Consider the following 72,089-nt stretch of genomic DNA (forward strand, 5'->3'; position numbering starts at 1 on the left):
TTTCCTTTAATAAGTAACATTTCCCACATGTCTACTTTACATCAGCACAATATTGGAACCACAATGTTTTCTTCTTAGGGAGTTATATGGGTTAAAAGTTGACAAGCAATTTCTCATTTTTACAACACCATTTTTTTAGGGACTACATCACATTTGAAGTCACTTTCAGGGGTCTATATGATAGAAAATACCCAAGTGTGACACTGATATGGAAATTTGGGTTGGATAAATCTATCCCGTGTGTGCTGCGGCCGTTCCCAATAAGACTGAGTATTTTGAGCGCTCAAGAATGAGTCTGTACACCATTGTGACAGGAAAGCATTCCATCAATACTGATCCTTTATTTCCTGATACATAGTTTTATAATTGCATATAGAAAGGAGTGGTTAGGGGTGGTTACTTAATTACCATATTGTCTAGCTCCTCTGTTATTGGTTATCTGAATATATATGGAATATTGTGATTTATGCACACATGATTGCTGATTAAGCAACTAAAATGTATCTCTGCATCTAGGACAAAGTTGAGACATCTCATCAGCACTTAAGACATCTGGAGTTCTTCCGCTTTTTTGGGTGGAAATCACCGAACAGTTTGTCTGGCTTATATCAGTTTATGTCAGCCATTTTAAGCAATTGATTATAGTGTATATATATATAGATATATTTGCGTTTATATGAGTATATATGATTATAGAGGAGTATACATGCAAGTGCGATCTACATGATATAAATATTTCTATCACAAGCCCCCCTTAGATATCACTTGCCCTAATCCTAGCCTCCTGTCCCAAAGCGCTGCAACTCTTTTGTGCTGCCAGTGAACTGATGCAAGCCTAGCGCCTACGCCCTACACCGTACAGACTTTTCGCAAATGGGCGGTCAGGAGATTTGTCCCTAACGGGGATTCGTTGCAATCAGTCTCTTAGTCAATAGCATGTGTAGTGTATTCTTTATCAGGTAGGTCATCTATTCGGTCAAGCAGGGCATCCACAACATCGTTCTGGCTTGGGTGTCAACTTCTGGTAGGGGAGCGTTCTTGCAATGCGATGCGTGGATCCAAGTGGGTCTTCCCTCCAGCTTCACAGAGGTTGGTGTCATCAGTGGCACTTTGGACAGGACCATCAGATCTGGGATCGAGTGGTGTTCTCCTTACAAACTTTTTTTACCAACACCCAGTCTCCTGACTTCAAGGAGTGCATATCGGACACTGAATCTGGATCTGGCAATGAAGAAAAAAACTCGAGAATGGATGTTAGCAAGTTTCTTGGTGAGTTCAGTTACATAGGCAGACAAAGTAACATATTACATAGTCAGCTGCTGAGGGAAAGAATACCCCTAACCTGGGACTAGACCCAAACAAAATTTCATATGGTGACAGCTTTTCTGGGCCTCTGGAAGTGTGCCTTACACTAAGTAGTGTGATTGGAAGTGTCTCATGTCATGGTTTGCGTTAGGGTTGAGCGAAACGGGTCGGCCACTTTCAGAAGTCGCCGACTTTTGGCAAAGTCGGGTTTCATGAAACCCGACCCGACCCCTGTGTGGGGTCGGCCATGAAGTCGGCGATCTTCTGAATGTGGTATCGGAATTCCGATCCCGATTTCCGATATGTTTGCATTATCGGAAATCGGTATCGGAATCCATATTTAATGTAAAATAAAGAATCAAAATAAAAAATATCGCTATACTTACCCTCTGACGCGCCCTGGTACTAACCGGGAACCTTCCTTCCTTCGAATCAACGCTTCCAGGACCTTGCGGTGACGTCGCGGTGACGTCGCGGCTTGTGATTGGAATATATATATAATATATATAATAGGAATATACTCACCCTCGGACGCGCCCTGCTTCTTTCCGGCAGCCTTCCTTCCTAAGAATCAGCGCTTGCAGGACCTTGCGTGACGTCGCGGTGACGTCGCGGCTTGTGATTGGTCGCGCGAGCGGTCACATGGGCGGCCACGCGACCAATCACAAGCCGCGACGTCACCGCGACGTCACCGCAAGGTCCTGGAAGCGCTGATTCGAAGGAAGGAAGGTTCCCGGTTAGTACCAGGGCGCGTCAGAGGGTAAGTATAGCGATATTTTTTATTTTAATTCTTTATTTTACACTTAAATATGGATCCCAGGGCCTGAAGGAGAGTTTCCGCTCCTTCAGACCCTGGGAACCATTGGAAACCCAATGCACTGCATTGGGTTTCGAGTTTCGGCCGACCCCGACCCCGACTTTTTTATAGGATCGGCCGATTTCACTCGACCCGACTTTTGAAAAACTCGGGTTTCGTGAAACCCGACCCGATCCTATAAAAGTAAAGGTCGCTCAACCCTAGTTTGCGTGTCTATTGGGCAATTTTCAACATCCTGTTCTTAAGTGTCCCATTCAGTCTATCCACTTTCTCGCTACTCTGGGGATTGTAGGGAGTGCGTAGGCCTATATATTTTGTATTTTCAAATAAATTATGTTTTTAATGCATACACATACATTTAGGTCCATTCATCCTTTGATTTATTTATTTATTTATTTGTTCGCTCAGCATATTGCGAGATTCATTTGCCTGTCCCATCATATCATATTGCAACAGATCAAAGTAGATGCACTGGGCTCTAAAATATATTCGGGGCACGTAGGGAGTACATAGGAGATCAATGTGGATGTTTGTACATATGCTGGGAGACCTGGGGTTAAATTTGGGGCGGGGTATATAGATGGCGGGATACTATATAAGATAAGGTGAGCCAGGGGAACGGTAACCCTGAGGAAGAAGAGGGTCACTCTTCGAAACGCGTTGGTTGTTTCCTATCCCCCTTTTTTGAGCGTTCTAGCGCTCCTTACAACAGGTGACGTCACGAGGTAGGAGGAGCCTATCGTCCATCTTTTTTGTTACATGCGGTATTCAGGGAACGCTACCGGCTGGGGCTTCCCTGTACTGCACTCCGCCATCTGATACACACCACACCGCAGCCCCGGGAGAACTGACCGGGCGGGTGAAGTCACACTCAGCACGGGTCCATACTCAGCGGCATCTAATTGGTATAAGGTAAGCGGAGGGACATCGGCGTCTGAGTGCCACTTATATTTAGTGTGTTGTCAGTGGAGGAGCCTGGAGGATCATCTGGTATCGGTCCTGGGATTTATTGCCACTAGCTATAGAGGTGGGATTTTGGTGGATTACTTCACACCAGATACTGTATGTGGGTGGCTACTGTTTCCAACATCCTCAAGCGCGGCATCTATTGGTTTTATTGGTTCCAATTTGTTTTATTTTACCAAGGGTAACAGGAGAAATTGGACCGTAAAAGTTGTTGTACAATTTGTCCTGAGTACGTAGGGGTGCATATGTAGGGGTAAACCACTGTTTGGGTGCATGGCAGAGCTCAGAAGGGAAGGAGCGCTGTTTGACTTTTCAATGCAAAATTGACTGGAATTGAGATAGGACGCCATGTCGCGTTTGGAGAGCCCCTGATGAGCCTAAGCATTGAAACCCCCCAAAAGTGACACCAATTTGGAAAGTAGACACCCTAAGGAACTTATCTAGATGTGTGGTGAGCACTTTGACCCACCAAGTGCTTCACAGAAACTTATAATGTAGAGCCGTAAAAATAAAAAATCATATTTTTCCCAAAAATGACCTTTTCGCTCCAATTTTTTATTTTCCCAAGGATAACAGGACAAATTGGACAACAACTTTTGTGGTCCAATTTCTTCTGAGTGCGCTCATACCCCAAATGTGGGGGGAACCACTGTTTGGGTGCACGGCAACGGAAGGAAGGAGCACCGTTTGGAATGCAGACTTGATGTACACTGATGTACCTAAACAGAAGAAACCCCCACAAGTGACCCCATATTGGAAACTAGACCCCCCAAGAAACTTATCTAGATGTTTAGTGAGAACTTTGAACCCCCAAGTGTTTCACTACAGTTTATAACTCAGAGTCGTGAAAATAAAAAATCTTTTTTTTCCCACAAAAATTATTTTTTAGCCCCCAAATTTTTCATTTTCCCAAGGGTAACAAGAGAACTTGGACCCTAAAAGTTGTTGTCCAATTTATCCTGAGTACGCTGATACCCCATATGTTGTTGTAAACCCCTGTTTGGGCACACGGGAGAGCTCAGAAGGGAAGGAGCACTGTTTTACTTTTTCAACGCAGAATTAGCAGGAATTGAGATCGAATGCCATGTCGCGTTTCGAGAGCCCCTGATGTGCCTAAACAGTGGAAACCCCCCAATTCTAACTAAAACCCTAACCCAAACACACCACTAACCGTAATCCCAACCCTAACCATAACCCTAACCACACCCTTAACCCGATCATGCCCCTAACCCTAATCCCAACCACACCCCTACCCCCAACACACCCCTAACCCCAACACACTCCTAACCCTAATCCCAACCCTAACCACACCCCTAACTCCATCACACCCCTAACCCTAATCCCAACCATAACCTTAACCACACCCCTAACCCTAATCCCAACCCTAATCCCAACTGTAAATGTAATCCTTAACCATAACTTTGGCCCCAATCCTAACCCTAACTTTAGCCCCAACCCTAACGTTAGCCCCAACCCTAACCCTAACTTTAGCCCCAACCCTACCTGTAGCCCCAACCCTAACTGTAGCCCAAACCCTAAATTTAGCCCTAACCCTAACGTTAGCCCCAACCCTAACCCCAACTTTAGCCCCAACCCTACCTGTAGCTCCAACCCTAACTGTAGCCCAAACCCTAAATTTAGCCCTAACCCTAACTTTAGCCCCAACTCTAACCCTAACTTTAGTCCGAACCCTAACCCTAACTTTAGCCCCAACCCTAACCCTAATGGGAAAATGGAAATAAATAAATTTTTTAAATTTTATTATTTGTCCCTAACTAAGGAGGTGATGAAGGGAGGTTTGATTTACTATTTATAGGGGGGTTTAGCGGATTTTTATGATTGGCAGCTGTCACACACTAAAAGACGTTTTTTATTGCAAAAAATAGTTTTTGCGTCTCCACATTTTGAGAGCTATAATTTTTCCATATTTTGGTCCACAGAGTCATGTGAGGCCTAGTTTTTTGCGGGATGAGTTGACATTTTTTATTGGTACCATTCTCAGGCTCGTGACATTTTTTGATCGTTTTTTATTCTGATGTTTGTGAGGCAGAATGACCAAAAACCAGCAATTCATGAATTTCTTTTGGGGGGGACGTTTATATTGTTCCACGTTTGGTAAAATTGATAAACCAGTTTTATTCTTCGTGTCAGTATGATTACAGTGATACCTCATTTATATCATTTTTTTATGTTTTGGCGCTTTTATACGATAAAAACTATTTTATATAAAAAATGATTTTTTGGGATCGCTTTATTCTGAGGACTATAACTTTTTTATTTTTTCGCTGATGATGCTGTATGGCAGCTCTTTTTTTTGCGGGACAAGATGACGTTTTCAGCGGTACCATGTTTATTTATATCAGTCTTTTTTATCGCGTGTTATTCCACTTTTCGGCGGTATGATAATAAAGCGTTTTTCGCCTCGTTCTTTTTTACAGTGTTCACAGAAGGGGTTAACTAGTGGGACAGTTTTATAGGTCGGGTCGTTACGGATGCGGCGATACTAAATATGTGCACTTTTATTGTTTTGTTTTTTTTATTTAGATAAAGAAATGCATTTATTGCAACAATATTTTTTTTTTTCTTTATTTAGGAATTTTTTTTTTTTTTTTACACATGTAAATATTTTTTTTTACTTTTTTACTTTGTCCCAGGGTAGGACATCATGCTATAGTGTCAGATCGCTGATCTGACACTTTGGAAAGCACTGTGTCAGATCAGTGATCTGACATGCAGTGCTGCAGGCTTGCCGGCGCCTACTCTTAGCAGCAGGTGCTTGCAAGCCACCTCCCTGCAGGACCCGGAAGGAGCCCTGAGGCCATTTTGGATCAAGGGCCTGCAGGGAGGAGACGCTCGGAACAACGTGATCATATCACTTTGTTCCAAGGGTCTCAGGGAAGCACGCAGGGAGCCCCCTCCCTGCGCGCTGCTTCCTTATGCCGCCATAACGCTTGATCATGTTTGATCGCAGTGTTCCGGGGGTTAATGTGTCAGGAATGGTCCGTGACCGCTCCTCGCACATAGTACCGGAAGTCAGCTGTAATAATCAGCTGACACCCTGCGGCGATGGTCCGCACTCCCCCGTGAGCGCGGCTGATCGGCCATGACGTACTATCCCGTCCCTGGGAATTAAGTCCCAGGTCACCTCGACGGGACAGTACGTCATATGGGATTAAGGGGTTAAAGGGAGGTGAGAGTGGTTACCAAACAACATCAGCTGACCAGCGTAAAAGAAGCTGCCAGCAAGAGACTGACATTAATTCTTACTGGACCAAAGGAAAAAAACAGGTGAAGCCTAGCTGACAGACCCTGAGAAAAATAACTCCTAAAGGCAGAGTCATTCCACTGAGTGTCAGTGGCCCATCTCTGCAACTCCGAGCAGTACTCCTCAGCGGGCCATCCCCCTTGATCTTACAGAGTTTAGACACGCGTGAGTCTCTCGCCTCAATACCTGGCACTGCGACCGGCGGTTCCGACCGGAGCATTGGAGGCATAGAAATACATGCAGCCGCACACTCCGGTCCCAAGTGCTAGCGGCATTGCAGTTGCAAGTGTGACAACGGCCTTATAAGGTAGGCCACAGAGGAGGATGTTGCAGTAGTAGAGGAGGGAGATGATTAGGGCATGCACAAGCATTTTGGTAGACTGAGAGTTCTGGAAATATTTTTGAGCTGGTGGCGACAGGAGGTGGCGAGAGTCAAGGGTTTCTCCAAGGCAGAGGATTTCCGGGACAGAGGAAAGTGTGATGTCATTGGGTATAGGTCTAGACAACTTATGTGGTTTGAGGTCACGGACCTGGACAAACTTATCAAATTGAACCCCGCCCCACTGTTCAGAAAAGCAGAAATTACCATGTTAATTTTGCCAAGATGGATCTCGGCCGGTAAAATAAAATGTGACCTACATATGGATGAAATAAGTACACCCGAGTTGTGATCCTCCCTGCAACCTGAGCTCCTTAGTTTTCTGGCTGCTGTTTATTATGTGATAAGGAAGCACAAGTACCCACAAAATGACCTTTTCCACCATAGAAGAAACACACTTTATGCCGAACTGCAGTTGGACCAGCATGTTACCCCACTCAACTGTATGGGCGCCTCGGTTGACTCAGGCCAAAGTTCCCTTGACCCCGGGGCCCCCTACAAATTGAAGCATCTCCTTATGTTTCTGACAAAGATGGTGGTCAACACGGATGACCACAGACATGGCTGCCTCAAGGGAAACCGTAGTCTCATAAAGGGCAAGGCATGCTTTACCTTTATAGATAACTCGTGATAGAACTGACTATGTAGTGTGGGATCATTCCACTTAGTATCAGTGGACCTCCTCTGAATCTCAGAGCAATACTCCTTGGTATAGCTTACAGGCCGTCCCAAAAACAACAAACAAACCTGTCTTGCCCCCCAGAGAACCTGTCAGGCAAAGTGATTTTAGGTTTCACCTGAGGTTGCCTGGGTGTAGTGGTCCTTAAACCAGCCGTGTCAGGTTGTTGTGCCACCACAGTGTGCAGATCTGCCATCTTTAGGTTGAGCTGCTGCAGTTGCCCAGACAGCGCATAAATGGGGGGCATAATGGGTCAAAAAATAGTCTAGGCCAGTGTTAATGTCATGACTCTGTTGTCAGATAACGCGGGGCCAGGGGTTCTTTCAATGTCCCTAGTGCTAGGAGCGAGCTAGCGATCCCTGCTCTCAGGGTTACTTTTAATAGTGAAGAAGCTGAGGCCACGTACTTAGTTGAGCTCCAGAATCTGCCCTTAATCTGTTACTTTTCCCACCCAGGGAAGTTCGCAGCAGAAATGTATGTAGATACACAAACCAGACTAACAAGGGAACAGGTACAGTGATAAATTACAAAATCCAGTCACACAAATATGCACTCACAGACAACAGAGTGGAAAGCCAGGGAGTGAAGGAAGGGAAAAAACAAATAGGAGAGGATGAAAGTTTGCACACAACCGAAAAACCAAGCAACAGTCTTTAGATAAACACTCGAAATGCCTTCTCAATCAACCAACTCCTCCAACTCCAAAGCCAGGCAGCATGCAATGAACACTGGCATCCAAAATAGCCAGAGGCAGGTATATATAGGAGAGGAAAGTGGCCAACAATCAACATCTGAGTCCATCAATGCAGGAAAGAACTACAAGCTCTCAACTGAACAGTTTAATCCCTTCACTGCTAGCAGAAACCTGCACCGTTTAATATGATGGTGAGGAGCTTCTAATCAGTACAGCAGTGCCGAAAATCAGACGCTGTGGTCTTCTGGCTCCTCTCTGTTGCGGTAAACCCCTAACAATATGTGGCAACATTGCAAGACTCTTTTTGTGGCTGGAGTCACAATACCGTTGAATACGGACGAGTGGTATGGGGCAGCTCACATCACCATATTTTTTCTCAGCCGTTTTCAGTGTGCGAGTGAAATCACAGCATTCTGCGATTGTCACCGACACTCGGCAGAGACTCGGCTCGCACTTATATAAGCCTATGGGAGCAAGTGAGACAAACCACATCACTCGTATATCATCTGAGTGCTGTGCGATATACATGGACACCAGCAATGGAGGAGATGGAGAAATTTGTTTATCCGCCTCCTCCGCAGCTGTGCTCCGATCCGCTCTGTGCAAAAGGCTCAGAGCACAGATGCATGACACTTGGCTCCTGCCCGCAGCAGAGCAGGATCCGAGGGTCACTAGCATATCGCATCGGATGCCATACGCTAGACTGACGCCGGCCTAAGAAGGATACATCGGATGCCATATGCTGGTCTGACACCGGCCTAAGAAAGATGTAGTGGTTACCAGATCCAACTAATCCATGACTTATAAGCTGATCAAGTTAGAAATGCAGAGAAATAGAAATACTATTAGATTAGGCAGGCTGCCCAGCAATAGCTAAGTGCAACTCATGAGAAATACTAATACTACATTTTTTTGGAGAATTTCTCGTCCTGTTTTTGTGTGTGTTCTCAATGGGATGCACTTAGCCAGTGCTGAGCAGCCTGCGTACTCTAATTGTATGGGTGTCACTAATACACTCCCTGACAGAAGTTATGTCACTTGTCCATGTTATGTAAATAAAAGCTTATAACCTGACGTTGAATTCATCCATTGGTTGTATAAATTATTCTTTTGAAAGCTGAAACCCCCCGAAATGTGGTTTAGGTTAAGAAAATAAATTGGCATCAATGCAGAAATATTGATCAGTTAATGGACAAAGAATGGTCAGATTTTGGCAAGACAAAAGTTTTGTCGCCCACGGAAAGTAATGTGATATTCAAACAAATAACTAACTTAACCCCTTCCCGACCTATGACGCATACGCTGCATCATGAAAGTCGGTGCCAATCCGACCTGTGACGCAGGGTATGCGTCATGGCAGGATCACGTTCCTTCAGGTCGGGTGAAACGGTTAACTGAAATTGCACCCGACCTGCAGGTACAGGGGGACTTGCACTTTAGCCCAGGGGGGGTGGCTTAGCCCCCACTTGGCTATGATCCCCCTGGTGACCACTTTGTCACCACCCCCCAAATCTGATTGGAGCTAGCGTCCATGTGACGCTAGCTCTCCATTCAGATGTGGAGGGGCAGAGAATACCATGGCTGCCTCGCTGTCCAGCTTCATGCCTTCCATGGAAGCTGAACAGCGAGGTGCCTGCATGCTGCCCTGCCACATACTGCGATCGCCGCCGCTGCTGCAGTCACCGCAGCCGCTGCAGTTACCGCCGCCGCTGCAGTTACCGCCACCGCCAGGTACTCCCCTCTGCTTCTCTTCCCCCCCTGCCTTGCAAATCCATACCCCCGACCTTCGCTCCCTCCCCCTGCCCCCCCCGGTGATCACCCCTCCCCCCTGCCCAAGAGATCACCCCCCCCCCCGCTGCTGCCGGCTGCATTTCCTCCTGCTGCATCGCACCTGACAGCCCCCGCCCCAGTGATCCCCTTGATCACCCTCTGATCTTCCCCACTGATTGCCCCCCTGATCTTCCCCACCGATCACCCCCTGATCCGTGGAACGCCCCCTGCTGTCCCCACTGCCCCACTGCTGTCCTCCCCTGCCCCGCTGCTGTCTCCTCTGCCATGCTGCTGTCCCCTCTGCCCTGCTGCTGTCCTCCTCTGCCCCACTGATGTCCTCCCCTGCCCCACTGCTGTCCCCTCTGCCCCGCTGATGTCCTCTCCTGTCCCGCTGATGTCCCCCCTGCCCTGTGGATCGCTCCCTGCTCCGCTGATGTCCTCCCCTGCCCCGTTGATCTCCCCCCTGGCCTGTTGATCTCCCCCTTCCCCGTTGATCTTCCCCTGCCCTGTGGATTGCCCCCTGCTCCGCTGATGTCCCCCCTGCCCCACTGATCTCCCCTCTGCCCCGCTGATCACCCCCAGCCCTAGTTTTTCCATTAGGGTTGGGGCTAAAATTAGGGTTAGGGTTGGTGCTAAAGTTAGGTTTGGGATTAGGGGTAGGGTTAGGATTAGGGTTGCGATTAGGGGTAGGGTTAGGGATGTGTTGGGGTTAGGGTTAGAGTTAAAATTGGGAGGTTTCCACTATTTAGGCACATCAGGGGCTCTCCAAACGCGACATGATGCCCGCAGACTATTCCATCAAAGTCTGCATTTCAAAACGTCACTACTTCCTTTCCGAGCCCCGACGTGTGCCCAAACAGTGGTTTACCCCTACATATGGGGTACTAGCGTACTCAGGACAAACTGAACAACAACTTTTGGTGACCAATTCCTCCTGTTACACTTGTGAAAATAAAAAATTGCGGGCTAAAAATCATTTTTGAGGAAAAAAAAGGATTTTTTTATTTTCATGGCTCTGCGTTATAAACTTCTGTGAAGCACTTGGGGGTTCAAAGTGCTCACCACACATCTAGATAAGTTCCTTGGGGGATCTAGTTTCCAAAATGGGGTCACTTGTGGAGGGTTTCTACTGTTTAGGCACATCAGTGGCTCTGCAAACGTAACATGACGCCAGCAGAGCATTCCATCAAAGTTTGCATTTCAAAACATCACTACTTCCCTTCCGAGCCCCGACGTGTGCCCAAACAGTAGTTTACCCCCACATATGGGGTATCGGCATACTCAGGACAAACTGGGCAACAACTATTGGGGTCCAATTTCTCCTGTTACCCTTGTGAAAATAAAAAAATTGCTTGCTAAAACAATTTTTGAGGAAAGAAAAATGATTTTTTATTTTCACGGCTCTGCATTATAAACTTCTGTGAAGCACTTGGAGGTTTAAAGTGGTCACCGCACATCTAGATTAGTTCCTTGGGAGGTATAGTTTCCAAAATGGGGTCACTTATGGGGTAGCTCCAATGTTTAGGCACAAAGGGTGTTAGGGCTAGCGGAACGCACCGAGTAATAGGTAGATAGCTAGAAGGTGCGTTCGCAGCCCGGGATCCACCGTGCAGAGATATCTGCTGCTAAGTAAAGGCGGAAGGACTCTGAGCTCACACGTGGGTTAGGCTTCACTCCGTGTGAACTGGTAGCGAACTCTGTTTCCTCACAGAGTCGCGCTGTACACAAAGCTAATGCCTTAACTAGGCTAATTGCCCCCACTGACGCTAGCTGCCTGCCTGAGTGTACAGTCCCAATGCTAACAGCTTCACACCACATAGAACTGAGTGGTATAGTATCCACTGGCATAAGCCAAAACACATTTGATACTAGCGCATTACCATGTGGCCATGCGAGCCTTAAATAGCTGCAGCACGTACAGGACCCTTCAAAGAAGGACCAATGGAATTGCTGCAGTACCTGAGCATGTGACCCTAGATCTCCACTGAGAGATCTTGCCCTGGGCATGCTCAGTGTGTGGTGCAAACCAGGACTTAGACCCAGAAAAGCCTGCTCGCCGCAGATCAGTGCAGGGTACAATAGCAGAGCCTGGAGAGGCAGTAGTAACCCTTTGCACAGTATCAGTCTCAGTGAGACGCTGGGAGCGATGTCTCCGCTGAGCAGGCTGCACTGCGGCCGATGCAGAATGGGAGACTGCAGCAGACACGGATCGAGATTCCCCCTGTGCAGCAGAGGAAACACGACTCCTAACATTACCCCCCCTCCTAGGGCCCCCCCTCCCTGAGCCTCGCTACTCTCAAAAGCTGCAATGAGCAGCGGAGCCCGAATGTGCTCCACAGGCTCCCAGCGTTCTATCCTCTGGACCGTGGCCCTTCCAGTCCACCAGATAAAATTTCTTGCCACGTACCACCTTGCACCCCACGATAGCATTCACCTCAAACTCATCCGTGGATGAACCCGATGTCCCGGCAGATGACTCAGAAAACCGGGACAAATGAACGGGCTTTAACCCCTTCACCCCCGGAGCTTTTTCCGCTTTTCATTTTCGTTTTTTGCTCCCCTCCTTCCCAGAGGCATAACTTTTTTATTTTTCTGTCAATATGGCCATGTGAGGGCTTATTTTTTGCGGGACGAGATGTACTTTTGAACGATACCATTGGTTTTACCATGCCATGTAACAGAAAACGGGAAAAAAATTCCAAGTGTGATGAAATTGCAAAAAAAGTGCAATCTCACACTTGTTTTTTGTTTGGCTTTTTTGCTAGGTTCACCAAATGCTAAAACTAACCTGCCATTATGATTCTCCAGGTCATTACGAGTTCATAGACACCTAACATGTCTAGGTTATTTTTTATCTAAGTGGTGAAAAAAAATTCCAAAGTTTGGTTAAAAAAAAAAAAAATTGCGCGATTTTCCGATACCCATAGTGTCTCCAATTTTCGTGATCTGGGGTCAGGTGAGGGCTTATTTTTTGAGTGCCGAGCTGGCGTTTTTAATGATATCATTTTGGTGTAGATACATTCTTTTGATCGCCCGTTATTGCATTTTAATGCAATGTCGCGGCGACCAAAAAAACGTAATTTTTTTCATTTTGATTTTTTTTTTCTCGCTACGCCAGGTTAATCCTTTGTTTTTATTGATAGATCGGGCGATTCTGAACGCGGCGATACCAAATATGTGTATATTTGATTTTTTTTTAATTGTTTTATTTTGATTGGGGCGAAAGGGGGGTGATTTGAACTTTTATATATATTTTATTTTTTTTATATTTTTAATCACTTTTTTACATAGAGGTGAAGTACAGATCACCTCTATGTAGCAGAAATGCAGGGTTGCTTTGAACGCCGACCACAGGGTGGCGCTCAAAGCAATCGGCCATCAACAACCATAGAGGTCTCAAGGAGACCTTTGGTTGTTATGGCAATGCACTGCTGACCCCCGATCATGTGACGGGGGTCAGCAGTGCGAGCACTTCCGGCCGCGCGGCCGGGATCGCTAGTTAAATGCCGCTGTCAGCGCTTGACGGCAGAATTTAACTAGTTAATGGGCGCGGGCGGATCGCGATTCCGCTCGCGCTCATTGCGCGCACATGTCAGCTGTACAAAACAGCTGACATGTCGCGGCTTTGAGGTGGGCTCACCGCCGGAGCCCCCCTCAAAGCAGGGGATCTGCCAGCTGACGTACTATTCCGTCAGCTGGCAGAAAGGGGTTAAGAGGGAAACGTGAAAAGTATCTGTGATACCAAGGCGTGGAGGAATAGCCAAACGGTAGACCCAGAGGCGTAGCTAGGGGTTCAGCTCAGGGGGGGTGAAAAATCTGAGTGGGCCCCTAACCAGTAGCCCTGATTGCAACTGAGGTGGCGCACTCTATTTGTGGTTATAGGAGAACCTCAGCAGATTACAGTGCTGTAACTGAAAAAATCTCTATACAAAAAACAATACTGATATTACCGCCATATGTTGACGTCATAATGGTAGATACCAGTGCTGCAGAATATACAAGAGTTTACAATACAGTTACAGACAATAACTTACAGGTGATGTTCTTTTTGATAATCATTCACTTTTACACCTTACTCAGACCAATATGAGGACTTCTCCAGCCAGGACTCCTCTGCAGAGATAACAACAAAGACACATTTGACCTCTTTCACATTTCCAGCCCAGTACCCATCTATCTCCAACCTGCACAAACTACTCAACCCAATACTGAGCCACTGCTGTTGCATGTGTCCCTACTATTGCTCCTGCTGTGTGATACAAAAGCAATGCTGCTCATATTGCCTCACATAATAATGCCATCATTGGGACATTTACAAAGTAGAATGTCTCTCTTGTGCCCTCACAGTAGCCCCCACACTGTATATAGGTCCCCATACTGTATGATGGCCCCCACAGTAGCCTTTAAACTGTACTGTATAATGGCCTCCGCATTAGATCCCATGCTGTATAATGACCCTTACATTTGCTCCCATGCTGTATAATGACCCCCGCATTAGCTCAACTGCTGTATAATAGCCTCCAAATTAGCTCTAAGACTGTATGATGGGTCCCAGAAATAGCTATCATGCTGTATACTGACCCCACATTAGCTCTCACGCTGAATAATGACCCCCGCATTAGCTCATCCGCTGTATAATGACCCCCGAATTAGCTCTAACATTGTATAGTGGCCCCCGCTGTACCTCCCATGCCTTTGATTCTGGTCTCAGTCGGTTCCTATTTGTGGGCTACAACTTGCACAGTCCTGATATATATAACAAAGGGGTAAATAGAAGAAAATAGAAACAGATAGTGGCTGTGTATAGAGGCTAGTGTATGTGAATAGCTCCCTTAATGTACCCAGGTAACCCTAAAATAAATACTATTGTCTGGACAAGACCCCAAAGAGGGGACCGGAAGGAAAGAGGGAATTAGAAGAGAGAGAGGTAAAATATTACTCATGTAAAGAAGAAAGTGCACCCCCTGGTAGGTCTTCTCTTTTATTCCCTTTTCTGCCTTTGGGGGGTCTTGTTGTCCAGACTGAGTATACGTTCAGGGGTCTATATGTGATCATCTATACGCACCTACTGCCTGTTTGTATTTTCTTCTATTTGGCTCTTTATCATATATATATTCATCCTTAACTTTTTGGGGTTTATTTTTTTTGATAAATACTTATATAATTGGGTTTTCATGCTTGCCACCCTGGATTTACAATATGAGATGATAGGACCCTCACCCCGGCTACAGGACCAAGTCACAGGGTGTGTGTGTATAGATAGATATGAGATAGATAGATGGACAGAAAGATAGATAGATAGATAGATAGATAGATAGATAGATATGAGATAGATAGATAGATAATAGATAGATAGATAGATAGATAGATAGATAGATAGATAGATAGATGATAGATAGATAGATAGATAGATATGAGATAGATAGATAGATAGATAGATATGAGATAGATAGATAGATAGATAGATATGAGATAGATAGATAGATAGATAGATAGATAGATAGATAGATAGATAGATAGATAGATAGATAGACATAGATAGATAGATAGATAGATAGACATAGATAGATAGATAGATAGACATAGATAGATAGATAGATAGATAGATAGATAGATAGATATGAGATAGATAGATAATAGATAGATAGATAGATAGATAGATAGATAGATAGATATGAGATAGATAGATAGATAGATAGATAGATAGATAGATAGATAGATATGGGATAGATAGATAGATAGATAGATAGATAGATAGATAGATATGAGATAGATAGATAGATAATAGATAGATAGACAGATAGATAGATAGATATGAGATAGATAGATAGATATGAGATAGATAGATAGATAATAGATAGATAGATAGATATGAGATAGATAGATAGATAGATAGATAGATAGATATGGGATAGATAGATAGATAGATAGATAGATAGATAGATAGATATGAGATAGATAGATAGATAATAGATAGATAGATAGATAGATAGATAGATAGATAGATAATAGATAGATAGATAGATATGAGATAGATAGATAGATAGATAGATAGATAATAGATAGATAGATGATAGATAGATAGATAGATAGATAGATAATAGATAGATAGATAGATAGATATGAGATATATAGATATGAGATAGATATGAGATAGATATGAGATAGATAGATAGATAGATAGATAGATGATAGATAGATGATAGATAGATAGATAGATATGAGATAGATAGATAGATAGATAGATATGAGATAGATAGATAGATAGATAGATAATAGATAGATAGATAGATGATAGATAGATATGAGATAGATAGATAGATAGATAGATAGATAGATAGATAGATAGATAGATAGATAGATATGAGATAGATAGATAGATAGATAGATAGATAGATAGATAGATAGATAGATAGAGAGTGAGATTTGAAAGCAGCACTAGCAAACAGTGTGTAATATACAGCTGCTACACCCAAACATTCCAGGCATTTACCGATCTTCAATGTAGCAGCAAAAAAAATGGAAAAACAGTTTTGGTTCTCCTAGATTAAGGTACCTTCACACTAAACGATATCGCTAGCGATCCGTGACGTTGCAGCGTCCTGGCTAGCGATATCGTTTAGTTTGACACGCAGCAGCGATCAGAATCCTGCTGTGATATCGCTGGTCGGGGCTAGAGGGCCAGACCTTTCTTTGACATTGCTGAATCGGCGTGTGTGACACCGATTCAGCGATGTCTTCGCTGGTAACCAGGGTAAACATCGGGTTACTAAGCGCAGGGCCGCGCTTAGTAACCCGATGTTTACCCTGGATACCATCCTAAAAGTTAAAAAAACAAACGCTTCATACTTACCTACCGCTGTCTGTCCCCGGCGCTGTGCTTTCCTGCACTCACTGTGAGCACAGCGGCCGGAAAGCAGAGCGGTGACGTCACCGCTCTGCTTTCCGGCCGCTGTGCTCACAGCCAGAGCAGAGAAGCAGAGCGCCGAGGACAGACAGCGGAAGGTAAGTATGAAGCGTTTGTTTTTTTAACTTTTAGGATGGTATCCAGGGTAAACATCGGGTTACTAAGCGCGGCCCTGCGCTTAGTAACCCGATGTTTACCCTGGTTACCGGCATCGTTGGTTGCTGGAGAGCTGTCTGTGTGACAGCTCTCCAGCGACCAAACAGCGACGCTGCAGCGATCCGGATCGTTGTCTGGATCGCTGCAGCGTCGTTTAGTGTGAAGGTACCTTAAAGGTTCTCAGTAGAACCAACATGTGGCTGAGCCCCAATGGGCTACTAAAACACTATTTTTTTATTTTGTCAATGGTGCCCTGCCTTCTTTTTTTTTTGCTACTATATATTTTTACATATATATATACAGAGTGTATATATACAGAGTGTATATATATATATATATATATATATATATATATACACACACACACACACACACACACACACACACACACACACACACACACACACTCACACACACACACACACACACACACACACAGGTCAGTGCATGATAGTTACTACTTATGCCAGTGGCTATATGTGAGGCAGCTGATTTGCATTGGCAGAGACACCTTCTGATCTGTTTAAAAGTTCATGTAGACTAGCAGCCATAAATCTACTGTGCCTCAGATACAAGACCACTACAAGAAAATAAACAATCCGGGACTTGTAAGGAGGGGAGCAGCGTCCTGCCCCCTCCTCACTGCACAGCCACATTTCCCCCTGCACGCAGCAACCCAAGCTCTAAATACTCACAGCACCACCTTGTCTTGTCTTGCTCCTCTCCAGCCAGAAGAAGAAGCCAGTGCTCTGAGCTCTCGTGCAGTCTCTCGTGCAGTCTCTCGTGCAGACACACAGGGTGCAATGGGGGCGTGTGCTATAGAAGAGACAGTGGTAGTGCAGGGAGATTATGTCTCCCCACACTACAGTGGAGAGAACTACATGCTGCATAAGCCGGCATAGTTAACAGCTGCAGTAACTCTGAGTGGGCCCCCTCAGAGCAAGGGGCCCAGGGCGACCGAACCCTCTGCCCCCCTGGTAGCTACGCTACTGGGTAGACCACAGGGTTGACCTGTTCCAGAACCTTGAACGGGCCAATGTAGCAAGGCGCAAGCTTAGTGGACTCAACTTGCAGCCTGATGTTACGGGCGGAGAGCCACACTAAGTCGCCAGGAGCAAAGATCGGAGCGGGGCGCCGGTGTGTATCAGCCGAAACTCTCATTCTCTCCTTGGAGGCCCAGATGGCATCTTGTGTGCGGTCCCAGATGTCACGTGCCTCCACCGCCCAGTCTTCCACCCTAGAATCGGTGGATGACACGGGCATGGGCACAGGGACACGCGGATGTTGGCCGTAATTAAGGAGAAAAGGAGTCTGACCAGTGGAATCGGCTACGGCGTTGTTCAATGCAAATTCCGCCCAAGGTAGCAAAGATGCCAAGTCATCCTGCCTAGCAGAGACAAAATGTCGCAAGTATGTCACCAGAGTCTGGTTGGTTCTCTCTACCAACCCATTCGTCTCGGGATGATATGCAGAGGAGAGATTCAGCTCTATGCTGAGTAAACGGCAGAGCTCTCTCCAAAACCGAGACGCAAACTGGGGACCCCGGTCGCTGACAATTTTATCAGGCATTCCATGTAAGCGGAAAATATGCTTTATGAACAACGCCGCCAAGGCCCGTGCAGAAGGTAACCGTGGAAGCGGCACCAAATGCACCATCTTGGAAAAATGATCGGTGACTACCCAGATAATGGTGCAGCTACGAGACTTGGGTAAGCCCACCATGAAGTCCATCCCGACCATCTCCCAGGGCCTGTCTGCCACCGGCATGGGGTAAAGTAACCCAGCAGGCCGTTGTCGCGAAGACCGATTCTGGGCGCAGGAGACACACGCCCGAATATAGTCCCTGACGTCACGAGCCATATGCGGCCACCAGTACGTCCTCGCCAAAAGCTCAGATGTCCTCTTGGTCCCAAAATGTCCACCCACTCTGGACGAATGAGCCCAAGAGAGAACCTCCGGTAGCAAATTCGCTGGTCAAAGTCTTGCCCGGGAGCACGGACTCTAGTGAAACCGGAGCCACAGTTCTCAGGCTCTCAGGAGGGACAATAAGCCGGGGCTCCTCCTCCTCCTCAGATGACACTACGGAGCGGGAGAGAGCGTCGGCATGAATGTTCTTCTCCACAGAGAGAAAATGGAGAGTAAAATGGAACCGGGAGAAGAACAGGGATCATCTAGCCTGGCGAGAATTCAGCCGCTGGGCCGTCTGAATATATACCAAGTTCTTGTGGTCAGTGAACACTTGGAAGGGAAAGCGAGCTCCCTACAAGAGGTGTCTCCACTCTAAAAAAGCCAACTTCATGGCTAGCCACTCCCTGTCCCCGATGGAATAATTCCTCTCCGCTGGTGTGAAGGTCTTGGAGAAGAAGAAGCAAGGATGTTTCCGACTTTGAGCATCCTTTTGGAAAAGGACTGCTCCAGCACCAACGGATGAGGCATCCACCTCCATGACAAAATGGCTTATCTACATTGGGGTGATGTAGGATGGGAGCGCTAGCGAAGTGTGACTTAATTGAGAGAAAGGCCTTGGAGACCTCCTCTGACCACAACTTGGGATTTGCTCCCTTCTTGGTGAGGGCAACCAAGGGAGCTACGAAAGTTGAGAAGTGTGGGATGAACTGACAATAGTAGTTAATGAACCCCATAAAGCGCTGCACCGCTTTAAGTGAATGGGGTTCCTGCCAGTCCATCACGGCCTGTAGCTTGGCAGGATCCATAGCCAAACCCTGGGCAGAGATGATATAACCAAGGAAAGGCAAGGACTCCTGCTCAAACACACACTTGTCCAACTTGGCGTAGAGGGAGTTTGCCCATAAGAAGTCGAAGACTTTGCGAACATCTCTCCGATGGGAGTCAATATCTGGAGAGTAGATGAGAATATCATCCAGATAGACTACGACCGAGGTGGTGAGCATATCCCGGAAAATGTCGTTCACAAAGTCTTGGAAAACGGCTGGAGCATTACAGAGCCCGAAGGGCATCACCAGATATTCATAGTGCCCATCCCTGGTGTTAAAAGCCGTCTTCCATTCGTCCCCCTCACGGATGCGAATCAGGTTGTAAGCACCCCGCAGATCTAATTTTGTAAATACCCTTGCTCCCCGTAGCCTATCAAAAAGCTCAGATATCAGGGATAATGGATACTTGTTCTTAGTGGTGATGGCGTTAAGACCCCTGTAATCTATGCATGGACGTAAGTCTCCAGTCTTCTTCTGTACAAAGAAGAACCCAGCCCCTGCAGGTGACACGGACTTCCTAATGAATCCTCTTGCGAGATTCTCTTGGATGTACTGAGACATTGCCTCCGTCTCCGGGAGAGACAACGGATAGACTCGACCCCGGGGAGGCTCAGCACTAGGCAAGAGGTCAATAGGACAGTCATAGGGGCGGTGAGGCAGAACGGTCTCCACAGCCCTTTTGGAAAACACGTCTGCATAGGGCCAATAGTGCTTGGGGAGAGAGGAAAGATCTGCGGGTACCTGTGTTGTAGCAACCTGAACGCACTCCCTCTGACATCTACCCTCGCAGGATTTACTCCATCCCAAAATTCTCCCAGAGGACCACTCTATATGAGGAGAATGATAGCGTAGCCATGGTATCCCCAACAGGACCTCATCAATTCCCTCAGGAATGACTAATAGGGAGATAATCTCCTGATGTAATGGAGACACAGAAAGCATAATAGGAATGGTTTGGTGGGTAATCTGTGAGGGTAGTGTCGACCCATTTACCACTCGAACGGTTACTGGCTTGGCGAGCATCACCAGGGGTATTGCGTGACGCTGGGCGAAAGCGGATGATATAAAATTACCCTCCACCACAGAGTCCACGCATAGCTCTACCATAAGAGTGGATGGGTCGATGATAATTGTCCCCTTGAAGGACAATTTTGAGGCAAACGTCGCCGTGTCTAGTGTACCTCCTCCAACTGCCACTAGACGCTGACGTTTCCCCGACCGCTGAGGACACTTGGAGGCAAGATGTCCTGACTACCGGCAAACATGACAGACCTTATGTGCACGAGCGGACTGGGACATGGATCCCGCTCGTATCACCTCTGTGGCCTCACGTGACTCGAACGCCTGGACTGGAGATTCCAAAGGTCTGGCGAAGGAGGGAGCCAGCCAAAAACTCTGCCTACACAGGGGTTCTCCAAACGCGACATGGTGTCCGCTAACGATTGGAGCTAATTTTTCATTCAAAAAGTCAAATGGCGCTCCTTCCCTTCCGAGCCCTGCCGTGTGCCCAGTGATTTACCCCCACATGTGAGGTATCGGTGTACTCAGGAGAAATTGGCCAACACATTTTATGATCCATTTTATCCTGTTGCCCATGTGGAAATGAACAAATTGAGGCTGAAAGAATTTTTTTGGGAAAAAAAAGGACTTTTTAATTTTTACGGATCAATTTGTGAAGCACCTGGAGGTTCAAAGTGCTCACTATGCATCTAGATAAGCTCCTTGGGGGGTCTAGATTCCAAAATGGGGTCACGCGTGGGGGATCTCCAATGTTTAGGCACACAGGGGTTCTCCAAACGCGACATGGTGTTCGCTAAAGATTGGAGCCAATTTTTCATTGAAAAAGTCAAATGGTGCTCCTTCCCTTCCGAGCCCTGTCGTGCACCCAAACAGTGGTTCCCCGCACATATTGGGGCATCAGCGTACTCAGGACAAATTGTACAATAACTTTTGGGGTCCAGTTTTTCCTTTTACCCTTGGGAAAATAAAAAAATTGTGGCTAAAAGATCATTTTTGTGACTAAAAAGTTAAATGTTTATTTTTTACTTCCATGTTGCTTCTGCTGCTGTGAAGCACCTGAAGGGTTAATAAACTTTTTGAATGTGGTTTTGAGCCTTTTTAGAATAGTGTCACTTTTGGGTATTTTCAGCCATATAGACCCCTCAAACTGACTTCAAATGTGAGGTGGTCCCTAAAAATAAATGGCTTTGTAAGTTTCGTTGTAAAAATGAGAAATCGCTGGTCAAATTTTAACCCTTATAACTTCCTAGCAAAAAAAATGTTGTTTCCAAAATTGTGCTGATGTAAAGTAGACATGTGGGTAATGTTATTTACTAATTATTTTGTGTCACATAACTCCCTCGTTTAACAGAATAAAAATTCAAAATTTGAAAATTTTGTTATTACCTCATAAAGGGACACTGGTCAGAATTGCAAAAAACGGCCAGGTCATTAGGGTCAAAATAGGCTGGGTCATGAAGGGGTTAAAATACAAATATATGTTGCATAATATTGGTGAATGAAGTTGTGGTGCTATTAGAGTCATATTTAATAATTTGTGTGACTTCCATGAGCTTGAAGGACTGTATCCATGCGGTTCAACAATGATTCATACAATTTATTAATGAAGTCATCAGGAATAGCAAAGAATGCAGTCTTAAATGCCTCCCAGAGTTCATCTAGATTCTTGGTTTTGTCTTCCAAGCTTCCTCTTTCATCCTACCCCAAACATGCTCAATGATGTTCATGTCTGGTGACTGGGCTGGCCAGTCCTTGAGCACCTTGATCTTTTTTGCCTGGAGGAACTTTGTTGTAGAGATGGATGTATGAGATGGAGCACCATCCTGCTGCACAATTTGACCCCTTTAAAGATTTGGAATATAAGAGGTGGCTAATACTTCTTGATATTTTAGGCTATTGATATTGCCTTCCACCTTGCAAATGTTTCGCACACTCCCATAATTAATGTAACCACAGACCATGATCTTTCTACCACCAAATTTAACTGTTTTCTGGATGTATTTTGGATCCATACGGGCTCCTGGAGGTCTCCTGCAGTATTTGCAGCGGCTGTGGTGTAACTTTACTGAAGATTCATCAGAGAAATCCACTTTCTGCCACTTTTCCAGCATCCATCTGTTTAGCAGGCTGTGGGACTTTGCAAATGCCACAGTTTTTTTTATTTGCCTTTTGTTTAGTGCTGGCTTCTGGGCACTGATTCGACCATGGAGGCCATTTCGAGACAGAATCCTACAAACTGTTCTAGTTGACATAGGGACTTGAGGTGACCAGGCCTGTTGGAGCTCTGCTGCAGTGGAAGAGGGGCTTGCTTTGGATTTTCTAACCAACAAAAGTTCCTCCTGAGCAGTTGTCTTGTGATGTCTGCCGCACCTGGGCTTGTCAAACACATCCCCAGTCTATTCAATTTTTTTTCTTTATTCTTTGTACTTGACGCTGAGACACATAAAAGGTGCCAGCCACATCTGCAGTGGATCTGGTCTTCAGCCTCTTGATAATCCAGGCTTTGGTCGCAGGGTGGATTTTTGGCATGTTGTCAGAGCTCAAGTTGCAGTTCAAGTGAAGGTCTGGGGTGCTGGGTTTCTTTTTATACACACACTAATTAACCAATCATTTACTGAGCACAGGTGAGGATGTAAACTAGGATTGGGTGCATTATATGACCAGGCGACAAAACTTTTGTCTTGCCTAAAAATGACCATTCTGTGTCTATTAACTGATCAATATTTCTGCATCGATGCCAATTTATTTTCTTAACCTAAACCACATTTCGGAGAGTTTCAGCAAAAGAATAATTTATGCAACCAATGGATGAATTTAACGTCAGGTTATAAGCTTTTATTTGCATAACATGGATAAGCGACATAACTTCTGTCAGGGAGTGTAGGCTGTAAGCATACTGTGCACTACCTGTGTGTGACTAGCACCATATACAAGTCTCTTTTGTGTAATTTAGAGACGAGTTTTTATATTTTTGTGTATTTCCATCATTATAATGAATTTCAACAGTATTTACAGTCATTACAGATAAAACACATTTTAAATTATCGCTATAAATTCCATCTTACTGTGTCATACAGAATCTGGAAGAAACACTATTGTGCCTATCCCAATTACCAGCATTATTTTTCACACCTTCTCTCCTTACATAGGGAGAATATTTGTATCATTTTCCTATAGGCAGAACCAAATAATTGGATCTTTTATACAGAATCTGAAAGAACGTGAAAAACTGAAAAGATATAAGTCACTTTGTGGGCGCAGGGGAACTGACCCAAAAACCTAATGATGATAACATTACAGAGTTGTGATAGAAAAAAGTGCTGTCTAGCTTGCCAAACAATGCACTGAGTTATTTAATGGCATATTTATGAAAAGGCTGATCCATGTGAATGAGGCTGAAGGTTATTCTGGAACAACAAAGATGTTTTCACATTGTGACATCTCATAAAAGGGGTCAAAGTATTTTCTCAAAGTTGTCTTTTTAATCAGGTTTCCAACTGCCTGCAGTATGATGCTTTCCCATGGGCAAAATCCATTTAACTTTAAATAGATTTAGTCTGGAGAGAAATCTAACTATACTATCACTTTGCATTATTGCAGCAGGTTTTTTTTTAATTATATTGTTATTCAGCAGATTATTATTTATTAGATTAATACCTAAGGCTTGTCAAGAAAGATAAAGCGACATAATACTCTATATCCCATACACCCATGTGGATAAAATAAACTTTAAAATGTATGACTAACTTTTTAAGTAACTGTAAGTACGGTATATTGGAACATTGCATTACTTATCTCGTACTGATCCTGAGTAGATATGATAGTGAAAGATTATTAGAAACAGAAAACAGTGACAGCCTCCAGTCTGTTGTCCATTTGTTCTGGTCCTGCACTCACATACAGTGAGGAAAAAAAGTATTTAGTCAGCCACCAATTGTGCAAGTTCTCCCACTTAAAAAGATGAGAGAGGCCTGTAACTGACATCATAGGTAGACCACAACTATGAGAGTCAAAATGAGAAAACAAATCCAGAAAATTATCTTGTCTGATTTGGCAAGAATGTCTTCGGCATGCTCGAAAAATATGTTTGAGTTCCGACAACACATGCAGGGGATGGATTGCCTATTTGTTAGGCAATACCTGCATGTGTTGTGGCTGTCTAACATCCACGAGAAATTTAGCCTCATATTTTTCAAGTACGCCGAAAACACTCAGCTAGCACATGAGCATACTAAGATAACACCCTATCCGAGAACTTTTGCTCATCACTAGTTTTAACCCATTCACCCCGAAGACTGTTTTCACCTTCCTGACCAGGCTAAATTTTACAATTTTGACCAGTGTCACTTTATGTGGTAATAACTCTGGAACCATACCTCCCAACCATCCCAGATCCAGCGGGAAAGTCCCAATTTTGAGACTCTGTCCCGCTGTCAGGGCTAGGATTTTACTTTTCCCACACTGCCCTGTGATCCATTATTCACAGACTCGTTGCTAAGAGACGTCTGGAAACTTCCTCTGCAGCTTTTGTACAACATCCGGATGGCTGCTTTGTGCGCACTGGACCTGTGATAAGGTCACAGGAGGGGAGGAGTCACGGGTCACATGATTAGGGGCCTCCATGCATGCAGGACTCTGCTGTGCTGGTTGTCATGGTGCTAGATGAGGGTAAGTTTATGTGTGGAGTCAGGAGGGGTTTACAGTGTGGATGTAGCAAAGCCAAGTGTGTACAAGGTGTACGGAGTGGAGCCGTGTGTGTACGAGGTGTATGGATCGGAGCCGTGTGTGTACGAGGTGTACAGAGCGGAGCCGCGTGTATACGAGGTGTACGGAGCGCAACCTCGTGTGTACGAGGTGTACGAAGTGGAACCACATGTGTATGAGGAGTATGGAGCAGAGCCGCGTGTGTATGAGGTGTACGGAGCAGAGTCGTGTGTATACAAGGTGTATGGAGCGGATTCGCATGTGTATGGAGCAGAGCTGTGTGTGTACGAGGTATACGGAGCAGAGTCATGTGCGTACGAGGTGTATGGAGTGGAGTTGTGTGTACAAAGTGTATGGAGCGGAGCCGCATGTGTATGAGGTGTACCGAGTGGAGCTGCGTGTGTAACAGGTGTATGGAGCGGAGCCGCATGTGTACGAGGTGTATGGAGTGGAGTCACATGTGTACGAGGTGTACGGAAAGGAGACGCGTGTGTACGAGGTGTATGGAGTGGAGCCGTGTGTGTACAAAGCGGAGTCGCATGTGCATAACTCCCAACAGTCCCAGATTAAGCGGGACAGTCCCAATTTTGAGACTCTGTCCCACTGTCCCACTGTCCCACTTTCCCTCATGGCCTCAGACCAAATGTACCACCGCTTTAAATTGCTAGCGAGATCGCTAGCTGTGTCGGATCGGAGCAAACGTTGCTCCTCGCTCTGAGACTGATTGGCACAGGAGACATGGAGAGGTCTTTATCAGTGGCGTACTGCAGTGACGTGAGCAGTCAGCTTTGCAGCATGGCTGGATGACATCATTCAGTGCTACGGGAGAGGAAGCTGCCGGCTGCTGCAAGGGAGCACGGTGAGAGGTGTGTGTATGTGTAGCTGTGTGTATGTGTAGGTGTGCGTGTGGTGATGGAGAAGGCAATGATCGGGGTTGGGGAGAAGACAATGATGGGGTGGGGTAACTATGTGGGGCCATTGTACTGTACCCAGCATCATGTGGAGCCATTATACATTATGCAGCATCATGTGGTGCTCATTATACTGTATGGAGCATCATGTGGAGCCATTATACAGTATTGAGCATCATGTGTGGCTATTGTACAGTATGGAAAATCATGTGGGGCTATTATACTGTATGGTGTATCATGTTGGCCCATTATACTGTATGGAGCATCATGTGGGGAAATTATGCTGTATGCAGCATCAAGTGGGGCCATTATACAGTATGGAGAACTGCGTGGCCATTATACAGTATTGAGCATCATGTGTGGCCATTATACAGTATTGAGCACTGCGTGGCTATTATACAGTATTGAGCATCATGTGTGGCCATTATACAGTATGCGGCATCATGTGGGCCCATTATACTGTATGAAGCATCACGTGGGGCCATTGTACAGTATGGAGCACTGTGTGTCCATTATACAATATTGAGCATCATGTGGAGCAATTATACTGTATGGAGCATTATGTGAATGAGGATACAGTAAATATGCTGGAAAAATATTGTACGGCAAGTCAGTCCTGCCGTCAGGAGGAAGAGAGACAGGGCTACACGGTATCCACCGCAGGATATTTACTGTATCCTCATTCTTGATGCAAATAAGTTCTTACCAGGGTTCTACTATATGTACTGTTGTGAATTCTGTGGCCAAGCTCCCTCCTGTGGTCGTGAGTGGTACTGTGGCTGGTTCTGTCTATAAGCTTCCTTTGGTGGATGAGAGTGGTACTGCGGCTTCTGAGTTTCCTTCCTCAGGTGATGAGGTTAAGTCGTTAGGTGCTGCTCTATTTAATTCCACCTGGTGCTTTGATCCTGGCCTCCAGTCAATGTTCTAGTATTGGTCTTGCTTCCTCCTGGATCGTTCCTGTGGCCTGTCTATCCTGCATAGCTAAGTTCTGCTTATGTTATTTTTGTTTGCTATATTTTCTGTCCAGCTTGCTATATTGGTTTTTCTTGCTTGCTGGAAGCTCTGAGACGCAGAGGGAGCACCTCCGTACCGTTAGTCGGTGCGGAGGGTCTTTTTGCCCCTCTGCGTGGTTGTTTGTAGGTCTTTGTGTTGACCGCAAAGCTAGCTTTCCTATCCTCGGTCTATTCAGTTAGTCGGGCCTCACTTTGCTAAATCTATTTAATCTCTGTGTTTGTATTTCATCTTTACTCACAGTCATTATATGTGGGGGGCTGCCTTTTCCTTTGGGGAATTTCTCTGAGGCAAGGTAGGCTTATTTTTCTATCTTCAGGGCTAGTTAGTTTCTCAGGCTGTGCCGAGTTGCATAGGGAGCGTTAGGCGCAATCCACGGCTACCTCTAGTGTGGTGTGATAGGATTAGGGATTGCGGTCAGCAGAGTTTCCACGTCTCAGAGCTCGTCATATGTTTTTTGGTAAATGTCAGGTCACTTTGTATGCTCTGAACTTCAAGGTCCATTGTGGTTCTGAATTACCTGTTCATAACAATGTACCACTCTCGCTACATTTAGCACACTGATGAAGGTCTTTGCAGACCGAAACGTTTGTGACTACTGTATATATATTAAACACCCCTTTTGCATCACACCTATTGGAGTGTGCTAATTATAACTATTCCACGTATTAAGGTTTGGGAACCTATCTTTATGCACCTACCTCTGTAGGCTGTGCTGAACATTTTCTATATTATACAGTATTGAGCATCATGTGGGGCCATTATACTGTACGCAGCATCATGTGGGGCCATTATACGGTATAGAGCATCATGTGGGGCCATTATACAGTATGGAGCCCTGTGTGGCCTTTATATAGTATTGAGCATCATGTGTGGCCATTAGTGATGAGCAAGTGTACTCGTTGCTCGTGTTTTCCCGAGCACGCTCGGGTGACCTACGAATATTTATAACTGCTCGGAGATTTAGTTTTCATCGCAGCAGCTGAATAATTTACAGCTACTAGCCAGGCTGAGTACATGTGGGGGTTGCTAGGGAATTCCCACATGTAATCAAGCAGGCTAGAAGCTGTAAATCATTCAGCTGCTGACATGAATACTAAATCTCCGAGCAGTTATAAATACTCGGCGGTCACCCGAGCGTGCTCGGGAAAGCTCGAGCAACGAGCACACTTGCTCATCACTAGTGGCCATGATACAGTATGGAGCACTGTGTGGCCATTATACAGTATGGAGCACTGTGTGGCCATTATACAGTATTGAGCATCATGTGTGGCCATTATACAGTATGGAGCACTGTGTGGCCATATTTTTTTGTTTATAATTATTGTTTATAAAACAGCAGTGCTAATTGGGTGTGGTTGGGGCTTGGATATGGGTATGATTAGTTGTGAAATGGATGTGGTCAGAGGCGTGGCCTAAAATTTCCCCCTCTTTGCCTTCTTCAAAAGTTGGGAGGTATTGCCCCAACACGTCTGACTATCAACCACATTCAGATCCTTCAGACGGAACCTGAAAACCCACCTCTTCAGGAAAGCTTACAGCCTGCACTGACCCCGCTGCCTCCTCATCACTACCGGAGATACTGCCTCACCAACACCGGAGCTCCTGCAACCCTAAACTTATTGTCTCCTTCCCCATAATCCTATAGAATGTAAGCCCACAAAGGGCAGGGTCGTCGCCCCTCTGTATCAGTCTGTCATTGTTAGTTTGTTTAGTTTGTAAGTGATATCTGTAACTTGTATGTAACCCATTCTCATGTACAACACCATGGAATCAATCAGGGCCGGACTGGCCATCGGGCAGTTCTGGGAAATGCCAGAAGGGCTGGTGGCAGTTGTGGGCCACTCGCCAGCTCCGACTCCCCCCGACTCACCCCCCCTGCCGCCGCCGACTCACCCCCGTGCCAGCGCCACCCCATTCAACTATACCGGCACCTATGATGCCTGTACAGTTGAATGCAATGATCGAGGAGAGAGCGTCTGCTGATGCTCCCTCTCCCATCATTCCCTGCTCTGCCTGGTGCTGATACTGCAGGTGCGCGATGACGTCATATCATCGCGCACCTGCTGTGTGACCTGGAAGACTGCAACTGCTGAGACCGGAGCCAGGAGCAGCGCGGGGCATGAGGAGAGGTGAGTTTTTTTGTTTTTTTTTTAAATATATCACTGATTGATAACTGGATTGTGGGGCTATTGGGGGGGGCTATGCTGTATTACATTCTATGGGGCTGTGCTGCATTACATTCTATGGGGGCTGTGCTGCATTACATTCTATGGGGGCTGTGCTGTATTACATTCTATGGGGGCTGTGCTGCATTACATTCTATGGGGGCTGTGCTGCATTACATTCTATGGGGGCTGTGCTGCATTACATTCTATGGGGGCTGTGCTGTATTGCATTCTATGGGGGCTGGCTGCATTACATTCTATAGGGGCTGTGCTGCATTACATTCTATGGGGGCTGGCTGCATTACATTCTAAGGGGGCTGTGCTGCATTACATTCTATGGGGGGCTGGCTGCATTACATTCTATGGCGGGCTGGCTGCATTACATTCTATGGGGGAGAGCTGTATTGCATCCTATGGGGTGCTGTATTATATTCTATGGAGGGGCTACATTATATTCTATGGGGGGCTGCATTATGCTCTATGAGGGGGCAACCATATATTATATATGCAGGGGCTGCATTATACTACATGAGGGGGCTGCATTATATTCTCTGGGGGGGTTACATTATACTCAGGGGACTATAATATATTCTGTGGGGTGGCTGCATTATACTCTGGGGTGGCATCATTATACTATAAGTGGGTTGCATTATACTGTATCGAGGACTATGGGGAATACATTATACTATATGAAGAACTATGGGGTGCATTATAATATGGGAAGTGAATTGTACTACATGGATGACAATGGCGGGGCATTATACTATATGGAGCACTATGAGTAGTGTATTATACTAATTTGAGGACTGAGGAATGTATTATACTATTTGGAGGACTGAATTATACTATATGGAGAAATTGCAGTGTATTTTAATATATGGAGGTCTATGTGGAGTGTATTATACTATATGGAGGACTATGTGGGGTGTATAATACTATATAGAGGATTGAGGAGTGTATTATACTATATGGAGGACTAAGGAGTGTATTATACTACATGGAGGACTGAGGAGTGTATTATACTATATGGAGGACTGAGGTGCACATTATAATAAACGGAGGACTATGGGGTGTATTATACTAAACAAGCAATATGCTGCCTATTCATCGAGTGATTGGATTGTTTATGTGGGAACAGAAATCCTTGTTCTCAGCAACACATCGCCGGTGTAAACTGTAGCTGTGCTGCTGATAACATGATACTGTATGGGGACAGATTGATCTACCGTATATACTCGAGTATAAGCCGAGATTTTCAGCCCAAAATTTTGAGCTGAAAGTGCCCCTCTCGGCTTATACTCGAGTCACAGTAGCGGTGGGGTCGGCGGGTGAGGGGGAGAGGGCGCTGAGGTATACTTACCTAGTCCTGGCGATCCTGGCGCTCCCCCTGCCGTCCCACGGTCTTCTGTGCTGCAGCTTCTTCCCCTCTTCAGCGGTCACGTGGGACCGCTCATTAGAAAAATGAATAAGCGGCTCCACCTCCCATAGGGGTGGAGCCGCCTATTCATTTCTCTAATCAGCGGTGCCGGTGACCGCTGATGTTATGAACAGGTAATTCAGAACCACAATGGACCTTGAAGTTCAGGGCACACAAGGTGACCTGACATTTACCAAAAACATAGGACGAGCTCTGAGACGTGGAAACTCTGCTGACCGCAATCCCTAATCCTAACATACCACACTAGAGGTAGCCGTGGATTGCGCCTAACGCTCCCTATGCAACTCGGCACAGCCTGAGAAACTAACTAGCCCTGAAGATAGAAAAATAAGCCTACCTTGCCTCAGAGAAATTCCCCAAAGGAAAAGGCAGCCCCCCACATATAATGACTGTGAGTAAAGATGAAATACAAACACAGAGATTAAATAGATTTAGCAAAGTGAGGCCCGACTTACTGAATAGACCGAGGATAGGAAAGATAGCTTTGCGGTCAACACAAAAACCTACAAACAACCACGCAGAGGGGCAAAAAGACCCTCCGCACCGACTAACGGTACGGAGGTGCTCCCTCTGCGTCTCAGAGCTTCCAGCAAGCAAGAAAAACCAATATAGCAAGCTGGACAGAAAATATAGCAAACAAAAATAACACAAGCAGAACTTAGCTTATGCAGGAAAGAGAGGCCACAGGTACGATCCAGGAGGAAGCAAGACCAATACTAGAACATAGACTGGAGGCCAGGAACAAAGAACTAGGTGGAGTTAAATAGAGCAGCACCTAACGACTTAACCTCATCACCTGAGGAAGGAAACTCAGAAGCCGCAGTATCACTCTCATCCACCAAAGGAAGCTTATAGACAGAACCAGCCACAGTACCACTCACGACCACAGGAGGGAGCTTGGTCACAGAATTCACAACAGTACCCACCCCTTGAGGAGGGGTCACCGAACCCTCACCAGAGCCCCCAGCCCGACCAGGATGAGCCACATGAAAGGCACGAACCAGATCGGCAGCATGGACATCAGAGGCAAAGACCCAGGAATTATCTTCCTGACCATAACCCTTCCACTTAACCAAATACTGGAGTTTCCGTCTCGAAACACGAGAATCCAAAATCTTCTCCACAATATACTCCAATTCCCCTTCAACCAAAACCGGAGCAGGAGGATCAACAGATGGAACCACAGGTGCCACGTATCTCCGCAACAATGACCTATGGAACACGTTATGGATGGAAAAAGAAGCTGGAAGAGTCAAACGAAAAGACACAGGATTAAGAACCTCAGAAATCCTATATCGACCAATGAAACGAGGCTTAATTTAGGAGAGGAAACCTTCATAGGAATATAACGAGATGACAACCAAACCAAATCCCCAACACGAAGTCGGGGACCCACACAGCGCCTGCGGTTAGCGAAACGTTGAGCCTTCTCCTGGGACAAAGTCAGATTGTCCACTACATGAGTCCAAATCTGCTGCAACCTATCCACCACAGTATCCACACCAGGACAGTCTGAAGACTCAACCTGCCCTGAAGAGAAACAATGGTGGAACCCAGAATTGCAGAAAAACGGCGAAACCAAAGTAGCCGAGCTGGCCCGATTATTAAGGGCGAACTCAGCCAAAGGCAAAAAGGACACCCAATCATCCTGATCAGCAGAAACAAAACATCTCAGATATGTTTCCAAGGTCTGATTGGTTCGTTCAGTCTGGCCATTTGTCTGAGGATGGAAAGCCGAGGAAAAAGACAAATCAATGCCCATCCTAGCACAAAAGGCTCGCCAAAACCTCAAAACAAACTGGGAACCTCTGTCAGAAACGATGTTCTCTGGAATGCCATGTAAACGAACCACATGCTGAAAAAACAATGGCACCAAATCAGAGGAGGAAGGCAATTTAGACAAGGGCACCAAATGGACCATCTTAGAGAAGCGATCACAAACCACCCAAATGACCGACATTCTTTGAGAGACGGGGAGATCCGAAATAAAATCCATAGAGATATGCGTCCAAGGCCTCTTCGGGACCGGCAAGGGCAAAAGCAACCCACTGGCACGAGAACAGCAGGGCTTAGCCCGAGCACAAATCCCACAGGACTGCACAAAAGAACACACATCCCGCGACAGAGACGGGCACCAAAAGGATCTAGCCACCAAATCTCTGGTACCAAAGATTCCAGGATGACCAGCCAACACCGAACAATGAACCTCAGAGATAACTTTATTCGTCCACCTATCAGGGACAAACAGTTTCTCCGCTGGGCAACGGTCAGGTCTATTAGCCTGAAATTTTTGCAGCACCCGCCGCAAATCAGGGGAGATGGCAGACAAAATTACCCCCTCTTTGAGAATACCCACCGGCTCAGACAAACCCGGAGAATCGGGCACAAAACTCCTAGACAGGGCATCCGCCTTCACATTTTTAGAGCCCGGAAGGTACGAAACCACAAAGTCAAAACGGGAGAAAAACAGTGACCAACGAGCCTGTCTAGGATTCAACCGTTTGGCAGACTCGAGATAAGTCAAGTTTTTGTGATCAGTCAAGACCACCACGCGATGCTTAGCTCCTTCAAGCCAATGACGCCACTCCTCGAATGCCCACTTCATGGCTAGCAACTCTCGATTGCCAACATCATAATTTCGCTCAGCAGGTGAAAATTTCCTGGAAAAGAAGGCGCATGGTTTCATCACCGAGCAATCAGAACTTCTCTGCGACAAAACAGCCCCTGCTCCAATTTCGGAAGCATCAACCTCGACCTGGAACGGAAGCGAAACATCTGGTTGGCACAACACAGGGGCAGAAGAAAAACGACGCTTCAACTCCTGAAAAGCTTCCACAGCAGCAGAAGACCAATTGACCACATCAGCACCCTTCTTGGTTAAATCAGTCAACGGTTTAGCAATGCTAGAAAAATTAGCGATGAAGCGACGATAAAAATTAGCAAAGCCCAGGAACTTCTGCAGACTCTTCAGAGATGTTGGCTGAGTCCAATCATAAATGGCCTGAACTTTAACAGGGTCCATCTCGATAGTAGAAGGGGAAAAAATGAACCCCAAAAATGAAATCTTCTGAACACCAAAGAGACACTTTGACCCCTTCACAAACAAAGAATTAGCACGCAGGACCTGGAACACCATTCTGACCTGCTTCACATGAGACTCCCAATCATCCGAGAAGACCAAAATATCATCCAAGTATACAATCAGGAATATATCGAGGTACTCTCGGAAGATGTCATGCATAAAGGACTGAAACACTGATGGAGCATTAGAAAGTCCGAATGGCATAACCAGGTACTCAAAATGGCCTTCGGGCGTATTAAATGCTGTTTTCCATTCATCGCCCCGTTTGATACGCACAAGATTATACGCACCACGAAGATCTATCTTGGTGAACCAACTAGCCCCCTTAATCCGAGCAAACAAATCAGACAGCAGCGACAAGGGGTACTGAAATTTGACCGTAATTTTATTTAGAAGGCGGTAATCAATACAAGGTCTCAGCGAACCATCCTTCTTGGCCACAAAAAAGAAACCCGCTCCCAATGGCGATGATGACGGGCGAATATGACCCTTCTCCAAAGACTCCTTCACGTAACTCCGCATAGCGGCGTGCTCAGGTACAGATAAATTAAACAGTCGACCCTTAGGAAACTTACTACCAGGAATCAAATCGATAGCACAATCACAATCCCTATGCGGAGGTAGGGCATTGGACTTGGGCTCATCGAATACATCCCGGTAATCAGACAAGAACTCTGGGACCTCACAAGGGGTGGATGATGAGATAGACAGAAATGGAACATCACCATGTACCCCCTGACAACCCCAGCTGGACACAGACATTGATTTCCAATCTAATACTGGGTTATGGACTTGTAGCCATGGCAACCCCAACACGACCACATCATGCAGATTATGCAACACCAGAAAGCGAATATCCTCCTGGTGCGCAGGAGCCATGCACATGGTCAGCTGGGTCCAATACTGAGGCTTATTCTTGGCCAAAGGCGTAGCATCAATTCCTCTCAATGGAATAGGACACTGCAAGGGCTCCAAGACAAACCCACAGCGCCTAGCAAACTCCAAGTCCATCAAATTCAGGGCAGCGCCTGAATCCACAAATGCCATGACAGAATAGGAAGACAAAGAGCAGATCAAAGTAACGGACAAAAGAAATTTCGACTGTACCGTACCAATGGTGGCAGACCTAGCGAACCGCTTAGTGCGCTTAGGACAATCGGAGATAGCATGAGTGGAATCACCACAGTAGAAACACAGCCCATTCTGACGTCTGTGTTCTTGCCTTTCAGCTCTGGTCAAAGTCCTATCGCACTGCATAGGCTCAGGTTTATGCTCAGATAATACCGCCAAATGGTGCACAGATTTACGCTCGCGCAAGCGTCGACCGATCTGAATGGCCAAAGACATAGACTCATTCAGACCAGCAGGCATATGAAATCCCACCATGACATCCTTAAGGGCTTTAGAGAGACCCTTTCTGAAAATAGCTGGCAGCGCACATTCATTCCATTGAGTGAGCCCGGACCACTTTCTAAACTTCTGACAATAAATCTCTATCTCATCCTGACCCTGACACAGAGCCAGCAAATTTTTCTCTGCCTGATCCACTGAATTAGGTTCGTCGTACAGCAATCCGAGCGCCAGAAAAAACGCATCAATATTACATAATGCAGGATCTCCTGGCGCAAGGGAAAATGCCCAGTCTTGAGGGTCGCCACGTAATAAAGAAATAATGATTTTAACTTGTTGAACTGGGTCACCAGAGGAGCGGGCTTTCAATGCCAGAAACAGTTTACAATTATTTTTAAAATTCAAAAACTTAGCTCTATCTCCAGAAAATGACTCAGGAATAGGAATTTTAGGTTCTAACATAGGATTCTGAACCACTAAATCTTGAATGTTCTGTACTCTTATAGTGAGATTATCCATCAAAGAGGACAGACCCTGAATGTCCATGTCCACACCTGTGTTCTGAACCACCCTGATGTAAAGGGGAAAAGAAAGACAGAACACAGTGCAAAGAAAAAAAAAATGGTCTCAGAACTTCTCTTTTCCCTCTATTGAGAAGCATTAGTACTTTGGGCCTCCAGTACTGTTATGAACAGGTAATTCAGAACCACAATGGACCTTGAAGTTCAGAGCACACAAGGTGACCTGACATTTACCAAAAACATAGGACGAGCTCTGAGACGTGGAAACTCTGCTGACCGCAATCCCTAATCCTAACACACCACACTAGAGGTAGCCGTGGATTGCGCCTAACGCTCCCTATGCAACTCGGCACAGCCTGAGAAACTAACTAGCCCTGAAGATAGAAAAATAAGCCTACCTTGCCTCAGAGAAATTCCCCAAAGGAAAAGGCAGCCTCCCACATATAATGACTGTGAGTAAAGATGAAATACAAACACAGAGATGAAATAGATTTAGCAAAGTGAGGCCCGACTTACTGAATAGACTGAGGATAGGAAAGATAGCTTTGCGGTCAACACAAAAACCTACAAACAACCACGCAGAGGGGCAAAAAGACCCTCCGCACCGACTAACGGTACGGAGGTGCTCCCTCTGCGTCTCAGAGCTTCCAGCAAGCAAGAAAAACCAATATAGCAAGCTGGACAGAAAATATAGCAAACAAAAATAACACAAGCAGAACTTAGCTTATGCAGGAAAGAGAGGCCACAGGAACGATCCAGGAGGAAGCAAGACCAATACTAGAACATAGACTGGAGGCCAGGATCAAAGCACCAGGTGGAGTTAAATAGAGCAGCACCTAACGACTTAACCTCATCACCTGAGGAAGGAAACTCAGAAGCCGCAGTACCACTCTCATCCACCAAAGGAAGCTTATAGACAGAACCAGCCGCAGTACCACTCACGACCACAGGAGGGAGCTTGGCCACAGAATTCACAACACGCTGATAGAGGAAGAGGCTGCGGCACAGAAGACCGTGGGACGGCAGGGGGAGCCGGACGTCGGGACCAGGTAAGTATGTAATATTCACCTGTCCGCGTTCCAGCCGCCGGGCGCCGCTCCATGTTCCCAGCGTCTATCTGCACTGACTGTTCAGGTCAGAGGGCGCGATGACGCATATAGTGTGCGCGGCGCCCTCTGCCTGATCAGTCAGAGCGGAGAGACGCCGGGACCGGACGCTGGGAGCTGCAATCAAGAAAGGTGAGTATGGCTTTTTTTTTTTTATTGCAGCAGCAGCGGCGGCACAGATTTATACCGAGCATCTATGGGGCAGTATGAACAGTGCAGAGCACTGTATGGGGCAGATATGGAGCAATATGAACAGTGCAGAGCACTGTATGGGGCAGATATGAAGCAATATGAACAGTGCAGAGCACTGTATGGGGCAGATATGGAGCAATATGAACAGTGCAGAGCACTATATGGGGCAGATATGGAGCAATATGAACAGTGCAGAGCACTATATGGGGCAGATACGGAGCAATATGAACAGTGCAGAGCACTATATGGGGCACAGATTTGGGGCAATATGAACAGTGCAGAGCACTATATGGGGCACAGATTTGGGGCAATATGAACAGTGCAGAGCACTATATGGGGCAGATATGGAGCAATATGAACGGTGCAGAGCACTATATGGGGCAGATATGGAGCAATATGAACAGTGCAGAGCACTATATGGGGCAGATATGGGGCAATATGAACAGTGCAGAGCACTATATGGGGCAGATATGGAGCAATATGAATGGTGCAGAGCACTATATGGGGCACAGATATGGGGCAATATGAACAGTGCAGAGCACTATATGGGGCAGATATGGGGCAATATGAACGGTGCAGAGCACTATATGGGGCAGATATGGAGCAATATGAACAGTGCAGAGCACTATATGGGGTTAGATATGGGGCAATATGAACAGTGCAGAGCACTATATGGGGCAGATATGGGGCAATATGAACGGTGCAGAGCACTATATGGGGCAGATATGGAGCACTATGAACGGTGCAGAGCACTATATGGGGCACATATATGGGGCAATATGAACAGTGCAGAGCACTATATGGGGCAGATATGGGGCAATATGAACAGTGCAGAGCACTATATGGGGCAGATATGGGGCAATATGAACAGTGCAGAGCATATATGGGGCAGATATGGAGCAATATGAACGGTGCAGAGCACTATATGGAGCACAGATATGGGGCAATATGAACAGTGCAGAGCACTATATGAGGCAGATATGGGGCAATATGAACGGTGCAGAGCACTATATGGGGCAGATATGGGGCAATATGAACGGTGCAGGGCACTATATGGGGCAGATATGGGGCAATATGAACGGTGCAGAGCACTATATGGGGCAGATATGGGGCAATATGAACAGTGCAGAGCACTATATGGCAGAGCTATGGGGAAATATGAACGGTGCAGAGCACTATATGGCAGAGCTATGGGGAAATATGAACGGTGCAGAGCACTATATGGCACAGCTATGGGGCAATAATGATCTATTTTTATTTTTGAAATTCACCGGTAAATGCTGCATTTCCACCCTAGGCTTATACTCGAGTCAATAAGTTTTCCCAGTTTTTTGTGGCAAAATTAGGGGGGTCGGCTTATACTTGGGTCAGCTTATACTCGAGTATATACGGTATGTGTTCATATTCTCTGTTGTGATTGTTTTTGGCCTTACTATGTTAAGAGCACGATCCTTCCCGCTTATGAAGCTGTATGATGGCTTGTTTTTTGCGGGACAAGATGATGTTTTCAGAGATACCATTTTGATTTACATTCATCTTTTTGATCTTGTTTTAAATTTGTTGTGCAACTTCTCCTGAGTTTACTGATACCCCGTATGTTGTCAAAAACTACTTTTGAGGCACAGTGCAAAGCTCAGAAGGGAAGAAACACCATGTTATAATGCAGATTTTGATGCACTTGTTTGAGGGTGCCATGTTACATTAGCAGAGCCCCTGAGGTGCCAACACAGCAGAACCCCCCCATAAGTGACCCCATTTTACAAACTAAATCTCTATATTAATTAATCTAGGGGTGCAGTGATCATATTGACACCACAGGTGTGTCACAGAATTTTATACCATTGGGCAGTGAAGATAAAATAATTTACATTTTCACCACCAAAATTGTGTTTTACCCTAGTTTTACATTTCATGCTGGGAAATGGGCAAAAATGGCACCAAAATTTATCCCACAATTTCTACTGAACATGGCAATACCCCATATGTGGCTGTACAGTGCTACTTAGCCGTACGGAGAGACTCGGGAGGGACGGAACACTCTTTGCCTCCTGGAATACAGATTTTCCTAAAATAGTTTGCAGATTCCATATAAAGAGCCCCTAAGTGCTAGAAAAGCAGAATCCCCCCTCAAGTGACCCCATTATAACCCTTTGGGAATCTTTGGGGAGCTTTTCTTGTCCTCTGTGAGGTAGCGCGGGTGTTTCTATATATTTTATTTTTCTAATTTCGGCTATAGACATTACCACGATGAATTTTAAACAAAACAATTCAGATGCAGTTCAAGTTCAGACTTTCAGCTTTCATTTGAGGGTATCCACATTAAAATTGGATGAAGGGTTTAGAAGTTTCAGCTCCTTAACATGTGCCACCCTGTTTTTACTTTCTTTCAATGTTCTTTTTATTGCAAATTATTAAGATTTACAAACAGTTTGAGAGAGTAAGATAAGTGACATAATAATCAAAAACACAATCAGGAGAGCAACAGGTTTTTACAAAGAAACAGCTCTAAAAGGTATTGTAATAAATCTTTCAAAGGTGATCAGAACCGTAACATTTGACAAATGGCAAGCGGTTACCCTCTTATAAAGAGAAGTAGTATTAGTCAATTGTCAATACAAAAAGGAGATAAAAATGAGAGAGAGAAAGAGAAACAGATAGGTGGGACTAAGAGAAGAAAAGGGTGTGAGGGAGGATAGAGGGGGGGGGGGAGGGAAGAGGAGGACACACTGGGATGAATACTCTCATTTAATAGTTATATCGTAGAGTGGAATACATTCTGAGTCCTGAATCGGGCCCAAGGGTTCCAGATACTTTGAAATTTTGTGAACGAGTGGTTAGTTTTGGTTCCTCTATGCGGTACAATTGGTCAATTTTAAGATAGATTTGCTTAATTGAGGGTGTGATTTTAGTGTTCCAATTTGAAGGAATCAAGGATTTACCCGCAGCCAATATGAATTGTGCTAGTTTTGAAGCCTTCTCGTCTCCTGGCCACAGTGGTAGGTTCAGGAAGACGTTTTCAGGTTTTAAGGGAATGCTTTCCTCCAGTACATCTTGAATAATTGAGGTTAACGCCTTCCAAAGGGGGGAAAGGGATTGGCATGACCACCACATGTGTAAATAGTTGCCAACATCTGCCCCACATCTCCAACAGTCAGAGTTGGATGAGTGATACCATTTCTTGATTTGGTTGGGAGTTAAGTACCATCTGGAGATAATTTTAAATGAATTTTCTTGGATGCGCACACAGGCAGAGGGGCCATGTGAATTTCTGTATATATATTTGATTTGAGGCTCTGAGAAGGAAATAGCTAGATCTTTCTCCCATCTAGCTAGGTATGCCCTTTTCATTGAGGTGTCTAATTGAAGTAGGGATTGGTATATTGTCGATAGAGACTTAGTGGGTATTTTTGATCTGGCACATAGTGTTTCATAAGGGGTTAGTGATCTACTAAGGTCAATAGATTGGCGGTGGTGTCGAATGATATGAGAAAGTTTACCATATTGTAGAAAAGTTAGACCTGAGAGTCCCGGGATTTGAAGTAAATCCTGTAGAGGGAGAAGAGTCCCATCCTCGATCAATTGTTCAAGTGGAATATGGGCCGCACAATTGGGTAGCGAGTCTACAATGTCAGTGATCATAGTCAGTGGTGAGAGAGGGGGTGCCAGCGATGGGCCAACTTTCTTCCATATTTTGAAAGTAGCAGAGGTGAATATATTTTGTAATTTAGGTGGGGACAAATCTTTAACATGACCTAATAGCATGGAGTGCAGAGGTATAGGGGACAATGCTTCTTCAATATTTAACCATTGTTTATCTACTGATTTCCTGATCCAGTGGATCGTTCTTGTAATATGGGCCGCTTGATAGTATTTTAAAATATCTGGAGCTCCAATCCCACCTAAATCTTTTGGAAGGGAAAGCGTTTTGGCGTTAATGCGTGATCTACCCTTTTGCCAGATATAGCCAAAAAATAAAGAATGCACTTTAGCCAAGTAGGAGCACGGTAATTGTATTGGGAGCATGTTGAGGATATAGATAAATTTTGGAAGAATTATGCTTTTTAAAATATTTTTCCTGCCTACCCAAGATAGATAAGTGTCTTTCCAGGAGCGAATGAGTGTGGTAGTGTTTTCCAATAGTCTGGAGTAGTTAAGAGTGAAAAGGTCTTTATCCGAGAGGCATAACTGTATACCTAGATATGTTAGACTTTTCTGTCTCCAAGGGAAGGGGAATGACGATTTAAGGCTATTGACTATATTGTTAGGTAGTCCAAGGTTTAGAAGCTTAGATTTAGATTCATTTATTTTAAAATTGGATAGTATGCTGTACCTCTCTAGAGTGTTCATAATGGCTGGAATGCTTCTCAATGGTTTGGAGATAATTAATAAAAGGTCATCCGCGAACGCCGCCACCTTAAAGTGGATGCCTTGAATGTGAAGTCCTTCAATTTCAATGCATTGTTGTATGGCCTGTAATAGAGGCTCAACTTAGAGTACAAAGAGTAGCGGCGATAGCGGACAGCCTTGTCTTGTGCCATTGAATATCTGAAATGAGTCTGTAAGTGACCCATTGATCCTGATTCTAGCTGAGGGCGCAGAATACATTCCCATAATAGCCGATATCGAGGGCTTGGGAAACCCAAATTTTAGTAATGTTTCCTGTAGGAAAGTCCAGTCGACCCTATCGAAGGCCTTCTCCGCGTCCAGGCCCATTAGTGCAATTGGTATTTTCTTAAGTTTTGCATATTGCATAAGGTGCAAAACTTTGTACGAATTATCTTTCCCCTCTCTACCTTTCACAAAACCAGATTGATTCAAAGAAATTAGTTGAGGCAGCACGACAGCCAATCTGTTGGCCATTAATCTCGCATATAGTTTTAGATCCGTGTTTAACAATGAGATCGGCCTATAGCTGCCACACTGTTCCAGATCTTTCCCTTCCTTATATATCAGTGAGATTCTGGCTTCCAGAAACTGGCGTGGGGCCGCCTCCCCTTTCTGAAGAGAGTTGCACATATTAAGCAGATGAGGGAGCAAAATTTCGGAATTGGATTTGTAGTAGTGTGTTGTAAATCCGTCTGGACCCGGGGCTTTCCCTTTGGGACACTTCGACAGGGCCGAGCGGAGTTCCACAAGAGAAAATGGTTTGATTAATTGTTCTTGCTGAGATGTAGATAGGGCTGGGAGGTTTAGGCTATTTAAGAAGGTTTGAATGTCCTGCTTTCTCTGGTTTTTTTCCCTTTCTCCTTCTTCAAGGCGTAATTGGTATAGGGACTTGTAGTAGTTTAGAAATTCTTTCTCAATCTGAGAGTAGTTTTGGGTTTTTTGGCCAGTTTTAGTTTTGATAAAATGGATGAATGTGCGGGCCTGTTTCTTTTTAATAAGTGACATAGTTAGTTTAGAGGCTTTATCCCCATGTACAAATATGCGGTTTTTCCAAGAAGCAAAAAATTTCACTGACCGCTCTCTGAGGATGTCCCTTAGTCTTTGCCTTTTAGTTGAGAGTTCTAGAAGAGTTTGTGATAGCAAAGTCCTCTTATGTTGGGATTCTAGATTTTTTATCTCCTCATACAGAGCGTTCAGTTCCTTATTTTTCGTCTTGTTCAAGTAGGATGCTATGGATATAAGTTCTCCCCGCAGTACAGATTTGTGTGCCTCCCACAATATTAGGGGTGATATTTCATAATTATTGTTTAATTCAAAATATGTTTTAATGGCTTTAGCGATGCGTGATTTAGTGGGTGGGTTATCTAGGAGCGAATCATTTAACTGCCAGGACCTGTTCGGGGAGAATTGTTTAGATAATATTAACTCCACCAATACATACGAGTGATCTGAAAATAAGGAGGGATTTATGTCTGCCTCTTGTATGTTAGGTAGTAAAGATCTAGGTGCGAATATGTAATCTATTCGATGGTAGGAGCCATGTGGGTGAGAAAAGAAAGTGAAATCTCGTTTGGTCGGATTCATATAACGCCAAACGTCTATTAGGTTCAATGAGTGTAGAGCTTGTTTCAGTCTAACCAAGTCCCTAAGGGAGATTGCACTTTTCTTTTTTGTTGTATCAATGGAGGGTTCAAGGGCTAAGTTGAGGTCCCCACCAAGGATGAGTGTACCCTCCCTAAAGTCCCTTATTTTTTTGAGTGTGGCTAGAATCCATTTTAATTGCTTCTTATTTGGGGCATAGACATTGCAAATGGTGACAGCCACCCCCGCCAAAATTCCCTTTATCATTAGATAGCGGCCATTTGGGTCAGCCATCTGGTTGTGAAGTTGAAATGGGATATCTTTAGCTATGGCTATTGATACTCCTTTGGATTTGGTCTGAAGTGAGGTAGCATGAAACCATCTATCATAGTGGCCCTTACCAAAGGAGGGGATCTTGTTGCTAGAAAAGTGGGTTTCCTGTAAAAGTAGTAAGTCAATACCTTTTTTCTTGAAGTATGAAAGGGTTTGGCCTCTGGAAGACGGAGAGTTAAAACCATTAGTGTTGAAGGAGATTAATTTGAATTTCTTCTGGTTGTCAGCCATCTGGAAGGAAGTCTTGATGGTGGAGGGCATCCCAATGTGTCTGAGGGGAAAGGGAGAGGAGGGGGAGTGGGTAGAAAATAGGAAGGGAAGGAACAGAGAAGGAAGAAACAGAGAGAGAGAGGGAGGGCGTAGAAAATTTAAAAAGACAAAACATAATGAGAAGAGTCATAACATAACAGTCAACCGAGTGCATCATCTCTGGAATGTAGCTGGAAATAATAATCATTGCCAGCTAGAAGAGGCAATTTAATAACAATAAACACAATATATCTAATCTTAGAACTATTGTTCTGTGTATCAACGTGAACCTGCACAATGGAGTGAGATCTAAACAGTGGGGTGTAAAAGGACAGTATTAGGGATATCTCTCAGTGATCCCTAGACTATTACAGCCAACCATGGAGGCAGATCCGTCTCTTCAGGTTTCTGAATCTTTGGTGGGAGTGGACCTGGATACTTTACGCTTAGTTTTCTGGGATCTGGGAGTGGAGACCGGCTGCCATGGGATGGGGCCAGGGAGGGGCTGTAGCATTGAGGCTGCATGGAAGGACTCAATGTCGGGATATTGGTCGAGGGAGATGTTCAGTTCTTTACAAATCTTCTGGATATCTGCTGAAGATCTTGCTTGCAATCTTTTGTCTTCAGTAATGATTTGTATTCCGAATGGGTACAACCAGCGGTATTGAAGTTTTTTCTGGAGGATTGCCTCGGTGAATGGTTTGAGCAAAAATCGCTTCCTCAGAGTAATTGCAGAGAGATCTTGAAAAAGTTTGAGGCGAGTGTCTTCAAATTTGATGTCTTGGGCCTCCCTTGCTCGTTTTAGTATGAGATCCTTAGTACGAAAGTCCAGGAACCTGCACAGTACATCTCGGGGTGGGTCCCCCTGTTTAGGCTTAGGGCGAAGCGCCCTGTGTATTCTAACTATTTCAATGCCTTGGGGTCATGATCTAAAAGCAGGGAGCGGAAGATCTCGGTGGCAGCTTTGGTAAGGGCTTCAGAGGCGACAGACTCCGGCAAACCTTTTATCCGGATATTATTTCTCCGCTCGCGGGTTTCATGGTCTTCAAGTGTGCTTTGGACCATATGGAGCTGATCCTCTTGGGCTTTAATACAGGACAGAATAGCGTTAGAATATTCTATGGAGTTACTTTGTGAGCTCTCCAAGGCCTCAATTCTGTGCCCCTACTGTGTTATTTCTTGCTTAATATCAGTTAATTCTTTACCAATAGGTTCCAGGGCTTTGGATAGGATGCATTTGATAAAGGAACGGGTTACCGGGTGTTCCTTGCCCCCAGAGCCCATATCAGAGTCACTTTCCATGTCGGAATCTGTTTCTCCTTCCGTGGCTAAATTGGATGGGTAGTTTGTTTTAATCACACTGGGGGTAGAGACCCGTTTTTTTAGATATTTGTCTAGATCCGATTGTGCGGCTAGCGAACTAGTTTTAGTTGGCTTGGGTGTTTTGATGTTAGATCTGACCATTGTGTGTAATGTAGCGTTATGGGTGAAGCTATAATTCCTCTTCCAGCAAGCAACGAGGACTCTAATTCATCATCTTACTGGGGTGATCCCAGCACAGGTGGGCCGTTTGTCCAGAGGATGCAGTCACTACTATTATAAATGAAGAGAACCAATTCTTGGTGCGGCCACTAGGTGTCAGAAGAGGACCACTCTATTGCAAGCAGCTAATGCAGGATTCCACAGTGATAAAGTATGATAGAGACCTTTATTTTTAAGTTGAATCAAAGGAAATCGATCATCCCACAAGGATATTTAGGTGACCAGGTTTGTTTCAGCGGTCAGCAGTGGTCGTGGTTCCCAGGTGACCTGTTTACAGTACCAAGGGGTTGGTAGGGACAGAGCCTGCACACAGGGAGTTCAGAGAAGGAAGTCTAGTGGGTTAATGTGCTCCTCTAGCACCAGATCTGTCTCAATATGGCGCTTCTGTTGTTATAATGCACTGTCTGCGCTTCTTCCCTACACAGTTCCTCTCTGGCCAAACAATGCAGCAGCCACCCTCTCTCCCAGATATCCCCTAGAGCTCCTCTGGCAGACAAAGGGTTAACTTCGGCCTCTGCGGTCAAAACCTCTCCCCCCTCAACCCTAGGCAACAGATAAGGCTCAGATAAGGTACCTCGCAGACTTCGGAGCCTCACTAAGGTGCGACGAGCACTGGCTGTCCACTTCTGATGTTTTATACGGCCAGGACTTCTCTGCCGCTGGATGCTGATTGTCAGCGGTTAAGTGGTGCAGGGGTAAGCCCAGTGTCAGGGATGGGGGTCAGCGATTTTTAACCCTGCACAGAGAGTTGTGAGGAGAGTGTGAACTGTAGGAGCTCCTGTGTAGTTGGAACTCGCCGCTGTTTTAGTCACCGAGGAAGCAGGTGAACCTCTGGGGCTGCTGATCCCTCCGCCCTGCGCTAGGCACCCTTGGAAAGAGACCCAAGGGTTGCAATTAGTGCAGGGGTGAGGTAATTAAGGAGGCGCCCTCCTCCCTGTGTTTAGCGCTGCCCGCCGAATATACTGAACGGCCTGGGCTTCTTTACCGCCAATTAAACTGAGTCGGCGGTGTGGTAGTGCGAGCGTGCGGCTGGGACTTTGGATCCCTCCGCCCTGCACCGAGCGCTGCCCCCAGGAGCTCCTGTGCGGCCGGAACTTCTTTCCCCGCTGTTAAACCGGCGCCTGCGGCGGTGTATGCTTCCGCCCTCGGTTCCGAGCTTTCCCTCGTATGTGCCTCTCTTTGTGGGGAAGCGAGGGGTCCGCTGGGGGTAAGCTGTGTTGTTAATGTTGCTCTTCAGGCTTAATTCAGTGGCACAACACCTGGAACAGTGTCTTTTTGAACTGTGCTGCGGCGTGGACTACTTTTCCCCTTTGCAGCTGCACAATATGAGCGGGCTTAATAGTGTCAGTTCTGTGATGGAGAATAAAGTGGTGCCTCCCCTATAAGGGCTTCTGGGGGTCCCCTGATGGTCTGGGATGGAAGTCACAGTACCTTGGGTTCTTTATAGTGAGTCTCTGCTCCTTTTCCTCCTCACATTTGGGTGTGTGGGGAATATCCCTCCGCCTTTCTCACACTGTAGATGTCCTTTTGTTTAAAGGTGATTATTTCTTAAATTTTTGGTTGAAATCCTCTAGAATCGAATTCCGGCAGGTCCCGACCCCTCAGGGAAGTCTCCAGACGTAAAAATCCGGGTCACGCGTCCGTTTTTAGTAGATTTGGTTCTGATTTTGAGGGAGCTCAGGGATCCTGCTTCCTACCACTGCAGTGCTCAAGCCACCGTGCCACCCTGTTTTTAAAGGGACAAAAGTAATTGGACAGATTCAATAATTTGAAATAAAATGTTCATTTTTAGTACTTGGTTGAAAACCCTTTGTTGGTAATGACTGCCTGAAGTCTTGAACTCCTGGACATCACCAGACGCTGTGTTTCCTCCTTTTTGATGCTCTGCCAGGCCTTCCCAGTGGTGGTTTTCAGTTGCTGCTTGTTTGTGGGCCTTTCTGTCTGAAGTTTAGTCTTTAACAAGTGAAATGCATGCTCAATTGGGTTGAGATCAGGTGACTGACTTGGCCATTCAAGAATATTCCACTTCTTTGCTTTAGTAAACTCCTGGGTTGCTTTGGCTTTATGTTTTGGGTCATTGTCCATCTGTAGTATGAAATGATGAACAATCAGTTTTGCTCCATTTGGCTGGATCTGAGCACACAGTATGGTTCCGAATACCTCAGAATTCATTCGGCTGCTTCTGTCCTGTGTCACATCATCAATAAACACTAGTGACCCAGTGCCACTGGCAGCCATGCATGCCCAAGCCATCACACTGCCTCCGACATGTTTTATAGATGATGTGGTATGCTTTGGATTATGAGCTGTACCAAGCCTTTGCCATACTTTTCTCTTTCCATCATTCTGGTAGAGGTTGACCTTGGTTTCATCTGTCCAAAATAATGTTATTCCAGAACTGTGCTGGCTTTTTTAGATGTTTTTTTAGCAAAGTCCAGTCTAGCCTTTTAATTCTTGATGTTTATGAGTGGATTGCACCGTGTGTGGCGCCCCAGGGTCCTGGTTGTCGCAGTGGTATTGCTTTCCTCTCGGGGAGAGTGATGCTACGTTTGGAGGCAAAGAAGGATAACTGCATCCAGGTATCACAAACATGCAACACATTTCACACTCCAGACCACCAGGGGGAGCTTCTGCTCCTATTTATTAGGTCACTCCCCATATATATATATATATATATATACAGTGGGGCAAAAAAGTATTTAGTCAGTCAGCAATAGTGCAAGTTCCACCACTTAAAAAGATGAGAGGCGTCTGTAATTTACATCATAGGTAGACCTCAACTATGGGAGACAAACTGAGAAAAAAAAATCCAGAAAATCACATAGTCTGTTTTTTTAACATTTTATTTGCATATTATGGTGGAAAATAAGTATTTGGTCAGAAACAAAATTTCATCTCAATACTTTGTAATATATCCTTTGTTGGCAATGACAGAGGTCAAACGTTTTCTGTAAGTCTTCACAAGGTTGCCACACACTGTTGTTGGTATGTTGGCCCATTCCTCCATGCAGATCTCCTCTAGAGCAGTGATGTTTTTGGCTTTTCGCTTGGCAACACGGACTTTCAACTCCCTCCAAAGGTTTTCTATAGGGTTGAGATCTGGAGACTGGCTAGGCCACTCCAGGACCTTGAAATGCTTCTTACGAAGCCACTCCTTCGTTGCCCTGGCGGTGTGCTTTGGATCATTGTCATGTTGAAAGACCCAGCCTTGTTTCATCTTCAATGCCCTTGCTGATGGAAGGAGGTTTGCACTCAAAATCTCACGATACATGGCCCCATTCATTCTTTCATGTACCCGGAGCAGTCGTCCTGGCCCCTTTGCAGAGAAACAGCCCCAAAGCATGATGTTTCCACCACCATGCTTTACAGTAGGTATGGTGTTTGATGGATGCAACTCAGTATTCTTTTTCCTCCAAACACGACAAGTTGTGTTTCTACCAAACAGTTCCAGTTTGGTTTCATCAGACCATAGGACATTCTCCCAAAACTCCTCTGGATCATCCAAATGCTCTCTAGCAAACTTCAGATGGGCCCGGACATGTACTGCCTTAAGCAGTGGGACACGTCTGGCACTGCAGGATCTGAGTCCATGGTGGCGTAGTGTGCTACTTATGGTAGGCCTTGTTACATTGGTCCCAGCTCTCTGCAGTTCATTCACTAGGTCCCCCCCGCGTGGTTCTGGGATTTTTGCTCACCGTTCTTGTGATCATTCTGACCCCACGGGGTGGGATTTTGCGTGGAGCCCCAGATCGAGGGAGATTATCAGTGGTCTTGTATGTCTTCCATTTTCTAATTATTGCTCCCACTGTTGATTTCTTCGCTCCAAGCTGGTTGGCTATTGCAGATTCAGTCTTCCCAGCCTGGTGCAGGGCTACAATTTTGTTTCTAGTGTCCTTTGACAGCTCTTTGGTCTTCACCATAGTGGAGTTTGGAGTCAGACTGTTTGAGGGTGTGCACAGGTGTCTTTTTATACTGATAACAAGTTTAAACAGGTGCCATTACTACAGGTAATGAGTGGAGGAAAGAGGAGACTCTTAAAGAAGAAGTTACAGGTCTGTGAGAGCCAGAAATCTTGATTGTTTGTTTCTGACCAAATACTTATTTTCCACCATAATATGCAAAAAAAATGATAAAAAAACAGACAATGTGATTTTCTGGATTTTTTTTTCTCAGTTTGTCTCCCATAGTTGAGGTCTACCTATGATGTAAATTACAGACGCCTCTCATCTTTTTAAGTGGTGGAACTTGCACTATTGCTGACTGACTAAATACTTTTTTGCCCCACTGTATATATATATATATATATATAACTGGTAGTCTGTAGAGAAAGTTAGAACATTCCAGACCAGAGTCTGAGGTGGACAGAGGGTCCAAGGAGCTGTGCATGCCCTCAGAGCTCAAGCTCCCAGAAAGAGACATTCAGAAGGCAGAACTGTATTGCAGCGAGCGTGAAGGAAGTCAGAGCAAAGGAGAGGATACCAGAAGGGGACCAGCCTTGCACAGGCTGCCTCCTTCTGAGGCGCAGAATCCCGGTAGCCAGAACATCGAGGGAGTAAGGACCTTTATGCTTTACTTCAGAGACCGGCAGGACAGCTAATTGCAAGTTACCTGTCCGCACCTACACCCAGGAGGCACGACGGCACCCCTCAGAGGCCGGGGCATCAGAGTCCCTAAAAACAGCCTCAAGCCACCAGTCATACGGGTTTTGTCCTATCCCACCACGGGGACAGAGAGAGAGACACCACATATGTGAGACCCTTATGTGAAGCCATAGGCAGTAAGGGACTACACCACTGCAGAGCAAGGTAAGGCTATTGATTTCCACCTTGACAAGGGGACTCTGGACTTACATCCAAACTGGCCGGACTCTGCCTGCCCTGTGATCTGGTGCCCTGGACTGTGGATGCTGAAGTCTTCAGTAAAGGAAAAGAGACTGCAACCTTGTGTCCTCATTCTTCAATGCGCCTCTTACCATCCACCATCTACAAACCAGGAAGCCCTGGGGATATACTTCACCTGTGGGAAGGTATACCATCTATCTGCCATAACATCACCCCAGCAGACCCCTTAAAGCAGCGTCTGTCACCCTGACCGAATACCACAGGTGGCATCACGAACACAAACTTTATCCCTTTAAAGACCTTTCCCTTTTACATGGACGTCCCAGGGCCACGGATGGGGTCAGCCACCGTGACATCCCCCTGTGAATCGCAGGACCCGGTACCGAGTGCCCCATGGGGGCGCTCCACATGCAGTGAACCCTCTGTATTTACTTTTATGCAGTCTTCTCTTTATGGTAGATTTGGATGTTGATACGCCTACCTCCTGGAGAGTGTTGTTCACTTGGCTGGCTGATGTGAAGGGGTTACTCTTTACCATGGAGATTATTCTGCGATCATCCACCACTGTTGTCTTCCGTGGGTGCCCAGATCTTTTTGCATTGATGAGTTCACCAGTGCTTTATTTCTTTCTCAGGATGTACCAAACTGTAGATTTTTCCACTCCTAATATTGTAGCAATTTCTTGGATGAGTTTTTTCTGTTTTCGCAGCTTAAGGATGGCTTGTTTCAACTGCATGGAGAGCTCCTTTGACCGCATGTTTACTTCACAGCAAAACCTTCCAAATGCAAGCACCACACCTCACATCAACTCCAGGTCTTTTATCTGCTTAATTGAGAATGACATAACAAAGGGATTGCTCACACCTGTCCATGAAATAGCCTTGGAGTCAATTGTCCAATTACTTTTGGTCCCTTTAAAAACAGGGTGGCACATGTTAAGGAGCTGAAACTCCTAAACCCTTCATCCAATTTTAATGTGGATACCCTCAAATGAAAGCTGAAAGTCTGAACTTCAACTGCATCTGAATTGTTTTGTTTAAAATTCATTGTGGTAATGTCTAGAACCAAAATTAGAAAAATGTTGTCTCTGTCCGAATATGTATGGATGTAACTGTATACTGTACCTTAATTGCATTGCATATTTTAACAAATGTTTAATAGGTTAGAGTAGAGCTCAGCCAAAAGAGTTTACCTTGTGGTGGCTTAAGAAAATCTTTTGGCCAAAACAAAAGCTGCTGGCTATATGTGTGATCTGGTGATGGGAACTGTTAATGTGTGATTGGTGAGGGCGTGGTGCAGATGTAGAGTTTTTCTATGAGTGGGTGGAAGGTTCGAGGGGTGGAGGAGGGGCTGGGGTAGAGCCTGGGCGGAGTCTCAAGGGGCCCAAAAATTTTTGCCAGTATGGGCCCCGAAATTCCTAGTGCCAGCCCTGCCCCAAAAGACCCCCCCAATTCATGTTCTCCATAGCATTTGCATGGCCTGCTGCCATTGACAGTATGCTTACAGAGTAGTTATGGGTGGCTCTAGAGAAACTTCTGGAGGAGGCTATTTAGCATCATTAAATAGTTAACATCTAGCACCTCTCTGGACGAATGATCCCAGGAAATCCAAGATTTCATAAAACATCCATATATTTCTTCATATTAAAAACAAGTAGCAAAAAAAGTCAGGTAGTTTGGATTCACTCATGCTTAAAAAAAGGCATAGAGACCAACATGTTTCAACCCAGGCAGGTCTTAATCATGGAGTTGGCAACATAGGATTTTGCATAAAATTTCATTTTGTATTTTTATCTAATATAATATAATCAATTGGCAGAAAGAAAAAGTGCTAAAAAATGACTTGCGGTCTAGACCACTGATCGAACGGACCATTATTTATGCACACTTGTCATCCTTTAATTTGAGGATTGTTGCTTTTTGAACAGTCATCTCTGAAAGGGGCACAACACTGCTTCTTTCAATAACAGTTAACATCTTTATGCAGCTCTAACATAAATATATTGGCCAATAGTACAATATATAAATAATGTCAATATAAAACAGTGACATAATTGTATCTGGTTACACAGAGGGGATAGGTAATATGACTGTTGGGGCCATCTGGCAATAAATGCAGGTATTCTCAAGAGATCCATCCTCAATAAGCACTGACATGGCTGTCTCCACCCTACAAGGATCTCCAGCTCTATTGTTACTTCACATGGAAGAGAACAGGTGAACAGAATCCACAGGTATGTCACCATTCACCGGATCTCCTGCACGGAGACAAAGAGAATATGGATAGATGGATATGAGATACATGGATAGAGGATAGATAGATAGATAGATAGATAGATAGATAGATAGATAGATAGATAGATAGATATGGGATAGATAGATAGATAGATAATAAATAGATATGGGATAGATAGATAGATAGATAGATAGATAGATAGATAGATAGATAGATAGATAGATAGATAGATAGATAGATAATAAATAGATATGGGATAGATAGATAGATAGATAGATAGATAGATAGATAGATAGATAGATAGATAGATAGATAGATAAATAGATATGGGATAGATAGATAGATAGATAGATAGATAGATAGATAATAAATAGATATGGGATAAATAGATAGATAGATAGATAGATAGATAGATAGATAGATAGATAGATAGATAGATAGATAGATAGATAATAAATAGATATGGGATAGATAGATAGATAGATAGATAGATAGATAGATAGATAGATAGATAGATAGATAGATAGATAATAAATAGATATGGGATAGATAGATAGATAGATAGATAGATAGATAGATAGATAGATAGATAGATAGATAGATAGATAGATAATAAATAGATATGGGATAGATAGATAGATAGATAGATAGATAGATAGATAGATAGATAGATAGATAGATAGATATGGGATAGATAGATAGATAGATAGATATGGGATAGATAGATAGATAGGAGTTAATGCCATGAAATGACACAATATATCTACAGTATATACAGTATCTATAGTATCTATCTATCCACAGTTTTTCTAATTCTTTAGTGGAGTGCATTTTTTTAGCTATCTGGAGGATTGAACTTGCACCGGTTACAACCTTTTTTTGCTTGCGCTGCTTCTTTTTATCTATCTATCTATCTATCTATCTAATAATGAAGGCAGCACACTAATAGCTGAAATTTCACGTGAGGTTTATTGGCCCATGTGCAACATTTCAGTTCGGACTTGGGACCGAAACATTGCACATAGGCCAATAAACCGCACGTGAAATTTCAGCTATTAGTGTGCTGCCTTCATTATTTTTTGCATCTATTATAAAGGTTTGGTACATGCCTGGAAGGCTTTTGCACCCTACTGTAATTTTGTGCTGCTTTTTGTATTTATTTTTTTATCTATCTATCTATCTATCTATCTATCTATCTATCCATCTATCTATCCTATATCTATCTATCTATCTATCTGTCTATCCCATATCTATCTATCTATCTATCTATTCATCCATTTGCCTGTATATTTTCCAGAAACACATGAAAGGTTTAGTTTTATAACACAAACTTATTTCTATGCATACAATCACTAATAATGAGGATAACAAATAATACACCTATATTTCACTAACTTTGCAACAAAGTGGTATGTGAACAAAACCGTCCATTCTGTTAGGGCTTTCATAGCATCACCTTCTGGAATCCATAACATTTGGATTTTATAGATGAATCACAGCAGATGCGTCTTTACTAATAATGAACAGGGTTTTTTCTTTTCATAATAAAATATTCCGTAAGGGAAAAGGTTTTTTTTAAGGTTTTGTTTCTCACACTTTATTTTTTTTAGTCCTATGACCAGTGCATGTGCACTGCGAATTTTGTTTTCCATAGGTTTACATGGTACTGTAATCTCATGGAAAACTGCTGTGAATCTGCAGGGGCCAATTCGCTGAGGATCCGCAGCAAAATCCGCAGCGTGTTCACATAGCCTAAAGGGGTTTCCAGGTATGAGAGCAAAGCCTGTAGTTACTATTGGTGGTTCCAGACTTCTGAATCATGACAGTGTGTGATGTGCTCGCTGGGTCACGATTCCCTGGCATTGCCGGTGCGAGGGAGTGGTCATGCGCCAGAGTTTCCAGCTTCACTCATTTCACTTCTATAGAGAGGATCTGGACAAGACTAGTTGGCAAATGAGTGCATCTATGTAAATGGCATATCTGCGGTTATGTGCCCGTTCCTTTGCACTGGTGATACCGAGGACTCCTGACAGCACGCTATCACAATTGAGAAGCCTGTGGTCACAGAGAGTGTCAGCAGGTTGCTCACAAACATGGGCAAGCCCTTTAACAGACATTACTAGCTGACTTTTCAGAAATTAGTATATACATAATCTTCCGGAATGCAATCTTTGCTATTGCTCATTACAGCATAGCAGATGTTCCTACTGTTTAGTGCGTTACAGGGCGTAATAATTATACATACGGTAATTCCCAATTGGAGAGTAAAATTACCAGATTTCTCTGGGGTCATAAACACTGTCTGTACAATACGAGTTCCATTCCCCTGATATTTCTTGTGTCTGGATAGAAGAGCTAAGACATAGTATGCACCGCTCGAGAACCCACCGAGCAGGTAATGTATTTCAATGTCTATCCACACATACTTTGATGCCAAGTATCCTGGTACAGCAGAGTTAGTGTGCAGACAGCACCTCTGACCAGTAGTCGTGTCGGCAGACCGGTACCTTGATGTAGCAAAGTTAAGTGTGCAAGCAGCCCCTTCGAGTAGCAGAGCCTAATTGGTAGGCACTGAGGTATAGCAGAGCTAAATTGACAGACAAGCACCATTGCGTATCTATAGTAGAGCCTAGTGTGCGGACAGCACCTTTGAACCGCAGAGCCGGAAAGGCAATTTGGTACCTTGATGTAGCAGAGCCGAGTGTGAAAACAGTACCTTGGTACAGCAGGATCTAATGATAGCAGAGCTGACGTTGCCATGGGGTTAGGCTGAGTGCAGGCATGTGGGGGAAACAAAGTGCGGCCTGGCACCTGATCCAAGACAGACAGGGCCTGCTCCAGGTATCTGTGGGCCCCAGGTGAAAGACTTTCATTGGGCCCCATTAACACATACCACAATTCATGATGCACAGATATGGCAGAGAAATATAGGTATAGTACAATGGCAAAGATTTCACTTCTTACATTACATGAATGATATCTATTGTAAATTCTACAATAGCTCAGAAACCGGACAGTATAGTCCTCCATACAGTATTAGTGGCCCCACATAGTCCTCCATACAGCATTATTGGCAACACATAGTGTTCCAAACAGGATAGTGAGCCTATATGTTGCCCCATACAGTATCATGGGCACCACAGTGCTCCATACAGAATAATGAGCCCCATATATTGCTCCATACAGGATAATGGACCCCATATAATGCTCTATACAGTATAATGAGACACATATATTGCTCCATACAGTATAATGAGCCCCATATAGTGCTCCATACAGTATAATGAACCCCATATATTGCTCCATACAGTTTATGATGTGCCCTTTATAATGCACCAATATATGATGGGCCCAATAAGATCCTCCATATATAATGAGCCCATAAGATGCTCCATATATAATGGGCCCCATATACTGCTCCATATATGATGGACTCCATATGATAAACCTCGTATATTGCTCCAAATAAAAAACAAGAATGAAATACCTCTCCACGCAGGCCACTTCTCTGCTCCGGACACCTCAGAATCGGCGTCTTCCGGCTATCTGCACTGTGAGTGCTCAGGCAGAGGGCGCACACTAGTGATGTCATCGCGCCATCTGACCTGAAACATCACAGTCAGAGGATACCGAGGACGTCGCAGTGAAGGAACATGGAGAAGTAAGTATCGCAGGTACAGGGGATCTGAGCAAGGATGGGGGCCCACTTGTGAGCGCCGACACTGGCACAGATAGCGTGCTGATGTCCCCGATGGCAAGTTGTACCCCCCAGCCTACTCAGGGCCCCGCCACTTGCCTGGGTGCAATGGGTACTGACACCGGCCCTGCAGGAGAGGTAACAGCATGTGACCCAACCAGTCAATCAGCCTCATCCAATTGAAAACACTGCCCATAGAAAAGCTCCTCTAACAGCTGCCATCTTGCTGTGCAGTCTGTGAGGAAGGCTGTAGTAATACAGTGGGTATGGAAAGTATTCAGATCCCTTTAAATTTTTCACTCTTTTTTGAATTTACCAAATGGCTGCAATGAAACAAAGTTCCTTTTATTCCTCATTAATGTGCACTCTGTACCCCACCTTGACTGAGAAAAAAACAGAAATGTAGAAATTTTTGCAATTTATTAAAAAAGAAAAACTGAAATATCACATGGTCATAAGTATTCAGACCCTTTGCTCAGTATTGAGTAGAAGCACCCTTTTGGGCTAGTACAGCCATGATTCTTCTTGGGAATGATGCACCAAGTTTTTCACACCTGGATTTGGGGATCCTCTGCCATTCTTCCTTGCAGATCCTTTCCAGTTCCGTCAGGTTGGATGGTGAACGTTGGTGGACAGCCATTTTCAGGTCTCTCCAGAGATGCTCAATTGGGTTTAGGTCAGGTCTCTGGCTGGGCCAGTCAAGGATTGTCACAGAGTTGTTCTGAAGCCATTCCTTTGTTATTTTAGCTGTGTGCTTAGGGTCATTGTCTTGTTGGAAGGTGAACATTTGGCCAAGTCTGAGGACCAGAGCACTCTGGAAGAGGTTTTCATCCAGGATATCTCTGTATTTGGCCGTATTCATGTTTCCTTCAATGACAACCAGTCGTCCTGTCCATGCAGCTGAAAAACACCCCCATAGCATGATGCTGCCACCACCATGTTTCACTGTTGGGATTGTATTGGGCAGGTGATGAGCAGTGCCTGGTTTTCTCCACACATACCACTTAGAATTATCACGAAACATATCTATCTTCATCTCATCAGACCAAAGAATCTTATTTCTCATAGTCTGGGAGTCCTTCATGTGTTTTTTAGCAAACTCTATGCGGGCTTTCATGTGTCTTGCACTGAGGAGAGGCTTCTGTCGTGCCACGCTACCATAAAGGCCTGACTGGTGGAGGGTTGCAGTGATAGTTGACTTTGTGGAACTTTCTCCCATATCCTTACTGCATCTCTGGAGCTCAGACACAGTGATCTTGGAGTTCTTCTTTACCTCTCTCACCAAGGCTCTGCTCCCACGTCCAGGTCTAGGAAGACTTCTGGTGGTCCTAAACTTCTTCCATTTAAAGGGACTCTGTCACCTGAATTTGGAGGGAACAATCTTCATCCATAGGGGCGGGGTTTTCGGGTGTTTGATTCAACCTTTCCTTACCCGCTGGCTGCATGCTGGCTGCAATATTGGATTGAAGTTCATTCTCTGTCTTCCGTAGAACATGCCTGCACAAGGCAATCCCCTATGGCTGAAAATTGTTCCCTCCAAATTCAGGTGACAGAGTCCCTTTAAATATGAGTGTCTGTGCAAAGGGTCTGAATACTTATGACCATGTGATATTTCAGCTTTTCTTTTTTTAATAAATTTGCAAAAATTTCTACATTTCTTTTTTTTCAGTCAAATGGGGTGCAGAGTGTCCATTAATGAGAAAAAAGTGAACTTTTTTGAATTTACCAAATGGCGGCAATGAAACAGAGTGAAAAATGTAAAAGGGTCTGAATACTTTCCATACCCACTGTAAGTGCAGGAGGAAAATCCGTAATACTTATGTTTTTGCACACGTTGAGTATTTGCATCAAATTTTTCAACAGCAAAAACCAGAATGTTGGCAGGAAAAATGCTGGGTAAAATTTGCACATTTTTGCTTTTTACTTGCATTTTTCCCCTTTCATTTAAATGGGTGAAAACACTGAAAGAACTGACATGCTGCAGATTTGAAAAAACACTCTGATGGTTCAAATTTGCAAGGAAAAAATAAGTAGAACGTGCATGAGAAATGTCATTTACCTTGCTGCTAATGTAAAAAGCTACGTTTTTTCAATGGCAAAAATGTGTGGGGGAAAAAAAGCACACAGTAAAAACACAGCGTGTGAACAAGGCCTTATATATTATAAATGGAAAAAAAACAATTTCATAAAATAAATGTAAAGTGTCCGAGCTCTTTATATCTCAACCTTTTGACGTGATAAATATTTTTGCATTGATAAATTTCTTTTTCACTCGTTTTGTAGTTATACATAATTATGCAGTGCACCATACAGAATCTGCCAATAATCTGGCCACAGTCCAGAAATAATATTAATATTTTATCATGTTTAAAGGCAAATACAAGAAATGGAATGTGAAACCCCATATCTGTAGTGTATAGCTCACTTTAATATTTTGTATAGCTCCATCTTATACCTTAGCGCTGTAAAGAGTGCAAAACAGGCAAAATGCCCAATACAAATATGTTTACCATCTGATATATGGTCACACTGCAAATGATGATGGCTTCTCCATATAAAAATTAGTCTCAGTTTGTCGTGTGATCTCGATGGGGTGAATTGAATAAGCCCCTGACAGGCTGATCTGGTGATTGCACATCTCCCATGCGGCCGGCCTCTGCGTTCAGCTGACTTTCCTCTGATGTGGATGGACACATTTGAGTTTGAAGACTAAAGTATTTAGGAAATTGTGTAATACAGAGACAGATATACAGACAGATCTTTTAGGTCTGCACAATTACTTCTCTGGTTCCAATATGTCCTTTTTGTTACCAATACAAAGTCTATTATAAATCTATGTCAACATCAGCCAAAGCCCAATGGTGACATCTGGTGGATACAACATGTAACAACATCATTCGCCTGCTAACTGGGTAATAGAAATCTTTTTTATGTATGATCTTTTTTATGTATTGATGAGGTATGTGAACTAAGTGATAAAGCAACATTAAAGGGACTGTCCAGGTGAAAAGAAAAATTCCCCACTGGCTTGGAGCTTTAAATAACAAACTTGCCTACTAGTGATGAGCGAATATACTCGTTACTCGAGATTTCTCGAGAGTGCTCGGGGGTCCTCCGAGTATTTTTTAGTGCTCGGAGATTTAGTTTTTCTTGCCGCAGCTGAATGATTTACATCTGTTAGCCAGCTTGATTACATGCGGGGATTCCCTAGCAACCAGGCAACCCCCAAATGTACTTATGCTGGCTATCAGATGTAAATCATTCAGCTGGGGCAAGAAAAACTAAATCTCCCAGCACTAAAAAATACTCAAGGGACCCACAAGCATGCTCGAGAAATCTCGAGTAACGAGTACATTCGCTCACCACCATTGCCTACCAGAACCTATCTGTATCCAGCGCAGTGCGCTTGGGTGGTCCGTGCTGGAAGGAAGATGAACCGTCCGTCACCATTGCAGTGCCGTGTTGCAGCCAATCAGTGAGCTCAGTGGCTCCAACCATATACTCGGCCCGAGCCCTGTCATTGGCTGCAGCATGGGCAATGTGACGTCAGTGCGGCAGATGTAAAATGGTGATGGTTTTTTTTTTCTATCATAAACAGTGTTGATACAGTAACTGTGTTCAGCCACCGGAGGTCACCCTTGAGTAATAGACAGGATAATTACAATGTTGTTGCAGTAATTTTGTTCAGCCACCAGAGGTCACCCATGAGTAAAAGACAAGAAGATTCTGGAAACAGGACAGTTACCTGAGAGAGAGTTTCTGGGCGTTTGAGAAGAAGCAGCGCGGTGATGGAGAGTGGAGAATCCAGATCTTGAGGCATTCCTGTTTTGGGACTGTGTGACTTCAAGAAAGCTGTTCTTGTGAGTAAACAGAGAAGTGTGACCGGTCACCGACTGTGTAGTTAGCTAGGGATAGCTAGATAGGAATCACAGCCTAATTAAGGACAGTCTTGCATTAAGAATTGCATGATAACTAATAGACACTGTGTGGATTCCTGCACTTCACGATCCTGGCAGTGGGATATTCCTGGAATTATTTGTGAACTTTATCTGGATCTGCATCAGAAGATTTGGTGGCTCAAATACCTATTTAATCCGCTGCTGGACATCTGTATAACAAATTCAGTTATTTACCGTTGAAGCAGATATTGTGAAAGAGTACACTCTGAGCACTCAACAATCAGACCGTGCACTGCGTATACATTGAGTATATACTGTGATATATATATATATGTTGGGAAAAACCGGGTACCGTGATCTATTGTAAACTAGGCGGGAGGTGGGTGTAAGATTGTATTCCTGAGAGGACCACGTGTCACAGGCACAGTATAACCCCGTGTAGGCCTGTTACACATAAGGGAGGGAGTGGTATAGTTGGGGGGTAGTCTGATTCCTGTCTGTGAAGCTGGCACTTGGGGTCTCTCAGGCTGCATAACTTGTATTCTCTGAGTTGTGGCTGTTGTCGCCCATATTGTGTTGGGAGAGAGAATTCTGTCATTTTTTGCATAAGTTATAAAGAAAAGTTGGTTTAATATCATATTGTGCCCTGAGTCATTCACAGCAGCGCCGTATTCTGTTCTCAAGCAGCGACCGGCATAACGGTTGTTACATTCTGGCGTAGTCGGCAGGATACGGTGCTCGCTATGGATGTTACTGATGGAACAGAAGGTGCTGTCGCTCCTGCTGTAGTTATTCACCCCCCTTCCCCCATTGTTTCTGGTAGAGATCGATTAGTGGGTTGCTCTGCCACAGGAGCGCTGCTTAATCACCTGGCCAAGTTTGATGGATACAATCTGCTGCTCAGTGATTGGGAAGGCAGGTTAAAGAATGCCATTGCAGCCAGAAGTTGCGCTGAATGCTTTGGAGGGGGATGCCCGCAAAGTTGTCTTGTTGAAATCCGAGGATAAGCGAAGAACAGTTGATGACATCATTCGGATATTGAAAAAAGCATTTGATCAACTGCGAGTACAGTTTTTCGCTTGGACCCAGAGAGACGGAGAAAGTCTGATTCAGTATGCTATAGCGTTGGAGAAGCTGCATCAGATGGTTAATAGGAAGTCACCTGTGACTGTGGGTACTGAGGCCGAGGTTGACAGCATTCTTCGGGATCAGTTCATTGAGGGGATCCAGAGTGAGACACTAAGGAGTGAATTGTTACTGAAAGCACGAAGTATTCCTGTTATTACATATGCTGAAATTCGGGAAGAAGCAGTAGCACGGACCTTAGAAATGAAGCCCGTTCTGCAGTGGAGTAACCTGCAAGTGGCTGATACAAGGGGGCCGGGGCCAGATCCCATCCAGACACAGCTGGTGGCTTTACAGAAAACCGTGGCAAGCCTGGCAGAGCAGATGCAGCAGATGCAGGTTCGGGAAACGCCTCCGATGAACACAGCACCACCTAACCCCTCTATTCCGTTGTATGGGCGGTTACCCTATACCTCAAGGGAAATGTCAACTGCTTTAAGACCCTGGCCATCCAGAGGTCAGGCAAGAAGACCGGTGCAATGCTGGCGATGCAGGGAATTTGGTCATTTGCAGCGAGACTGCCAGATGAAGCTGGCAGATGAAGACTCGTCATCAGTAAAAGAGAGGCCCTCACTGTAGTTGGGCATACCCGCCGTATGGCAGGAACAAAATCGGTGCCCAATGTCTGTTCTGAGAATCTGATTGAAGACAGTCCCACTTTGGAGGTGCAGTTTGCAGGCAAGAAGGTGGTGTGCCTGGTGGATACCGGGTCAGAGGTGACTACGATGCCAATTAAGTTTTTTAAGGCGCACTTTGAAGGGACTGTCAAACCAGAGTCAGGACATCTATTAAAACTGAAGGCCACCAATAATGAGGAAATCCCAGTGGCGGGCATTGCGTGGATGAAGGTACAGCTGTGTGGTCAGGACTTGGGGACCAAGGGAGTGGTGCTCGTGAAGACGCAGGCGAGACCAAACCTTCCGGTGGTTCTGGGAATGAACATCCTGAGAGAGCTGGATTCCCTTCTGTTTGAACGTGATGGTGCACATTATTGGAAGCGGGCGACGCCCCACAAAGTCACTCAGAGAGTCCTGCAGCAGGTGGTTCGTTCGTGCGGCATTCAGAAAAGTTCGGCAGAAGGAAGAGCAGTGGGAGCGGTGTATGTCCCACGCGGGTCTGCTGTTGTGATTGGTCCGGGTCAAGAGAAGCTTGTATTGATGCCGGTAGGGACACGCAGAAAACTGAATGGTGTGGAGGTGATTCTGGAACCGACCAGTCGGTTAGAAGACAAGGATAGTCTAATGGTAGCCCAGACAGTGGCCGTTGTACGAGATGGAAGTGTACCAATAAGGTGCTTGAATCTGCAAGATCATGAGATGACTCTGGCGGCAGGCACCAAGCTGGCTGATGTATATGTGTGCGGCGGGAGAGTCATTCCCAAAAGTCAGTCTACACTGATAGCAGACCGCAGGACTGCCTGGACCCTGTCAATGCAGACGACAACCGAAGAGTCCCCCACACCTGCATGGAATGGCAGGAAGATCATTGAGATTATGGGGGTGGATGAGTCCCAGTTAACATTCGAGCAGGCGTGCAGGCTGGAGGATACACTGTGGGAGTATCAGGCTGCTTTCTCCAGGGATGATGAAGACTTTGGTTGCACAAAGGCAGCGGAACATGAAATACCCACAGGAGATACCCCTCCGATTCGAGAGAGATATCGTCAGATCCCGCCGAACCTCTATCAGGAGGTTAAGGGGATGATAGGGCAAATGCTAGACAATGGGGTTATCCGCCAGAGTCAGAGTCCTTGGGTCGCACCAGTCGTGTTGGTACAGAAGAAGGATGGGTCTATACGTTTTTGTGTTGATCACCGCAAGCTGAATGCACATACTGTACGTGATTCTTATCCGTTACCAAGAATCGAGAAATCCTTGACCGCACTAGGGAAGGCAAAGTATTTCTCTACGCTTGACTTAGCCAGTGGCTACTGGCAGGTGCCCGTGGCAGCTCAATATCGGCAGAAGACAGCATTCATCTTGCCGATGGGTCTGTTTGAGTTTAACCAGATGCCCTTTGGACTGAGTAATGCCGCAGGAACGTTTCAGCGATTGATGGAGTATTGCTTGGGTGATTACAATTTCGAATCTGTGTTGATCTATCTGGATGATGTAATCGTATTCGGAAATTCATTTGATGATCACCTGAAAAAGCTGCGGCAAGTGCTGCACCGACTGAGAGACAATGGACTTAAGATCAAGCCAAAATAATGTCAACTGTTCCGGATGCAGATTGAGTATCTGGGACATGTAGTGTCGGCTGAGGGTGTGTGTCCAGCACTGAGTAAAATTGAGGCCATTCAAGGGTGGCCCAGACCCAAGACCCGGAGAGAAGTGCAGGCATTTCTCGGTCTAGCCGGATACTATCGCCGATTTGTGGCTGAGCCACTGAACGAGTTGTTGAGAGGGACGGTGTTGTGAATTCTGTGGTCAAGCTCCCTCATGTGGTCATGAGTGGTACTTCAGCTGGTTCTGTCCATGAGCTTCCTCTGGTGGATGTGAGTGGGGCTGCGGCTTCTGAGTTTCCTTCCTCAGGTGACGAGGTTAAGTCGTTAGGTGCTGCTCTATTTAACTCCACCTAGTTCTTTGTTCCTGGCCTCCAGTCAATGTTCCAGTATTGGTCTTGCTCTCTCTCCTGGATCGTTCTTGTGGCCTGTCTGCCCTGCATAAGCTAAGTTCTGCTTGTGTTACTTTTGTTTGCTATTTTTTCTGTCCAGCTTGCTATTTTGGTTTGTCTTGCTTGCTGGAAGCTCTGGGACGCAGAGGGAGCACCTCCGTACCGTTAGTCGGTGCGGAGGGTCTTTTTGCGCCCTCTGCGTGGTTGTTTGTAGGTTTTTGTGTTGACTGCAAAGCTATCTTTCCTATCCTCGGTCTATTCAGTAAGTCGGGCCTCACTTTGCTAAAATCTATTTAATCTCTGTGTTTGTATTTTCATCTTTACTCACAGTCATTATATGTGGGGGGCTGCCTTTTCCTTTGGGGAATTTCTCTGAGGCAAGGTAGGCTTATTTTTCTATCTTCAGCGCTAGCTAGTTTCTCAGGCTGTGCCCGAGGCGCCAAGGTCTGGTCAGGAGCGCTCCACGGCTACCTCTAGTGTGGTGTGATAGGATTAGGGATTGCGGTCAGCAGAGTTCCCACGTCTCAGAGCTCGTCCTATGTTATTAGTAACTATCAGGTCACTTTGTGTACTCTTAACCACCAGGTCCATTGTGGTTCTGAATCACCAGTTCATAACAGGACGGCCCGAGGGCCCAAGAATCAACCCATCCAATGGACAGATCGACAACAGGCATTCGATCGGATCCAGGATGCCCTTGTGCAGGCACCTTTGTTGGCGTATGCACATTTTGACCGACCTTTTATTCTGTAGACTGACGGGAGGCTCCATGGCCTGGGAGCTGTATTAGCCCAAGATCAGGAGGGGCGTGAACGGGTTATTGTATATGCCAGTCGGTCTCTGCGAGACACCGAGCGAAACCCAGATAATTATATCTCGTTTAAGTTGGAGATGTTGGCCTTGGTGTGGGCTATGACTGAGAAATTTGCAGAGTACCTTGCTGGCTCGTAGATTTTTGTGATGACTGACAATAACCGCTGGCACACCTGGAGAATGCCAGGCTGGGAGCCCTAGAGCAGAGGTGGGTAGCGCAAATGTCCAAGTTTAATTACCGGATTCGGTTCCATTCTGGTAAAGAGAACTCCAATGCCGATGCACTGTCACGAGTGACTTGTGGTACTCCCAGGCATGTTGTGGATGAAGACCTTGAGGATACCGAGATTCCTGACCTGAGATGATGTGTTCGTGGATGTGGCACGATTAAGTGGGGTGGTGACACGATTTGCCACGTTGCTGGGAAAGACTCGTCAGGAGTGGGCTGATTTACAGGATGCGGACTCCGAGCTGTCACGAGTAAAGAAGTGGCTGAGTCAAAAGTCCTGGCCCGACGGAAGGGCGAGAGCTCGGCTGGGTGCAGAGGGGCAGAAACTGCAACAGCAGTGGGATCAATTGGCCATAACGGAAGGGGTACTGTATCGCTGGATCTACATAGCGGCAGAGCTGGGGTACCGTTGGCAGGTGGTGATCCCAACCTCAATGGCTCCGGACATTGCCCGAGAGGCTCATACGCAGGGTGCACGTTTTGGACCTGAAAAGACTTATAAATGGTTGCCCCGATTTGTGTACACACCTGGCTTGGAAGAAGTCATGAGAGAGGTGTGTGCTAAGTGCCGGCCCTGTGAATTGAATAAGTCCCCAGAACAGAGAGCTCCTGTTCAAACAATCGTGACATCTGCCCCGCTGGAAGTATTAATGGTGGATTATCTGTCCATTGGGTACTCCAGCAGCGGTCATCATTCATGCCTGGGCATGACTGATCATTTCACAAAATTTGCTGTGGTCATTCCCACTAAAGATCAGACTGCTAAGTCCGCAGCAGAGGCGATCTGTAAACATTTCATTCCAGTGTATGGGTGCCCCCAAAGAGTGCATTCAGACCAAGGTACCTGTTTTCAGGGTCAGCTCATGACTTAGTTGCTGCAGGTCTATGGGATTCAGCAATCACGGACGACGCCCTATCATCCCCAGGGAAATGGAGCTTGTGAGTGATTCAACCGAACGCTGCTCCAGATGCTGAGAATGCTGGAACAAAGGCAAAAGGGTCGATGGCCTGAGTTTCTCCCTGAACTTATGTGGGCTTATAATAACAGAGTCCATAACACTACAGGGTTCACGCCTTATGCGATGATGTTCGGCCGGCCTGGACGAGGAATTGGGGAGCTGAGTCTGACGGTACCGGATGAGCCGCAGTATCGTACAGCCAGTGAGTGGGTCCAGGATCACCGAAGAAAACTGCCAGAGATCCATCATATAGTGAAAGAACGTGTACGGGATCATCCACACCGAGATTGAAAACCAGTGCATGGGGATGAGTTCCAGGTGGGTGACAGGGTGCTAGTGCGTGTTACACGTCCAGAAGGGAAGTTGAGTGACAGGTGGGAGGATACGCCTTACACAGTAGTGGAAAGGGTGTTCCCAGGAGGAAGTGTGTATACAGTGGACCCTGAGGGGTGTATCGGACCTCGTCGCACGATGCACCGGAATTGGCTAAAGCGGTGTATATCCGACGCACCTGTCTGTTCCCCTGAGTCATCCGATCCAACGATGGTGCAACCGAGCAATATTGAGTGTTACTGTTGGGATGACTGTGATGGCGATCTCCCAGAAATGCAGAGTCCGATAGTGCAAACTCCAGATATGCCCACTGATGTTACTGTTCCACCAGATACAACAAATGTTTTGTTGAACCCGACAGGTACTGGCTTACGGAGGTCAGAGAGGAGCACAGCTGGAATTCCTCCAATACGTTATAATCCTGATGAGTATGTGTTGCTTGTGAGTTGTGAGAAGCCATTTGTCGGGACGCCAAATTGAAAGTGTAAAATGGTGATGGTTTTTTTTTTCCTATCATAAACAGTGTTGATACAGTAACTGTGTTCAGTCACCGGAGGTCACCCTTGAGTAATAGACAGGATAATTACAATGTTGTTGCAGTAATTTTGTTCAGCCACCAGAGGTCACCCATCAGTTAAAGACAAGAAGATTCTGGAAACAGGACAGTTACCTCAGAGAGAGTTTCTGGGCATTTGAGAAGAAGCAGCGCGGTGATGGAGAGTGGAGAATCCAGATCTTGAGGCATTCCTCTTTTGGGACTGTGTGATTTCAAGAAAGCTATTCTTGTGAGTAAACAGAGAAGTGTGTCACCAAGACTTTACACGTGCTGCGCCGATTCTTTGGAATGCACTACCTAGGTTAATACGATTAATCCCCAATCCCCACAGTTTTAAGCATACCTTAAAAACTCATTTGTTCAGACTGGCCTACCGCCTCAATGCATTAACCTAACGATCCCTGTGTGGCCTATTTATAAAAAAAAACAAAAAAACAATCAGGTTCCTCGCATCATGTTCTCATTCACTTTATGCAGTTAATAGCCCTCTGTGTCTGTACTGCTACATACTTAGGCAGTTAACTGGTTCATACAGCTTTACATGAACACCCGAGCCTTACACTATGGCCGGTCCGAATAACTATAGCATTTGTTACCATCCACCTCTCGTGTCTCCCCTTTTCCCCATAGTTTGTAAGCTTGCGAGCAGGGCCCTCATTCCTCCTGGTATCTGTTTTGAACTGTATTTCTGTTATGCTGTAATGTCTATTGTCTGTACAAGTCCCCTCTATAATTTGTAAAGCGCTGCGGAATATGTTGGCGCTATATAAATAAAAATTATTATTATTTATTATTATAAGTGTGACCGGTCACCGACTGTGTAGTTAGCTAGAGATAGCTAGATAGGAATCACAGCCTATTTAAGGACAGTCTTGCATTAAGAATTGCATGATAACTAATAGACACTGTGTGGATTCCTGCGCTTCACGATCCTGGCAGTGGGATATTCCTGGAATTATTTGTGAACTTTATCTGGATCTGCATCAGAAGATTTGGTGGTTCAAATACCTATTTAATCCGCTGCTGGACATCTGTATAACAAATTCAGTTACAGTATTTACCGTTGAAGCATATATTGTGAAAGAGTACACTCTGAGCACTCAACAATAAGATGGTGCACTGCGTATACAGTTAGGTCCATATATATTTGGACAGAGACAACATTTTTCTAATTTTGGTTATAGACATTACCACAATGAATTTTAAACAAAACTATTCCGATGCAGTTGATGTTCAGACTTTCAGCTTTCATTTGAGGGTATCCACATTAAAATTGGATGAAGGGTTTAGGAGTTTCAGCTCCTTAACATGTGCCACGCTGTTTTTAAAGGGATCAAAAGTAATTGGACAGATTCAATAATTTTAAATAAAATGTTCATTTTTAGTACTTGGGTTGAAAACCCTTTGTTGGCAATGACTGCCGGAAGTCTTGAACTCATGGACATCACCAGACGCTGTGTTTCCTCCTTTTTGATGCTCTGCCAGGCCTTCACTGGGGTTGTTTTCAGTTGCTGTTTGTTTGTGGGCCTTTCTGTCTGAAGTTTAGTCTTTAACAAGTGAAATGCATGCTCAATTGGGTTGAGATCAGGTGGCTGACTTGGCCATTCAAGAATATTCCACTTCTTTGCCTTAATAAACTCCTGGGTTGCTTTGGCTTTATGTTTTGGGTCATTGTCCATCTGTAGTATGAAACGACGACCAATCAGTTTGGCTGCATTTGGCTGGATCTGAGCACACAGTGCGGCTCTGAATACCTCAGAATTTATTCAGCTGCTTCTGTCCTGTGTCACATCATCAATAAACACTAGTGACCCAGTGCCACTGGCAGCCATGCATGGCCAAGCCATCACACTGCCTCCGCCGTGTTTTACAGATGATGTGGTATGCTTTGGATCATGAGCTGTACCATGCCTTCGCCATACTTTTCTCTTTCCATCATTCTGGTAGAGGTTGATGTTGGTTACATCTGTCCAAAGAAAAAGTTCTTCCAGAACTGTGCTGGCTTTTTTAGATGTTTTTTAGCAAAGTCCAGTCTAGCCTTTTTATTCTTGATGCTTATGAGTGGCTTGCACCGTGCAGTGAACCCTCTGTATTTACTTTCATGCAGTCTTCTCTTTATGGTAGATTTGGATATTGATACGCCGACCTCCTGGAGAGTGTTGTTCACTTGGTTGGCTGTTGTGAAGGGGTTTCTCTTCACCATGGAGATTATTCTGCGATCATCCACCACTGTTGTCTTCCGTGGGTGCCCAGGTCTTTTTGCATTGATGACTTCACCAGTGCTTTCTTTCTTTCTCAGGATGTACCAAATTGTAGATTTTGCCACTCCTAATATTGTAGCAATTTCTCGGATGGTTTTTTTCTGTTTTCGCAGCTTAAGGATGGCTTGTTTCACCTGCATGGAGAGCTCCTTTGGCCACATGTTTACTTCACAGCAAAACCTTCCAAATGCAAGCACCACACCTCAAATCAACTCCAGGCCTTTTATCTGCTTAATTGAGAATGACATAATGAAGGCATTGCCCACACCTGTCAATGAGGTAGCCTGGGAGTCAATTGTCCAATTATTTTTGGCCCCTTTAAAAACAGGGTGGCACATGTTAAGGAGCTGAAACTCCTAAACCCTTCATCCAATTTTAATGTGGATACCCTCAAATGAAAGCTGAAAGTCTGAACTTCAACTGCATCTGAATTGTTTTGTTTAAAATTCATTGTGGTAATGTCTATAACCAAAATTAGAAAAATGTTGTCTCTGTCCAAATATATATGGACCTAACTGTACATTGAGTATATACTGTGATATATATATATATGTTGGGAAAAACCGGGTACCGTGATCTATTGTAAACTAGGCGGGAGGTGGGTGTAAGATTGTATTCCTGAGAGGACCACGTGTCACAGGCACAGTATAACCCCGTGTAGGCCTGTTACACATAAGGGAGGGAGTGGTATAGTTGGGGGGTAGTCTGATTCCTGTCTGTGAAGCTGGCACTTGGGGTCTCTCAGGCTGCATAACTTGTATTCTCTGAGTTGTGGCTGTTGTGGCCCATATTGTGTTGGGAGAGAGAATTCTGTCATTTTTTGCATAAGTTATAAAGAAAAGTTGGTTTAATATCATATTGTGCCCTGAGTCATTCACAGCAGCGCCGTATTCTGTTCTCAAGCAGCGACCGGCATAACGGTCGTTACACAGACAATAAGGCTACTTTCACATTTCGATCGGTAGTTGGCTGTCACAAAGCGTCGGCGCGACGTACCGACGGACGTTTGTGAAATAGTGTATATCATGAGCAGCGTACGCAGTTTTTCAACAGGTCCGCTGTCCAGTCTAAAGTACCGGGCAGGAAAGATAGAGAGCGAGATTTCCTGCCGGGCATGCGCAGTCGGAAACACAGGATACAACGTACAGAAAAACGTTCCCTTGAACGTTTTGTGCAAAAGACAGGCCGCCACATTTTGCAGGATCCAGTGCAGGGCGGACAAAACGTGACTCCATACGTTGCTAATACAAGTCTATCGGAAAATGCAGGATTCTGCAAATTTTTTTCAAAAATCGACCTATTGCGACGGTAGCAGAAAGACAGAAATGTGAAAGTAGCCTAAGACACAGAAAGCAGTGGCGCATACTCAGTGCAGGACCTGGCAAGGGTGAGTAAAGGACTATTTTTTTTTTTTTAAAACAAACTTTACTTTTAATTTACTACTATATTTTAGTTATGACTGCTGCCCTGGTCTTTCAATTTTCTGCACCTTTTCAGCTCTACTTATCAGTTTTGCTCCAACACAAAAATTCATAGTCCTTCTTTGTCTGTGCATCAGAAGTGATGGAGAAGGGCGTGAGTTTAGCTAATAAACGAAGTAGTCACTCCCCTTCAAGGATGTCACTAATCATATGCTAACAGGGGTATGCCCATATGAAGGGTGTGGCAGCCAAGTGCCATCTCTGTCAATGGTTTAAAGTGAACCTGTCAGCAGGATTTTACTAAGCAAAGTACAGGCATTGTCAGGTTGGCAGTGTTCCTGGGGTGAAGAAACCCATCTTGTGGTTCTTGTGTAATCAGTGTTAGAAGTTTTCAGTTAATGAGATGCTTGTGCTCTGGGGCCGGACTGTAGGTGAGGGGATATGTGAAGCTCTTTCACCACTGTGGTTGTGATGTGGAGACATGTGAAGCTCTATCACCACTGTGGATGTGATGTGGAGACATATTATTATTATTATTTATTGTTATAGCGCCATTTATTCCATGGCGCTTTACATGTGAGGAGGGGTATACATAATAAAAACAAGTACAATAATCTTGAACAATACAAGTCATAACTGGTACAGGAGGAATGAGGACCCTGCCCGCGAAGGCTCACAATCTACAAGGGATGGGTGAGAATACAGTAGGTGAGGGTAGAGCTGGTCATGCAGCGGTTTGGTCGATCGGTGGTAACTGCAGGTTGTAGGCTTGTCTGAAGAGGTGGGTCTTCAGGTTCTTTTTGAAGGTTTCGATATGATTTCATATGAAGCTCTATCACCACTATGGATGTGATGTGGAGACATATGAAGCTCTATCACCACTGTGGATGTGATGTGGGGACATATGAAGCTCTATCACCACTGTGGATGTGATGTGGAGACATGTGAAGCTCTATCACCACTGTGGTTGTGATGTGGAGACATGTGAAGCTCTTTCACCACTGTGGTTGTGATGTGGAGACATGTGAAGCTCTATCAACACTGTGGATGTGATGTGGATACATGAAGCTCTATCACCACTGTAGATGTGATGTGGGGACATGTGATGCTCTATCATCACTGTGGATGAGAAGTGGGGACATATGATCCTCTATCACCACTGTGGATGTGATGTGGAGACATGTGAAGCTCTATCACCACTGTGGATGTGATGTGGGGACATGTAATGCTCTATCACCACTGTGGATGTGATGTGGGAACATGTGATGCTCTATCACCACTTTGGATGAGAAGTGGGGACATGTTATGCTCTATCACCACTGTGCATGTGATGTGGAGACATGTGAAGTTCTATCACCACTGTGGATGTGATGTGGGGACATGTGAAGCTCTTTCACCACTGTGGATGTGAAGTGGAGACATGTGAAGTTCTATCACCACTGTGGATGTGATGTGGATACATGAAGCTCTATCACCACTGTGGATGTGATGTGGGGACATGTGATGCTCTATCATCACTGTGGATGAGAAGTGGGGACATATGATCCTCTATCACCACTGTGGATGTGATGTGGAGACATGTGAAGCTCTATCACCACTGTGGATGTGATGTGGGGACATGTGATGCTCTATCACCACTTTGGATGAGAAGTGGGGACATGTTATGCTCTATCACCACTGTGCATGTGATGTGGAGACATGTGAAGTTCTATCACCACTGTGGATGTGATGTGGGGACATGTGAAGCTCTATCACCACTGTGGATGTGATGTGGAGACATGTGAAGTTCTATCACCACTGTGGATGTGGTGAGGAGACATGTGAAGCTCTATCACCA

At 45.0% G+C, this 72,089-nt stretch overlaps 1 long non-coding RNA gene across 2 annotated transcripts; it reads right to left on the minus strand.

Annotated features, from left to right (window-relative positions):
- Positions 1–325: 325 nt before the first annotated feature.
- Positions 326–47,009, minus strand: LOC138657679 (uncharacterized). 2 transcript variants are annotated; one of them, XR_011317131.1, is made up of 3 exons: positions 46,699–47,009; positions 43,605–43,747; positions 326–1,221 (listed from the first exon to the last, which is right to left on the minus strand). It is a non-coding gene; the product is annotated as an uncharacterized lncRNA (long non-coding RNA). The 2 variants fall into 2 exon arrangements; XR_011317132.1 differs by lacking the exon at positions 46,699–47,009 and adding an exon at positions 45,842–46,687.
- Positions 47,010–72,089: the final 25,080 nt, after the last annotated feature.

This window comes from Ranitomeya imitator, chromosome 1 (assembly GCF_032444005.1).
Source record: "Ranitomeya imitator isolate aRanImi1 chromosome 1, aRanImi1.pri, whole genome shotgun sequence".
Classification (NCBI taxonomy): domain Eukaryota; kingdom Metazoa; phylum Chordata; class Amphibia; order Anura; family Dendrobatidae; genus Ranitomeya; species Ranitomeya imitator.